At 45.9% G+C, this 61,183-nt stretch overlaps 8 protein-coding genes across 17 annotated transcripts in view; 4 read left to right on the top strand and 4 right to left on the bottom strand.

Moving 5' to 3' along the window:
• Positions 1 to 13,502: 13,502 nt before the first annotated feature.
• On the top strand, positions 13,503 to 15,469 carry LOC120656330 (protein HHL1, chloroplastic-like). The gene is made up of 6 exons (XM_039934390.1): positions 13,503 to 13,885; positions 13,994 to 14,131; positions 14,283 to 14,369; positions 14,472 to 14,519; positions 14,833 to 15,028; positions 15,148 to 15,469. The coding sequence occupies exons 1-6, from the start codon at positions 13,616 to 13,618 to the stop codon at positions 15,159 to 15,161; spliced, it is 753 nt and encodes a 250-aa protein (XP_039790324.1). The 5' UTR covers positions 13,503 to 13,615; the 3' UTR covers positions 15,162 to 15,469.
• A 74-nt stretch (positions 15,470 to 15,543) lies between these two features.
• LOC120656329 (26S proteasome non-ATPase regulatory subunit 6-like) lies at positions 15,544 to 18,655 on the bottom strand. Its single transcript, XM_039934389.1, has 8 exons — positions 18,395 to 18,655; positions 18,194 to 18,308; positions 17,125 to 17,215; positions 16,884 to 17,029; positions 16,568 to 16,787; positions 16,383 to 16,491; positions 16,114 to 16,282; positions 15,544 to 16,000 (listed from the first exon to the last, which is right to left on the bottom strand). Exons 1-8 carry the CDS (start codon positions 18,537 to 18,539, stop codon positions 15,826 to 15,828), a joined length of 1,170 nt encoding a protein of 389 aa, XP_039790323.1. The 5' UTR covers positions 18,540 to 18,655; the 3' UTR covers positions 15,544 to 15,825.
• Positions 18,656 to 21,976: 3,321 nt separating this feature from the next.
• On the bottom strand, positions 21,977 to 28,400 carry LOC120656328 (telomere length regulation protein TEL2 homolog). Of its 3 annotated transcripts, none has more exons than XR_005667873.1 (14): positions 28,047 to 28,400; positions 27,916 to 27,944; positions 27,346 to 27,448; positions 27,062 to 27,233; positions 26,315 to 26,503; positions 25,921 to 26,081; positions 25,469 to 25,745; positions 24,619 to 24,833; positions 24,436 to 24,534; positions 23,839 to 24,341; positions 23,580 to 23,756; positions 22,999 to 23,473; positions 22,716 to 22,914; positions 21,977 to 22,363 (listed from the first exon to the last, which is right to left on the bottom strand). XR_005667873.1 is itself a non-coding variant. In XM_039934388.1 (13 exons), the coding sequence occupies exons 1-13, from the start codon at positions 28,240 to 28,242 to the stop codon at positions 22,217 to 22,219; spliced, it is 3,048 nt and encodes a 1,015-aa protein (XP_039790322.1). In that variant the 5' UTR covers positions 28,243 to 28,394; the 3' UTR covers positions 22,004 to 22,216. The 3 variants fall into 3 exon arrangements, 1 of the variants encoding a protein (XP_039790322.1); XR_005667872.1 differs by having other exon boundaries at positions 22,716 to 22,804; positions 22,879 to 22,914; positions 22,999 to 23,756; positions 28,047 to 28,399; XM_039934388.1 differs by having other exon boundaries at positions 22,004 to 22,363; positions 22,999 to 23,756; positions 28,047 to 28,394.
• A 193-nt stretch (positions 28,401 to 28,593) lies between these two features.
• Positions 28,594 to 36,533, bottom strand: LOC120656327 (GRIP and coiled-coil domain-containing protein 2-like). The gene is made up of 8 exons (XM_039934387.1): positions 36,250 to 36,533; positions 35,957 to 36,163; positions 32,689 to 35,853; positions 31,251 to 32,097; positions 30,481 to 31,136; positions 30,065 to 30,209; positions 29,910 to 29,988; positions 28,594 to 29,026 (listed from the first exon to the last, which is right to left on the bottom strand). The coding sequence occupies exons 1-8, from the start codon at positions 36,406 to 36,408 to the stop codon at positions 28,924 to 28,926; spliced, it is 5,361 nt and encodes a 1,786-aa protein (XP_039790321.1). The 5' UTR covers positions 36,409 to 36,533; the 3' UTR covers positions 28,594 to 28,923.
• A 1,828-nt stretch (positions 36,534 to 38,361) lies between these two features.
• Positions 38,362 to 40,591, top strand: LOC120656326 (UDP-N-acetylglucosamine transferase subunit ALG14 homolog). 8 transcript variants are annotated; one of them, XM_039934378.1, is made up of 7 exons: positions 38,362 to 38,505; positions 38,636 to 38,801; positions 39,437 to 39,573; positions 39,672 to 39,818; positions 39,898 to 39,957; positions 40,037 to 40,136; positions 40,257 to 40,591. In XM_039934378.1, exons 2-7 carry the CDS (start codon positions 38,648 to 38,650, stop codon positions 40,391 to 40,393), a joined length of 735 nt encoding a protein of 244 aa, XP_039790312.1. In that variant the 5' UTR covers positions 38,362 to 38,505; positions 38,636 to 38,647; the 3' UTR covers positions 40,394 to 40,591. The 8 variants fall into 8 exon arrangements, with proteins under 8 accessions (XP_039790312.1, XP_039790314.1, XP_039790313.1 ...); XM_039934379.1 differs by having other exon boundaries at positions 38,370 to 38,506; positions 38,643 to 38,801; XM_039934386.1 differs by lacking the exon at positions 38,362 to 38,505 and adding an exon at positions 39,337 to 39,362 and having other exon boundaries at positions 38,666 to 38,801.
• An 8,325-nt stretch (positions 40,592 to 48,916) lies between these two features.
• LOC120656324 (B3 domain-containing protein Os02g0598200-like) lies at positions 48,917 to 55,461 on the top strand. Its single transcript, XM_039934377.1, has 7 exons — positions 48,917 to 50,183; positions 50,326 to 51,394; positions 51,531 to 51,800; positions 52,231 to 52,347; positions 52,451 to 52,608; positions 54,727 to 55,052; positions 55,135 to 55,461. The coding sequence occupies exons 1-6, from the start codon at positions 49,272 to 49,274 to the stop codon at positions 54,973 to 54,975; spliced, it is 2,775 nt and encodes a 924-aa protein (XP_039790311.1). The 5' UTR covers positions 48,917 to 49,271; the 3' UTR covers positions 54,976 to 55,052; positions 55,135 to 55,461.
• Positions 55,462 to 58,020: 2,559 nt separating this feature from the next.
• On the top strand, positions 58,021 to 60,291 carry LOC120656322 (very-long-chain 3-oxoacyl-CoA reductase 1-like). Its single transcript, XM_039934374.1, has 3 exons — positions 58,021 to 58,747; positions 59,461 to 59,530; positions 59,722 to 60,291. Exons 1-3 carry the CDS (start codon positions 58,095 to 58,097, stop codon positions 59,977 to 59,979), a joined length of 981 nt encoding a protein of 326 aa, XP_039790308.1. The 5' UTR covers positions 58,021 to 58,094; the 3' UTR covers positions 59,980 to 60,291.
• Positions 60,292 to 61,096: 805 nt separating this feature from the next.
• Positions 61,097 to 61,183, bottom strand: part of LOC120656323 (formyltetrahydrofolate deformylase 2, mitochondrial-like) — a 2,941-nt gene continuing 2,854 nt past the window's right edge. Inside the window, exon 8 of the mRNA XM_039934375.1 lies at positions 61,097 to 61,183. This exon is cut by the window's right edge and continues 194 nt beyond it. The gene's annotated coding sequence lies outside the window, so the exon portion shown is untranslated.

Genomic DNA, 61,183 nt, shown 5'->3' with positions numbered 1-61,183 from the left:
TGGCACAAAGATGAACATGAAGATCCATGGGAGTCTCTACAGTACGATGGTCAGTGAGAGAAGCACGATCAAGAAGATCATGAATGTACTTTTCTTGAGACAGATAAAAACCCTGAGGTGTGGAAGAAACCTCGATCCCAAAAAATTAACAAAGAGGACCTAGATCAGACATAAGAAACTGCTCACTGAGACGTGCCTTCACAAAGGCAATAAACTGAGGATCATCTCCTGTGGTGATCACATCATCAACATAAAGAAGGAGAAGAGTCCGACCACAAGAGGAAGTGTGAACGAATAGCGCAGGATCATGAGTACTGGCAGAAAAGCCAGCAGCAGTGACCACAGAGGCAAAACGCTGGAACCAAGCATGAGGAGCTTCCTTGAGGCCATAAAGCGAGCGGCGAAGACAACAGACCATACCCTTAGGAACAGAATACCCAGGTGGTGGCTGCATATACACTTCCTCACAGAGTTCACCATTAAGGAAGGCATTCTTCGCATCAAGCTGAGATATAGACCACTCACGAACAGAAGCCACAACAAGGAGAGTGCGAACCGTGGTCATATGAGCCACATGTGCAAAAGTTTCATCATAGTCCCGACCATGCTCTTGCTGAAAACCACGCGCTACAAGACGAGCTTTGTAGCGCTCAAGAGAACCATCAAAGCGGGTCTTAACCTTGTAAACCCACTTACAAGTGATAGGACGGACATGTGCGGGAATAGGAACAAGATCCCATGTGCCAGTGCGCTCAAGAGCAGCAATCTCCTCTGCCGTAGCATGCTGCCATTCCTGATGATGAATGGCATCACGATAAGAAGTAGGCTCAGAAAGAACAGTACTAGCAAATCCAAGCCTATTTGGAGGCCGAATCGACTGCCGATCACGAAGAGCATACCGTGTAGAACCCACAGCAGAAGCTGTCTCATCAGGAAGAGATGATACATCAGAAGAAGATGAATCATCAAGAGGAGAAGGTGCAACAGAGGTAGATGGCTCATCAGAAGGAGATGGCACATCAGAAGATGGTTTCGCAACCCGCCGAGTACGTGTGTAAACATGTGTGACTGGCGGTTTACTATCATAAGCAGTGCCCACAGGAACCGGTGGAATATCCTCCGAAAAAGAAGGGACCACAGATGAAGGAGCCATAGAAGAAGGATCCACATGTGAAGGAACTACAGGAGACTCAACAGAAACCTCAGAGGAAGGCACTAGGTGTGGAGGGGCAATAGGAGTATCAGGAAACAATAGGAAAGAGAGTGGCTCAATGACAGATGCAGGAGAAGCATCAGGAGAAGGACGAGGATAAAAAGGACGAGACTCATCAAAAGTAACATCCCGTGAAACCCTTATCCGACAGCCAACAGGATCCCAACAACGATACCCCTTATGCTAAGCACTATATCCCAAGAAAACACACTCAACAGATTGAGCGGTCAGCTTAGTGCGCTCACAAGGTGCAAGAAGCACATAGCACACACATCCAAAAAGACGAAGACAAGAATAGTCAGGAAGCTTGCCACAAAGACGCTCATACGGAATCCCACCATGAAGAGAGGATGAGGGCTGAATATTAATCAGATAAGTGGCAGTGAAAATAGCTTCAGCCCAAAAATGAGGTGGAATATAAGAAGCAATCATAAGAGCACGAGCAGTCTCAAGCAAATGACGATGCTTACGCTCAGCGACACCATTCTGAGCATGAGCACCAGGACAAGAGAATTGAACAAGAGTGCCTTGCTCAGAAAGGAACTGACGAAGTGCTCCAGATAAATACTCCCTAGCAGAATCAGCACGAAAGACCCTAATAAGAGTATCAAACTGAATATGGATCATGGTTGCAAAACTTTTATAGATAGACAAAGCCTCACTACGATTTTTCATAAAGTAAACCCATGTGTGGCGAGAAAAATCATCTATAAAAATGATATAATATCTATGGCCTCCTTTCGAAACGAAGGGAGCCGGACCCATACATCAGAATGAACAAGATCGAAAGGATGTTGCGACACCGAATCACTAGAATAGTAAGGAAGCTGGAGCTGTTTTCCTAGACGACAACCCTGACACTGTTCTAGAGATACATCACCAGAGACTGACCCTAAAAGACCACGACGAATGAGCGTAGACAGACGCGAGCCACAAAGATGTCCCAAGTGTAGCGAAAATGGCCTCTCATGCCATATTTCAATATAATGTTTTGGTGATTGATATAGACAACACAACACTTGGACTAATGTGAGTGTTAAGATGATCATTCTCAGGCTTTTAGGTTCAAGTGATGACAAAGAGAAGATAGGCATAGCTAGGCCCGAAGGGCCGCCCCTACGGGGGTTCCGCACCGGATTAACCGGCGTTGGGTATTTTACACTCGTCGGTAGGGCAAAATGAACTCACCGGTGCAATCACAGAGAAGGCCTGCGAGCTAGGGTTTGGCACCGGATTAACCGGCGTTGGGTATTTTACACTCGTCGGTGCATTGACTTGGAGCACGTCTGGAAGTTTGGTTTCACCGGTTGAACCGACGTTAGGAAATTTGTATACGTCGGTGCATTGACAGATGAAGACAGAGGAAATTCTATACACCGGATGAACCGACGATTGGGTCTTCGTGAACGTCGGTGCAGTTGTCCAGAGAGTTGGTTTTTAGAGTTCAAATGGCAACTACATTCACCGGTTAAACCGACGTAGCATCGGTTGATTGCCTGTACATGTAACGGCTAGTTTTTGAGGCAGGCAGTTTTAGTATCACCGGTTAAACCGACGATGGCTTTGGAGGTACGTCGGATTAACCGGCGTTAAGTGTTTTTCTGGCAGTTTTTCTCCAACGGCTATATTTGTTTGGGCTGCCTATATATACCCCCAAGGCCGGGTCATTTGAGAGTGCTGGAGTTCAAGGAAGTATACAAGAGCTAAAGATCATCTCCAACCACCATAGAGCTTCATTGTACATCATATAGGCTTAAGCACACTTGTGAGAGTGCTTAGTGCTTGTTTAGGCTTAGTTCTTGAGAGAACTAGCTTGAGAGAAAGCCTTGCTGCGGCAAGCACCTTGTGTACTCGTCGTGTGACCCTCCGACTTGGTGTGGAGTGGCAACGACACTTTGTGCGGGGAAGGAGGCCCCTACTTGGTGTTAAAGCTCTAAGATAGTGAAGATGGTGCCGTGGTGACGCTTCGAGATAGACGGTGGCGGTGACCTCGTCTTTGTGACTTGGCGTCACTTAGCCTTTGCTTGTCGGGAGCCTTGGAGGCGTGGCAAGACGGTGATCAAGCGAAGAGACTCGGCATCACACTTGTTCGTGCTGGACAAGTGGCCGTGGACGTAGGGAGAGACTTTGGTGTCCTAACCGAACCACGTTAAATCATGTGTCTTGGTGTCTTCACGGGAGTTTGCATATCCTCTCCCTTACCGCTTTACTTACCGCATTACGTTTCCGCATTTACTCTTTCTTGCTTACCTTTACTTTTCTAGTTAGTTTGATTAGGATTGGCTATAGGTTGCAAGTCTTTTGGGGTAAGTAGAGGGTAGCATAGATAAACCTTAGTCATAACTAGCATGTGTAGGACGTGTTAGGTTTATCTTATGCAATTAGATTGAGCCCTAGGTTAAAAAGCGATTAGCGACCCTATTCACCCCCTCCCCCTCTAGGGTCGGACACCACGGTGATCCTTACACCAAGCGATGATGTCACTGAGCAAAAAATGATGTGGATGACGTAGATGCAGCAGACCCAACAAGACTGGCAGAGGCAGCGGAAGGAAGACGAAGCCAGTCAAGCTCCCAAAGACGCTGAGAATCACACCGACGAGGGCCAGTACCAACCAGGAGACCCGTGCGGTCTTGAATACAACAAGAGTCAGAATCAAGGATCACATGACAACCATGATCAGTGAGCTGGCCAGCAGAGATAAGCTGCATGGTTAGTTTGGAAACATAGAAACATCAGAAACATGAAAAGAGGGAGACAAAAGAGTTCCCTGCCCCGCAACAGAGAGAGATGAGCCATCCGCAGTGTGAACAGTGATAGGAATAGATGGTGTACTAATGGAGAGAAAGACTGGTGTGATCAGAAGTCATATGAAAAGAAGCACCAGAATCTAAAATCAATGGAAAAGTACCTAAAGAAGACTGAGAAGCAGTAGCAGCATCTGACGGTGCAGAGGACTGAGTAACAGAACCAGCAGCTCCCGGAGGCGTAGAGGCAGCGAGGCGACGAAGCAACATGAGCATCTCCTGTGTCTCAGAACCAGCAGAACTCCGCTGAGAGCCTCCAGTATCAGAACCACCAGCACTACCTGTACCCTGTGAAGCACGACCACTACCACCTCGGCGAGACTGATCTTTCTTCTTCTTGAAGAAAAATGCCTCCACATGAGTTTTCTTACCACAATAATCACAGTGAAGACGACCACCCCCTCCTCCCTCAGAAGAAGACGCTGCTGAAAGAGGCGCCTTAGGTGGAGGGGCGACAGCTGTAGACGAAGAAGACTGAGTAGCCAATACTGAAGAAGACGAAGACTGCAATAGACCAGCACTACGAAGATGAAGCTCCTCATTACGAATAGCAGCAAGAGCCTCCATAAAAAAAACACAAGGCACGCGAGAGACCAACTGAGCTCGAAGCTGCTCAAACTCATCACGAAGACGACTCAAAAAGTCATAAGTGTGCCTAGTCTCTAGAGCAACCTTCTGAGCCTTACACGAGTCACAAGTGCTGGGTGACAGTGGAGGACCAATAGAATCAAACTGACGCCACACTGTAGACATCTGAGCATAGAAATTATCAACTGTAGAATCACCCTGGCGCAAGAGCTGCTCCTGACGTAGAGCAGCAATATAGGTAGACTGACTAGTAGGCTCATAACGCTCATGAAGAAAAGCCCACGTCTGATGTGCATGCTCAAAACCAACAATATCTGCAGAAATCTGCTCCTCCATACTGGCAGCAAGAACAGCACCAGCACGAGCATCCTCATCCAACCATGTCTTGTATGCAGCAAACTGAGACGTATAGGACTCCACACTAGCATCATAATCATCAAGCATCTTTGTCTTCACATCATCAGTAGCCTTATCAGGAATAGTAGGCTTGACAGGAACAACAGGAGGAGATGGGCAGGATATATCACCAGTAATAAATTCCCAAAGACGAAGACCACGCATGTGCCAGCGCAAACGAGGAACCCAGTCGCGATAGTTGGTGCCATTGAAAAGTACCAGACATCGCATAATCTGCACACCACCAGATGACAGAACGGTAGAAGACGTCATCCCAAACAGCAACGGTCGTCGGCAAGAGCGCAAATCAAAAGCGGCGGTCGACAGCGAGAGCGCAAAATAAGCGGCGGCAGCAGCATTTTTTTTAGTACCCTACTGACGAGCCCGGGGCAGAGTAAAACGACAGAACGAGTCGACAGCAGCCACCAGATCACAACAGTAGTCCTCTCTATTTTTTACAATGGAGGCTTACCTCTGTGAGGCTCGATTGAACTCAATCGAGCAGCAAAACAAAGCAAGCGCAGAACAGAGGAACGAACGGTGCGCAGAACAGAGGAGCCAACTGCGCGCAGAACAAAGGAACCAACGGCGGCGGCTCGTCCCGTCCCCGCGAGCGCGCGTCAGGTGGATGGATCCCACCCAACGGGCGGCGGTTCCCAACAAGCGGGCGCGTCCAGGGGCAGGTGGCCGGCGGTGGCGACAGACAGCAGAGGATCCCGCGGTGCGTCCCTGGCGGCGCGTCCAGGCGGGCACACGGGTTCCCGGCGGCGTGTCCCGACGACGAGGTAAATCCACGGCGGCGCGTCCCGACGATGAGGCGAATCCTGCAGCACGGCACGGCGGGGGTGCAGGATGTCAAGTGGATCGATGGGTGGACGGGCGGGTAGAGGATTCGATGGGGAAGCTGCAGAATGATGCAGGTGATGATTGCACGCAAGTGCAAGGTGCGGAGGAAGATCAAGGAGAGAGAAAACGATCTTTAACCCTAACTCTAAAATTTGGCTCTGTATACCATGTCATAAATAACACTTGTATTCTTCATGAGGGCTCTAGACCCGAATATATACATGTACAGGCATTAGAAAATATGCACAAAACCCCTTATACAATGAGGAAATACAAAATATACATATACATCTAACAAAACACGCTACACATCTCCACGCCTCAAATTCCGTCACGTACAGATGCACTCACCTAAAGGTGAGATCTGGAGGATTGATCGGCGCCGAACTCCATAGCGGCACGGAAACTAAGTAGGCACTGGGCTTCGAAGTGACCACCCTGGTGTCAACCTCGTAAAAAAACACGAGAATATGCAGCGGATCCGGCGATCAAAGGTGAGAACAAGATGGACTCTGAAGACACACGCGGCCTGTTCCGTCAAGGATTTGGCTAGCCAGGGCCCATGAGGAGATCGGGCCTAGCTACTAGGCTGTTCAATCAGATCGCCCGGCCGGTCGGTTCAGAGTTCAGACGGGGGCCCGTTCAAATGTTCTTCTTCCTTGCTACTACTTGGCCGGAGACCTTTCGATTTTCAACGATCTCATCCTCACCTCGGACGCGTTTGGAGTTGGTGGCCCCGTCGTCGACGATGAGCCGATCGCCGCATGAATGAATCGACACGACATGGGGATTCGCAGGAGTTGACGCCTAGCTTGGTGGTTTGGCTCGAATAGCTGCAGGGGTTAAATCATTGCATTACTACTCGTTACTGCAAATACCCTGCTTGCTTTGCCTCTTCAGAATGGTGGCGCACCGGGCCGCCCCGCCTCTGGCCTCTGCTGGTGGTCCTCTGTCGTGATGAGCGGCCCGGCCGCCGACGGCCCAGTCCACTTACAGTTGGTTCCTGGGCCGTGGCAGCCCAGCAGGCCGGCCTGTGTCACGGCTCCAAGATTACTTTTGGCTGGCCTGTTTTGGTTGAGGATCTCATGAGTTTTTTTTATTTTTTTATTTTTTTCGATTTATCAAAAATATATGTCGTGATTTTTTTTTTTCAAAAATGCCACCCAGCCGCCGGTTCATCCGGCGGAAGGTTGTTACCGCCGGATGAACCGGCGGTAGGATCGTACCGCCGTGGGCCATGGTGGGTCGGACCTTACCGCCGGTTGAAACGGCGGTAGGTGGAACCTCCCGCCGGATGATCCGGCGGTAAGCACCTACTGCTGTTTCAACCGGCGGTAAGGTCCGGCCCATTAAAACCGCGCGCCCGCTCCCCCCAGCGCCGCCACCCGCCCACCCGCTCCTCCCACGCCGCCGCCCGCGCGCTGCCCATGTCGACGATGCCGATACACCGTCGCTGGGTTCCTAGGTACGAGTTATATTTGTCACATATTTTAATTATTTCCTTAACCGTTTGTTCTAACTTGATTTTCATTTTCGCGATGTAGGTTACGCGCTTCAGGTCTTCTCTTGATTGCGCGACTTGTGGAGGGAGATATGGCCGACCCCGCACGTCGACCTAGGGACAGGGCTCCACAGTTCCAGTTCGACATGTCCCTCCTCGCGGCACTTCTCGACCGTTGGCGTCCGGAGACGCACACGTTTCACCTCCCGGTCGGTGAGATGACCCCTACTCTTCAGGACGTGGCGATGATTCTAGGCTTGCCGTGTGCTGGACGAGCTGTGGGTGCAGAGGACGTGGGACTCTCGTGGCGCGACGACCTTTTGGCTCTCTTCACCGGGGTTCAGCGCAACGAGCTAGCGTTGCCGTACCGGCCCTTGCCTGCGAACCACGCACACGGACCGACAAAGAGATGGCTCCTACAGTTCAGTGTGAGTATATAAATGTTGATTCTTTCCGTACTTATATTGATATGTATTTGCATTGATGACTCGTACCATTTTGAAGGCGGACTACATGAGGGTAGACACAGACGACTTTACGGTTGCCAGGCACTTCGAGGCTTACTTACTGTGGCTGTTCGGCTGGGTCATTTTCTGCAGCTCGCAGGGTGACTCGTGCCCCAAACAACTCATTCCTTTGGCGAGGTCGATAGCTGATGCTCCACTTCACGAGATGCCACAGTTCAGCTGGGGTTCTGCCGTTTTGGCTGCGAGTTACAGGGGTCTTTGCACGGGCGTGACGAAGGTCTCAGCAGAGGAGCCCATTTTTGTTGGGTGTCCTCTACTGTTACAGCTCTGGTCTTACGAGGTCTAGTTGTAGCTGGTACAAATTACACAATGCAGATTAATTTGACATTAAAATTACAATAACAATTGCACTGGCATGTACATGGAATACGCTAACGTCGTGTTCCGTCTAGACCTAACGTGACTTAGGGAATATGAAATTCGAACATTACATGATACTCATCTACTGAGTGCACCGAGGATACTTCCCCTTCCTAATAGCCTCGGGTCCCGCCTCCTTCGCACGGCGGGCCCTCTCTCGCTTCCTCTCCCTATCAGCTTCACGCTCCTCCGCCTGCCGATGTTCCACTTCTGCGAACCTCTTCTGGATCTCTTCTTTATCTTTCTTGCGCTTCTCCTCTATTTTTTCCTCTTCCAGCATTCGCTGCCACCTTTCCGCAGCCCACCTTGCTTCGCTCTCAACGTGTTCCTTAGCTTCGGTCGATTGCTCCGTGTCCAGCCACTGTATGAAATCACAAAGAGGTGGTGGACTCTATTTCCAAGCAGAGTTAGAATTAACATACTTAACTCCGAAGGCGCAAACTAGATAGTGCGAGGTGATACCTTCGCTTTGTCCTTGCCGTAGCGTTTTGGCGGATCGTACTCGTAGTTCTCACACATGAAGAACCTCCTGCCGAAGTCATCGCCCAAAACTTTAGACTCCATCAGCTTGCACAACGAACCGCAGAAGCACATTGGAACCTACACTCCTTGAGGCACAGGTTCTCTAATCTTGTTCCACGGAATGTAGGTAGAACCAGAGAAAGACATGGTGGTCGTGCGGGGATGGCTAAAGACTTCGTATGAGATGGCTACTGACTTCATATGAGATGGGGCGATGTTCTATTTATAGATGGAGCTATTTGGTCTATAGGCATGGTTCACGCATGTCTATTGCCGTTTGAAACGGCGGTAGGTACTCCCACATTTTTAATTATAGTGGGGGTGCAGAAGAATCTGATGCAAGGTGACAGGACATCGAAATCGTAATTGAAACTCATGAATATCATGATTATAGTTAAATCTAATTTGTAAAAATTTTAAAAAAATATTTCCCTAACCTCCGCTATCTCTATTATTTTCTGAAATATCTCTAAACGTAAAGAAAATAATTACAGTCTTTAAAATAATTATACAATTAATTACAGCAGTGAGAGCATATAAAATAATTAAAAAAATTGTGGGAATGCCTACCACCGTTTCAAACGGCGGTAGGGCGCTGGCCGTCTACAGGGCAGCTACAGCCGGCTATAGCCGCGCTGTAGCCCGGCGGTAGCACTTACCGCCGGTTCGTTTGGCGGTAAGGAGCTACCGCCGGATCAAACGGCGGTAAGTTCCATGGGCCGTGGGCCACGGATCTTACCGCCGATTCATCCGGCGGCAACTCCTTACCGCCAAACGAACCGGCGGCAGGGTGACATTTTTGCAAAAAAAAATAGAGACATATATTTTTGATAAATCGAATAAAAAATAATATAAAAATAAAAAAAATTCGGATCTCATGGTATGTGCTGCTGGGATCGCAAGGTCGCCGGCTTCGTCGAGGATAGACCATGCAAAGAGATAAATACGGTGGCTTCGGGCAAACTAGAGCAACGTCGAGGGGCGTTCACGGATTTGCGGTGACGTGAAAATGGCTGGAGGTGATCACGCGCTTCCTGACCATTCGAAAAAAAAATCCAACCCAACCCAACTGGATTAATGTGTGGGTCGGACATGGATTGAAATTTTGAACTCGAGAAAAAATAGGCTAGGATCGAACTTTTTAACGAGAAATGTGGCCCTACCTAAATTTTATACACAAAAAATAGGTTCGATCCAACTCCTGATCATGTGTCGGCTTGGGCCAAAAAATCCAGCCTGTCTGGTCGGGTCAGGCCGGATACAACTGAAGAAAAAAGTGTCGGATTTTTTTTTATCCGACCCGACCCGATAAACAATCAGATTTATAGGTGAGGACGGTGAAAATGGCCGAAGGTGAGGAGATGCATCAGATGCGGGCCAACGAGCTTGTCCAAGCCTAGCTCGCTGGAAACGCTCGTGAATCTCAGTTCTATAAAGCCAGGTTAGGAACCTTTTTGCATTGTTGGAGGCAGGCTTAGGGACTCGATCACTGATCAGGGAACCAAACAAATTATGGTTTGCATTACATAAGCCTGTCGAGCCTCTTAGCCACCCTACCAATCGCACCCTTGGTGTTTACCATCTGTTTGCAGGGGAGCAGCTGCTTGGTTTACTTGTTCGATCGAAGGAAACGCTGAGACTGCAGGGACACGAACTGCCCAGGCCGGCAACGGCCAGCCCGTACTGTCCCAACTTGTCTATTTTGGTCGAGTGCTGCTGCAAGCTTGTCCCATGTCACAATCACAAGTTCACAACCACACAGTTTGAGCAATGCAACCATGCCTCATCAGATTCCCGTTTTCCGGCGGGGGAGACGGAAACATATTCCCGCCTTTTGGTGGTGCTTGGGTAAACAAGCAATGAGGCAAGGCGCGAGGCTTGCTTCGTGTTCGAGTTCTTGTCGGGAGTCGGACTCGGACCGGCGGAAGCGCGTGGCGGCGACCGCCTCCGACTCGAATCCCTCCCCCGGGGACGATTAAAACCACTCCATGCCTCCATGCCGATCCCGTCTCGTTCCTCGATCTACAATTCCACATCCATCCTCCCACTCGGTCCTCTTCATTCTCCCGGCGTCCGGCGAGAGCAAGACTCTCTGCTCGTTCCTCGCGCGGCGGCGAACCATGGGAGCCCTTCGTCGCGCCGCCCCCGTTCCCGGCCCCCGCCCGTTCTCGAAGCCTTCTCGGGGAGCAGAAGCGGCGCCACCAGCGGCTCGCAGCGCGATGGCGCGGCGGGAGCCGGCGTCGATCCGCCGCGCCGGCGCCGACCGGAAGCTCTCCGTTCCCAGCACGAAGTGCGCCAAGCTCGTCCGCTACAGCGTCGACGTCGGGATGGGGGCCGCGCCCGTCGGCGGCAGCGACGCGCCCAAAGCCCGCCCGTTCGTGAAGCGGCCGCGGACCCTCGAGACTGCTACCTGTGGGGCGGTGGCGCGGGCTCGCCGCGCCGGCGCCGACGAGCAGTTCTTGGTGCCCAGTCCGAAGCGCGCCAAAGTGGCCCGCGACGGCGTCGAGACGTCCGTCGACCCTGCGCTGGGGACCCTCCGGAAGAGGATGGCCGCGGAGATCGACGCCCTCCACGTGCTCCTGAGGAAGGCGGAGCTCTTGTCCAGCGGCAAGAACGGCCGGTCCATGGCGGCCGCCGAACCACGATCGGAAGCGCCGGTGAAGGCATCCATCAAGATGCCGCCGGCGAAGCGGACAAAGGTTTATGCTATTGCCAAGGTCGCTAAGCTCGAGACCCCTGACCCTGACGACGACAACGAGCTCATCGACATCTGCGGTGGCGTCTCCCCCGTCGCGATAGCCCCTCCTGTCTTTTCCCTTGAGAAGGCGGTCGAAACCGGCAACAGTGAGATCAAGGATCCCCTGGAGGACGACAACGAGTTCATCGACATCTGCGGCGGCGTCTCCCCCGTCGCGGTCCTCAAAGCTTCCCCTATTGTTTCCCTGGAGAAGGTTTGCGGATCCGGCAACAGCCCGAGCTCAAGCAGCGACTCCGGAAGCTCATCTTCGAGTGATTCAGATTCAGACAGCGACTCAGAGAGTAATCCCAACGAGACTGTCGGCCTCCCGGTTCCACAGGCGGTCCTTCCCGTCGAGGAGAACGGAACATCCGCGCAGCCAGCGCCGGAACCGGCATCGGAGGTGGTGCGGCGTCGTACGGAACCAGAGAAGCTCCCCTCGGCCGCTCTGATCGCCAAGGCGAAGGTCCGCCGGCAGCTGCTGGAGATGGAGAGGGCGGCGCTGCCCGACGAGAGCATCAACCCGCAGGACCTGATGGATCTCTGCATCGCGGAGTACGGTCGTCCCGGCGTCATGCGACAGCTTGGGCTCTTCCTCAAGGCCGACGCGTAGCAGAGCGCTGCAGATGGAGCAGGAGTAGGATAGTTGTAGCCATTCAGTGATGGCTCCTCGGCTATGCATGTGTAACTGACATGTCTGAATCCTGATGTGGTATGTATTGTTGTGCCAAGCATGTAACCTGAATCGAGTATCACCTGAGAGTAAATGTCTGAACCGATTTATGTTGTGCCGTGTAGTTTAGATCAGTTGTCGCCTTGTAGTATTTAAAAAAAAATGTCGCCTGACAGCAAATGTGCTTCAGGAGTGACGGAGCATGCCAAGTTGTTTGTCCGTAACCAGTATACAACACAGGGGCGAAACTAGAGCTGAATCGAGGGGGTGCTCTGTTTATGGTTCTACTGCTAGCTCTCTAATATATATATGGTGAAAATTTAATGATTACCATTGAGTTTCATCTCGGTGTGGGTGCCCGGGCACCCCTACAACCAACGTAGCTCCACCCCTGAGTATACAGCTGAGGTAATCCAGGCAGATCAGCTGCCCAGAACCACGCCACGCGACGAGGAAACAGAAGCTGCCGTGTGGCCATGACCACTGATAGCGTAAAGCAGTGGCGGAACCAGAATTGAGTCGAACCCCGGGCCGAGTTTTAAATATAGACGTTCACAAACTCACAGTTCAAAAGATACATGAAAATATAAACGGAAAGATAGATAACATAAAAAAGCGTCATCGCGAAGTAATATATTTATTCTTCTTCAGCAATTGATCCAAGTCCTTCTTCAACAATTGATCCAAATCCAGAGGTAGAAGCTACTGCAAAATGAAAAAAATTTGGGCCGAAACCCGGGCCATGGCCCGGGTGGCCCGGGGTGTGCATCCGCCCCTGGCGTAAAGAGCTGCTGGAGCCACTGCTGAAGCTAGAGGAGAGCAAACTAAAATGGCGAGTTTGATTGGAACTGTGACGAGGAGCTTCAAGTTCAAGATGTAGAAACTGCTTCAAGTTTGATTGTGACGCACGAGCACCTGACTAGTGAATATAACAATCGAGGAACTGCAACAGCTTCAACTCCTCTGGTGACTGGAGCAGAGTCTCTACAAATCACATGAGGACATACATCAAGTTCTCGAGATGCACAAACTGCATGTTCATATTGTGATGATTGTTGGCATTAGAGATGCTAGGACGAAATGGTGAGATTCAAGTGGAATCTTGTGTCTATGCTACGAAAATTCCAGTATCTGATACGCAGTACTTCCACGCAAAAAGAAAAAAAAACAAAGAAAAGTAACAGCCGGTCTTGGAAGCAAGAAATTCTGGCAGATCATCAGCTGCTCAGAAGCTATCCACGTAGGCTGAGCAAAACCCTCCCGGCGGAAAAGGATTCGAGAGCCGCAGAAACATACATAACTCTCACTGACACTAGGGCCCACAACTGTGCGAAGGCCCCACACATCAGTAGTGTCCTCAGCTCCCGACCACAAGAAGATACGCTTGCTTTATCCTCTCCTGCTCCTTCGAGGGACGCGCAGCGCCAGGCAGCGAGGCATCATCCATGGAGGTGGTGGGCGGCGTGTCGCTGAGGCCGCCGTCGGCGCAGGCGCCGGCGCGCATCTGGCAGCTGTCGTCCGTCGACGTCGGCGGGCGGTGCTTCGTCCTCAGGGCGGCGCCGCGGAGGCAGCCGGCGAGGCGCGCGCTGGTGGTGGAGGCCCGGGGGAGGAGCTGGTCGGAGCGGCAGATGCTGCAGCAGCGCCGCGCGCCGCAGCTTCCCAAGGTCGAGGACGACGGCAACCCGCGCTTCGTCATCTTCATCCGCACCGCCAATGTCCGTGGCTGTCTCCATCCCTCAATTTGTTTCTGCTTCCTAGTAGTCATTTGGTTTCTTGCTGCGAATTCAATGGCGCTTGACCGAGGTCTGTGCCTCCCGCTGCAGGTCTACTTCTGGTACCCGCTCAACGTCATCACCGGCGGCACGACGGCGAAGATCATGCTCGCCGCCAAGGATAACTTCCTCGGCAAGTACATCTACAAAGACACGCTCGCCAGGAACCTCGCTGCCGTCATCTACAAAGTAATCAACGCCATCAGCAACTCGTTGCTGAATCTTTAACTACCATCTAGTAGTTTCGTACTTGCACAGACCATGTACAAGGCATCCACACGACCGCACGAACTATCTATTAATGGTGCTAGTAATTAGCAACTTGTTGTTTGTCTGAAAGGATGAGGATGAGATTATCGACACGGCAAAAGCGCAATACCGTGTGCTGAAGACCGAAAACGAGTTTCGATATGGCTACAAAGTTGTGGTAATTTTCTACTCGAACCTCAATTGCAGAAGCATGAGTTGTTTGGTTAAGTTTTGAATTTGTCAATAAGCAGTTACGCTCACTTCTCATTTGCATGAGCAGGAGAATGGAAACATTAGGTCTGCGCTTACGACAAGTAATGTGATCGAAGTATGTTTCCTGAACTTTATCAAGTTCTATCACAATCAAAATCCCAGAACCAGACCCCCACTGTTGTTACGTTTCAATTATGATCTTACTTTATCCCGAGCTAATTTATGAGAAATATTACTTAATTATTATCTGCATACTACTAGATAGTAGCTCAAGAGTCAAGATATAGTGTCTTGGGAAAGTTCTCCTAAGCATAAGTTGCATCCAAATCAGTATGGAAATTGCATCTTTGATAGCAAATGATGACATTTTCAGTAAACATGTTCTGAGCATTCTGGCAAGTCATGAATAATAACACTCCTGATCTCAGCTTCCAAAGAAAGACGAGCTCAAAACTGTGGTTGACAAGGTGAAGGACTTCTTTGGAGACGTAACCGCTGGAGCCAAAGAATCCTTTGCACAGATCACAGGAACTGCTGAAACCAAAGAAGAGGAAGCAGAAGGCAAAGAAGAGAAGTTCCGCTCAAAGAGACGAAAGAAGCAGCGGAAGTCGAAGCAGAGACTCAGTAAGTACATTGAGACTGCTTCAACAATGCAGCATCACTTGTGTAAACCTCATCGTCATCCTTTCTGTAGCCATCAGACACCGAGTCTAATCACGTGATTTCCCGTTTACATCTTGCAGAGACGGAGAAATGATTGTCACTCAGCACATCAGGGGTCGTCAGACAAGTGAAGCACAGGCTGAAGTTTTGCCATCTATGTCCCGGAGTTGCTCTTTAATTTCTCCAGATTTTATTTTATCTTATTTTTGCAAAGAGACAATGTGTAACCTCCTTGCGACTAACGAGTGTAATGACTTCTCACTACATCTCACAAAATTCGGTGAAGGTTGCAGGTCTTGCAGCTGTATATTGATTTAATTTCTTGGGAGTTGAAAGTGAGTTGTTGTACAGTGCGGATATGAATTGTATCTTGTTGCAGTTGAATTCTCTTTATGTGTTACATATCAAGCACTTTATATAGGTTGAAAGGGGACCAGTGTCCATAGTATGTCAAGTCAGTATCTTAACGGAGAATGTAATGCATAGAACCACATATATAATGAGACGTGAAAAGAAAAACCAAGGTTCACCACAAAAGTAACGTCCATGGGATTGAGCTGCACCTTCCTCCTATAAAGCCATGGGATACATGTAGTGAATTCACGATTAACACACAAGTTCTCTTAGCAATTTGTTCCTCACACAAGAAGAGCAATGCTCATGTCTTATGAAAGTCGAGGTGGATAAGTTGAGCTCACCCTTCCAGTGCAGGAAACATTGGCAGGGCACTGAAGGAGCTCCAACAGAAACAGCAACTCTTACAGGTCAATGACTCGTGAAAGCTTCTGTATGCGGTTCAGCAAGAAGTCCCCTTGCTTGATGGTCGCCTGGTAGAAAGCGTTCCTCTCATCTGGCCGGTTCGTCTCAAGAACACCAGCAACCTTATCAATCTTGCAGTGAAGCTTCCCAGCTGCAATGAACCGTGACAGTTCCCTACAAGTGAAAGGATCAAAGGAAGACCTCATGAATACAACAGCAACAAGAAAAAGAATTAAGGCTAGCAGGAATTACAAAGATAGAACCACAGCAGCTGATACAGCACTTACTGGTCAATGAAATCAACAGTCACACCAAAAGCAGCAGCCATTGCTTCCATTGTTACACTCTTGTACGACTCCAAGAATTGTGAGTAGACAACAGTACGCACTTCCCGCATGTAGTAGCGGAAATGAGGCTGAAGATAACGGTCTAACTTGATCTGCTCTGTCAAGCCAGCTGGAAACAATCAAAGACCATAGCACTGTCAGATACACATACAGTGCACAACAATCCTAAAATAAGAGCTTGGACAAGCTATTTATATATCTGAACTTACAGAATGCAACAAAAAACGACTTGTACTGGCAATTGTATAGGGAATTGAGGAACTCAGAGAGGTGAGGTACTTTGCCGATCACGGCCAGGATTTCTGGCGCATCTACCACCTGTCAAATTTCTTGTTATTGAGGAAATCATGATATGATGATAAGGAAACAAGGCAGACTAGATAGAGTTGAAAACCTTTTGTTTCAGAGATACACGATCCAGTGTGATGACACTAGTGAGGACAGTATAAAAGATGAATGTATCATATGGGAATAACTCATAAGTTGTGAAAGTCGAAATGGAATCTAAAAATAAGCTGGCAGCTTTCTTGAAGTTTCTGGTTGCCATGCAGTACAAGCCTTCATACACTTTCAATCTGTTCTTTCTCTCCCAGTCACCTCCTTCCTCAAACAAGCTTCAATCAGTAAAAAAATACACGGTAAAATATCATGACTGGTTACCCTGTGAGCCAAATGACAGAATGGAACTTACAAACAAAGATAGAGCTTACTTCTTTGCCTTATCAATGGATTTTGAGATGAGATCAAAATCCATGTAGAAAAATCCAATCTGCAAAGTGTGAAACACAAGATCCATCTTTTGGCCAACAGCTACAGTCTTTCCTTCAGTAACTTTAAGTTGTTCCAGGGCCTTTTCCTGAAATAAATCAGTAACGGTTTAAGACGTGTCAGCCATAACTAGGGGTTTTGTGAACAAGGCCACAGATAATATTGAAGAAAACAAATCTGTACCTTCTCACCAACCCTTATAAAGTACAAGGATTTGGCAAGATGGGCTTCACGTACTTCACTCTCACCCAAATTCTCCTCAGCATCAGCAATTCTTCATGACAATTTACAAGGACTTCGGTTTCAGAGGAAGAAAACTTGCTTGCAATTTAAATCGTAATATACATAGAATGGGAAGTCAAAGCAATGCAGAATCATCATATGTAACCACTGAAAAGAGACAAAAATCTGCACCAGAAACTCTTCAGGGTTCTGCTAAAAATTCTACTTTAGTTTGTCATCATAACTTGCTATTCTTCACAATAAGATCCTCATCCTAACCTCATTAATACTGATTACTTGGCATAAATTCCAACTTGATTGGTTTTAATTCCTGTTACTTAAGGTGCAGAAGGTTATTTTTTATATCAATTGGATGGAACATCAATGGCGCAGACTGTGGTGTAGTCTCTAGAATCCCTTACTACTCTTCACCAACCCCACTTATACCATTTAACAGAAATACAAAAAACAAAAGCATGTAAATCCATAAATGAGCATAACAGCAGATGCAGGGGTATGCAAACCATCATCAATGGCGCAGACTGTGGTGTAGTCTCTAGAATCCCTTACTACTCTTCACCAACCCCACTTATACCATTTAACAGAAATACAAAAAACAAAAGCATGTAAATCCATAAATGAGCATAACAGTAGATGCAGGGGTATGCAAACCATCTCATAGATACCAAGTAGATCATAGTGTGGACATAAGTGTTGAACACAACTAGGCACAACTTTTACAAAAGTTGCTAGATTTTTTGCAACAACCTATTGAAGTGGCACAATATTAACCTCACCCCAAAAAAGGCCCAATCACAAGCCACCTATCCAGTGCAATGCAATGGCAAGTTGTACCGCCTACTTCTAGCATCCCAACTAAGCTAGTCTCATTAGCGAAAGAGCCCAGCACAACCTGAGTTATCATCACCCCCAAAATCATCCACATACATGCACGGCACTAGATGAACCATCAACATGGCAACGACAAAGGAGCCACATCCAAGCAGAAGACCACGATGAAGCAACTCACTTCTCATCGAGCTTGCGGATCTCGTCGTCGATCCTCCCGCGCATCTCGGCCAGCAGCGCGGCGTCCGGCTCCAGCACGCCCGCGGCGACCAGCGACTCGAACAGCGGCGCCATGTCTGTCGGTTCCACAGAAAGCCAAATCACGTCAGGGAGCCGCACCTCGGAGGAAGCGGGGAGAGGAGAAGGCGGGGCGGCACCGTACCGTCGGATTTCACGGCGTCGAGGACCTCGGCGCGGAGGGCGACCTTGGAGAGGTCGTCGACGGCGGGGTGGGAGAGAAGGAAGAGCTTGTGCGCCAGCACCAGGTGCCGCTCCTGCTTCCCCTCCTCGCCGGCGCCGCCCTCCATCTCGCTCGCTCGCCGCCGAGGGTCTCGCTTCCGTTCGGCTCTCGCTTCGGTGGCACGGCGAATCGGGGGTGCTCGGGTCTGGGGGATTGCTGGTTCGGGCTGCTGGACTTGGGGATTTCTTTTTTTTTTTTGAGGGGGAGTTGGGGATTTCTTATGGATGGAAACGTAGGCATCCGGCGGCGATAGCCCATGGGCCGGATTTGTCGATATCGCTCTGTTGGCTTCGTGGGAGTCCGAATAAGGTACATCCTGGCCGTCGGTTTGCGAATTGGACGGTCCACAGCTGCCTAAGGGTGGACGGTAAATGAAATACCGTCCACCCCTGGCCACTGTTGACTGCGACGAGAACACCCGCCGGCGAGCCGAGAGCGGGGCAAGTACAAAGCATCGCGGCCTCTGTCTGCGCCGTTGTGCGCGCTCGCGTCGCCGCTCGGCAGTGCGCCAGCGTTCCATCGTATGGTCTGTGCGCTCCGATGAGGGCGCCGCTCGCGAGGTGCGGTTGCGTCCACGCCGGACGCGGCGCCATGGTGGAGGGAGAAGTCCACTAGCATTTGGATGCATAGTTTTCCTATCTGTGAAGTCATCCTAGCTGCTATAATCCCAGATCGATGGAGCAAAAGAAGGATTTCCCCTTATCACAGCTACTCTTCGAATCTAGTGTTCGATTTTACCTACTCTACTGCAATATCAGCGAGGAGAAGACCACAATCAAGCAGCAGAGTAGCATGGTGGGAGTGTGTAGGGCGTGCACCTCGTTCGACGCGTGATAGATGTGGGGAAAGGGTACTGCGCCACCTCGTCTCCGCGCTTGCCGCTGACCTCATCGCCGGTGGCCTCCTCCTTCTGCCTCGGCGGCAGTATCCAACCTAGCAGCCATGGATGCAAAGCGGAAATGAGCTGAGATGTGTTCAGGAGGGTCTGTAAGAGAAGAACGAAGCGCATCCGATTTTCCCGGAAGCAATCGCGATTTTCCGGCCGGATCAAACCAATACCGGCTCGGGAGCTCGCCGGACGCCGGCGAAGCAGCGCCGCGGGATCACGCCGTGACGAGAGCCGAGAGCGCGGGAGCTCTGTCCGCTTCTCTGGAGTCCGCATCGGATGTATCCTGGCCGTCGGATGCTGATTGGACGGTCCTGAGCTGCCCTGGGGGTGGACGGTAAATGAAATACCGTCCACCCCTGGCCACTGTAGGCGGCGGCGAGTCCACCCGCCGGCGAGGCGAGAACCGGCAAGCGAGGCCAGGAAGAGGGAAATACTCCGGAGCAGATGCTAAGAGCGCCGTCGATGCACTCGCCGCCGCCGCCGCCGCCGCCGCTACCGCTACCAAGAGAGCACCGCTGCCTCTGCCTGCCCGTTGAGCGCGCGCAGTGCCGCTTCGCAGTGCGCCAGGGCCAGGCACGCCTGCCGGTGGTCGGCCGCCATGGCGGTGCGTGTGCTCGGAGTGGCGCGTCCCACGCGGGAACTCGGCGGCATAGGCATCGGGCGCGGGGCCGTGGTGGAGGGAAAAGTTGGCCGCGGGGGGCGGCGGTCACGTTCGACGCGCTGGTGGACATGGGCGGTGGCTGCCTGCTGGTGTTAGGTCCTCAGGTCTCCTGGAAGGAGGGAGTGTGGACGTGCGGTGAGGTGGGCCGTCGTCGCCGGGTGTGCCGGCGCCGTGACGAGGGGCGACGCGATGCAGAGCGCGGCGACGTACGGTGGCACCGGGACGCCGGCGACGGAACTTCAGGGTCGGGTGGCATGGCGCTTTCTTCCCCTCCGCTTCGGCAGGATGTGCCACTTCAAGTGTAACTGCGTAAGCCATCTTGGAAACGATATGGTCAATTGATGTGCTTCTCTTCTGTGATTCTGTCATCGGAATGATAATTCTGTGCCTCGTGCATTGGCCTGGTAGAAACTGAACAAATCTACACTATGTAGGCAACAAAACTACAAAAGTAACATCGTGTTAAATTTCAGTTAAGGCATGCCTTGTCAGTGGTAATAGCTAGTAAAAGATTTGAAGGGAAAATCTACTTTCAAGATTTTGAAGAAAGAAAAAAAATCAAAGCCGCCAAATCAGACATGGATTATTCAGATCATCAGATGTGATGCAATGCTATTTGAATATTTTTTTTTGGGACGGAGGGAGTATATATCGGCCTCACATAGTCTTGGAATATATCTATAAAACTATCTCTTGATCAAAAGATAGCTCTTCTCTTTTCTCTCTTTCTCTCTCCCACCTAGACAAAATATTATGAGTAAAATACATGTCCGGTCCTCGAACTTGTCAAGGTATGCTAGCCCGGTCCCCCAACTTATAAAACAAAAAAATTTAGGTCCTTAAACTTATTAGGTATGTCATCCCGGTCCCTAAATTTAGAAAATCGGGAATCCAGGTCCATGCAATGAATAAAAGTGGTTTCAGACCATGTTTTGAGTTCAAAAACAAATCCAATAAATGATAGATATAGTTTTAAACTATAAATATATCTCCAAGCCTCTAAATTGTCATGAAAATATTTTGAAACTAATTAGAGCTCATGAAAATATTTCTATAAACTTATAAAATTGGATTTGACTCTAGAAGGGTGTGAGAATATATTTTCACCCGATATTTTTATGAGCTTCAATTATTTTTATTTAGGCTCCGTTGTATCTCAAGTATTTTTTTTGGAATTTTTGGAGAATTTTTGGGGCTTAGAGATATTTTTATGGTTTAAAAGCTATATCTATTATTTGTTGAATTTTTTTTTGAACTAAAAATATGGTTCGAAACCACTTTTAGTCATTGTATGGACCCGGGTTTCTGGTTTTCTAAGTTTAGGGACCGAGATGACACATCCTGGCAAGTTTAAGGATTCGGATTCCTAGTTTTATAAGTTTAGGGGCTGGAATGATACACACTGACAAAGTTTGAGGATCGGCCATATATTTTTACTCCTATAAGCTACTCCCTCCGGACACTTTGTGAGTTTGTATTTTGTATACCAAGAACAATTAATCCCAGCATCATTTTATCAATTAGCTGTGAAGACGTCATCAATTTGCATGCATGGATACAGTGAGCTTTGTGCTTGACCAAGTTCCAAGAACAATGGAGCCAATAGCTAGATCTACGCAACTGAACTTTAATTACCAAGCCTCATGCAAAATATTTTGGCTTCCGTGTAACTTGAATCGGTATTAAAATTTAAAATGCATCAGCATCTAGTACATCAACATCTTACATATCGGTCAAAATAAAAAATAAAATACGCCTTACAAAAGGATCCTGAGGACGTAGCTGATTTGCTATCTCTTCCAACTGACAAGTGTAGCTGATTTGCTATCATCTCTTCCAACTGACAAGTATGCTCACATCAGAACCAGAAATTTGCGCGACTCTAGTTGGCTCACAAGCTTATAAATGCATAAAGCACCCATCTCAGGAAGCATAACGAAAGCACAAGAAACAATTTACAATAAAAGGGACGAGTAGAGGATTGTAGGAATGCGAGCTTGTATTGAACAGCCCTACCTGGGGTATGCATGTAGTATATGGCACACAACACAGATGTGTGACTGGCTTACTGTTTTGGATCAAGAACAACAATGCAATAGCATTGCGTAGTTTGATCCACAAAAAAATGACAAGTTCCTGTCCATTGCCAGAATTTGCTATGTAATTTCTGTACAACAACAGGATACATCCCTCACTACTTCATCACGTTTCCAAACGGTATGATGATGCTATCAAGCTTAGTAGGTAGGCCTCTGCCGGTCTTGGAATGATCTGCAGATTCCAGAGTGCGCGATGTCTGAAGAGCCATCTCAGAATGGAGCCGCAGGCAGGTCATGGCCATCTACAGAGTCAAACATGAAAAGAACACAATTAGCAACAGCATTAATGGTAGCATATCCAACTTATATCACTAGTAAATTGGTTTCTATATACAGATTGCTCGATGTGTATTATTTTGGGATGATTGGTTATCAAGGTTACCGAAGTATACAAATTCTTTTCTGCAGACTAGAATGGAAGGCCATAGTGTTCGAATTCAACGCATCATGTTCTTGGGCTTTGTAGGGATAAAAAGGGGATTAACCCACCATTGATATATATACCAAGGAGCAGAGCCACATAAAAAAAATGTATAGATAAGATACAGATATAGGTGATATATAACTTAACCCAGTAATGATCACAGTACTTACTGATGTACATTCTGTATCAGGATCAGCTTCAGCAACTTGAAGAGCGAATGTGCGTATCCACTCTAAGCTAGTAGAAATGTCCTGGTTGCCTTCAATGAGAGATGATGCCACATATGATGGATGCAAAGATATCAATATGCAAGAGGCTGCAAACAGCACAGACCTTCTGACATATGCTTCAGCATGTTGCGAAACATCTCTGAAGAAAAAGAGTTCAAACCAAAATTAGAAAAAAAAACGCAAACAAGTTCCTCAATATGTAAATATTTCTTCTGGTCAATACCTTGATCTTATCATGTCAAGAAGAGCAGGAGCAAGAGCTGATGCTTCTGGATGCATGGCCACACACTTCATACAGACACCAAGCATGTATATCAATTTACCGAGGACAACAAAGTCCCGATTGAGCAAGTCGACACCGTGTGACCTTTTGTCATATCCTTGCATCACAGGGAGCATAAAAGCAGCGGCATACAAAGGAAATCTATTTTTAGACCACTCAAGCTGCAAGTCTTTCGCTTTTCCGAGACCCCATTTACGAGATTTCCCTGATTTAACCTGACCTGATCTAGATGGAACTTCTCTTTCATAGCGATGTGACCAACTTAAAAGTGTTCCTGGTTCGGAGACCTCTCTCCAAGGGCCTGCCCCAGAAGGTCCCCTATTACTTGGAACCAGCCAAGAGGGTGAGTTGTCAGTAATCAAGCTACCACGCCGCTGTTCTGTCTTCAGAATTTTAGTTTCTGCAAGCTCCTGTGCTGCCTCAGTCATAACATCAATAATCAAAATGCGCTGACTAATATCCACACTAGATGAATATAGTAATTTTGTCAGAACATCTAGTGATTCAAATGGGCACGTTACCAGCAAGGCAATCAATGCCTTCTCTCTTTTTTCTTCAGCAGAATCTTCCTCTCCTTCCATTGCCAAATCAGAACAGCGAACATGCACCAGCGCTCTAACAAGATCACCTGAGTTGTGGCGTAGTTCATCAGGTGATGCTCTCACAAGCTTTTCAGCAGAACTAAGAGCATTTTCAACCTTGGGCACAGAAAATAAAGAAAGATCAGGATTTTGCAATATTTTCTTTCAAAAGAATTGATAATATTAATTGGGGACTTACACCATCTGGATCATCAGGTTTTCTTAGTGCGGCTGCAAGATCACTCAGGTGGCTGAATTTCTTTTGCAAATCTGTGTCATCATCTGATAGATCATATGGCTCCAGGGATGAATCCCTAGATGCATCAATGTTCATGCTGTCCTCATCACATTCTTCCTCCTCAAATTTCCCATTCATAACAGTATCAGACATTTGATCACAATCTACTGATTTGATCTCTACAATTTTTGCTCTGACATCTGGAACATCAGATTTGATTGCTTTTGCCTTTTTCTCACCAGCATTTCTCTTGTTCTCACGTGATTTTGGCTTATTTTCAGAATCTACAGCATGTAACGGGGCTTTGATCTCCTTTGAAGAGAGAACCCCAAACTCCCAATCAACATTTTCACAACAATTGTCATCAAGGTACAGAGGATTTTTTGGATCAACAACTTTAGAAAATGTTAATGCAACTGCACTAGCCATCTTCCGTATTAACTCAATTGGGCTCTCCAACCTGCCTATAGTAACAAAATAACATTCAGCAAGGAATATTATGGTTATTCCCATCATATTCTGCTGAAGGACTAAGGTAATGTACAGGGGGGAACTCACAGCTTACTCCTTGAAGAATGGAATTTAATACATCTTTAGTTGTTTCTAATTCTTTTTTTGTAAGCTTTTCCAAACATAACCCAATTGCGGCAGTGATATCTGCATTTCTTAAGGAGAACAATGCAAAATAATAAGTTGCTTCAGAAAATGAAACTACTTAATTTTCAGAGGCTCAAAGGATACAAGCTTGTTGCTCCACTGAATGTGATTGAACAAACTCTTTTCTGGACCAAATGCTAACCAAACTTTGCAAAGTACCAAAGAAGTCGGGTGTCCTTTGCATCAGAGTTTCTGTTGTTGAATTTGGTGGGCATTCAAAGACAGCATAGTGAAGAATCCACCTCAGGCAGCACAAAGGAAATGTTTTCCAGAGCAAAAATTTGTCAACAAACATTGACCTGAAGTAATATGAGATAAATTACATGATGAAGGAAAAGGAAAAAACATAGAAATACTATGCAAATTGAGTAAATGCTAAAGTTTCCTAAGGCATGGAATTTGTACATTGAATGGTGATGTAGAGGTAGGATGTAATGAAAGTTATGCATGAAACATAGTCCTTCATAGTAATATGGATCTGAACAATAATTCACATTGAAATCCAGAAATTGAAAAGGCAATTATGTGACATAGGTACTGACATGAGAGACCCAAATACATAAACACTGATTTGAAAAATGATGATGTGATACTCAAAATGAAATCCCCCAATATTCATCACAAACTTCATCTCAGAGGGCAAGTCCACAAAGTTTCATAATACACAGTGAGTGGAAAGATGAATAGTTGCAGTGAGAATTTGCAGAGCAACGACCACAAAAAGAAAGAACAGATTGCCCTCTTAGTTGCCAAATTGTATATTGTGAACTAACTATTGGCTGAAGTCCAAAGAAGACTTTTGAAGTAACCTTCGCTTTACAGATCAATATAGCATACTACATGCCACATATGCAGGGAACTGGAAAAAAAATTGCTAAGCTACCACAAGATGCACTTCCGTGTTGCATAGAAAATCAGGCGGGTCATATCTCACCTCATAACAGTTAAACGCTTGAAGCTCTGATTAAAGAGGGTCCACAGAATCCAATAAGCCTCTTCATCACTTATATGTTGTGATGCAAGCTGACGCAACAATTCTTCTGTTAACCTTTCAATAGAATGTTGATCTCTCATTGCTTCAACCACATTGAACCAAAATTGAGACTGGGAAACATGCTGCATCATCTCAGGACTTATGGCCTTATGATCTGATGGCACACATCTGTGTAGGTGATTGCGGATCCTAGGAATCAATTCAGCAACTAAAATGCCTGAAATCCACAATACATTATCAGACATACAACAATGACTGATGCCTCGTGACAGTGGTAGCAAACAAATAGCAGAAAACTTAAAGTGTACAAGCTGCATGATAAAGAATCAAACATGCTCTAAGTCACAGAACAATCAAAACATCAAAGTGGGCTTTGAGGGATTAATCCTCACCAGTAGACCCACGACGACTAACACGAGATAGCACTTCACCCACAAAGAGGAATACAGAACTCAAGGCACAAAGTTCAGTAGCATCTTTGTCAGCAGCCAATTGAACAGTTGCTGCTTCTGCTCCAGCAAGAAGTTGGCTGACAACATTCTTGAAAAATGAACTTGGTTTTTGTTAATGATTTACAATTTCAAGAACAAGTGAGAAGGAAAATAAATATTTGAGTGTGGAGACAACAAACTGCAGAAATAAATGGCAAAAGAAATATCAACCCAATTCTTTAACTATGGTCTTTGACCTGGGCACAACATACCACAAAGAAGAAATTTAGCAAGAAGAATATCAGGTTAACTATCTAGTAAAGTATAAGATACTCCATATAGTGGAAAAGGATACGTTGATGCAAGTGCACCTGAAGCTCCCAATCTTGCTTTATCTGGAACAGATGCAAGTAGTTGTGCAACTCTTGAAACGAGCATTGTTTTATCTGGCTTGAGAACATCATTACCATGCTTACTACAACAAGTAAACTCCGCAAGGATTTGTGAAACCCCCTTATTATCAAGCAAGCATAGAATCAGTAGCCTGAAATGGTAAAACTCTTTAAGTAACAATCCTAAATTCAAATATCGTTATCAGCAGGGGCAAAGCTATGTTCACTTAACATGGTGCACGTGCACCAGAGTAAAACAAAAATTTACTTGGAACTGATCCAATTTTTGCCAGCTACAACAACAACAACAACAACATAGCCTTTTTTCCCAAGCAAGTTTTGCCAGCTAAAGTGTACTAATTTTCCTTCAAACATTATAGTGTGCACCAGGGTCATTTTTAATGTGGTTTCGCCCCTGGTTATCAGGTGAGAGCAAAAGAAAGATCTCACATGTAATTAAAGCTTCCAAGTTACAAGATAAGAAGCAATAATCACTAGTTAAAGATAAGATGAAAATGTGCCCCAGTTGCTTTTGCGATAACTAGAATGAACAACAATGCATATATAAACACCCAAAGGCTAAATGTTACAAAGGCATGCTAGTGAAGTTCATAAAGATGAACAGTGAAACAAGAGTTTTAGTGTAATGTCTCAGAGTTGAACAGATTGCAACTCTGATAAGCTGCAAGTGATCAATTTATGAATACCACCTTTCAAGGTTCAAGCAAAAAGCCCGATGGTCCTCCTTAGAATCTTCTTTTTCAGATAATGCTGGCACAAGAGCTTGAATCACTTCAGTTGGAGGTCCTTTGACAAAAAATGAATCATAAATTTCATTTCTTGCAGAAGCATGAACCTTCCGTAACCACTTCACAGCAACATCTGACAGACCAAAGTGGCGGAATGGATTAGAGTGCCAAAAATGCTTAAGAGTAACAAAGTGACAGCATGCTTAGTAAGAGCATACAGTGATAAGTTTGACGAGTACACTTACTGCCAAGCAATATTTTAGACATAGTAGGAAACGCTGGACCATGATAAAAGGCACACCTCCAAGACTCCCTTTCATCATCGCTGAGGTTTAGAGCTTCAATAATCTGAAAGAAAAATAAACACAATAAATCCTCCATGCTATACCATGGTTCTGAACTCCAATTTATCTTGTACGATAACCCCTTCCAGAATCACTCATGTAGTAAGGATACAAATGCTTATCAACCAAAAAGATTTTGTGGCACATTTAACCTAGTTCAATGCTAAGCTACTTCTTTCCAGAATACCATTTCTCTTATCTCAACTGCATTTTATTAATCTAACTATAAAACCAATGTTCTTATGTGATAATTCTAATAGTTGCAGATTTGATTTTGGCAAGCTATCCCATGCAACTGCAAGCCAAAACAGACTTCCTGGAAGCCCAGATCCCTTCCATCAATCAAACTTCATATTTGTCACACAATACAGAAAAATATCGTGAATATCTCAGAATTTCGCTCAAATGAATGAAATAAAAGCTTCAAACTTTAAGACTCACTCCGTTTCAAAAACAAACTATAAGACTCACCAGGGTCCTGAAGGGTTCCTCGACGGTACCTGCAGGCAAGATAGCGCAGGCGAACAACACGAGTTGAGACCACAGGTGGTACGAATGAGAGATTCGAGGATAGGTCAGTGGATTAGGGCTCGGGGCCTCACCGGCGACGGCGGCGGAGTCGACGGGGAAGAGGAGGGCAGCGACGGCGTGGAGCGCGCGGACCACCTCGCCGGCACTCGCCGCGGCGGCGATTGCGTCGGCTGCCTCCGCAACCTTGGCTAGCGCCAGGGCTTCGAGGCTTGTCTCTCCATCGCCGCCGGCCGGGGAGGGCGCGGAGCTGCCTCGCGTGCTCGCCATGCCCGTTCGAACAGACGAGAGTCTGCGGAACTGGTTCGAGAGGTTACAGGGTTTTTGTGCGAGGGTTTGTTTCCGGAAAATGATGACAGGGTTGTCCTTGGGCGCTCAAAAATGACTTCGCTCCGCTCCGCTCCTCGCTTCCAAGAACTCCCGCTCCGGACACTCCTGCTCCATATTTTCGGCTTGCCCTCGATGCCTAGTGTGTAATTCTATGATAAATATATTTAATATCCATTTTTTTTTATAGTTCGTTGGAACACCTACAGGTTTCAATTACCTTTTGTGAAAAGCAGTGTTGATGCCATGACAATTCATGCCTTATGCAGCTACAAAAACAATTTTACGAACCAATGCTCGAAGACTGCAAATGCTTTCGTTTCCAACGACGAAATTACGATGATGGGTATCAGCAGGGCACCGAGGCCACATGACCACATCTACTGCTACCACTTGTTCAGTATAACAAAGATTCAAAGAATGGAAATGTTATTTTCTGCACATTACATTTCCTGTGCGAAAATTCAACATATACTGCTCCAGCACAAATCTGAGCAGGAGGGAGAAAATGAAAAGAATGGATTTTGTACCACCTACCATGTATGGTATGAAAGAAAGAAGAAACTGCTAATACTATTTTACAGTTGTGCTATCAAGTGGGTTGGGTATTGATGAGTAGTAGTGTCACAAGATGCTGCCCAGCAACCATAGGTGCAACAAGAGCGAGTACACCATAAGCCCTAGCCTCGCTCGTGGCCGGTTCATCAAAATTTGGCTTCCCGAGACCCTACAGAAAGACTCAAGTTGATTAGACCAAAGTGCACTTCCGAACAGAAGTAAGATGCATTACTCTCATAGTAGCCAACCATCAACTAATCAATAGAATGGATACAACACAAGGTTTATCATCCATTTCAAGAAATAAATTTGACTTCTCATGTTCTATGAATTTAACTCTTCTTTCCACTGAGCCCGGTCATAAATTTAAAAATATAGAGTAAACTAATAGCCTGAGTAATTATGCAAGCTGATTTGATCCTGGTATTAAATATAAACCAAAAGTATTTGTTAATGTGTAAGAATTTTGTCTGCCTCTAAAACTCCATGATCAGGATTAAATTTGTTTTAGGAGAACGCACAAAGTGAGGAAACAAGATAGCCTAATTACTGGTCTGCACTGGATAAGCCCTCTTATCAGTGTCGGAAAGACAAGGCAGTATTTGTTAAGGCCAAAAGTTCTGTATGCACCTAATTGCTGATTTGGGCTTGATAAGCTCTCCTATCAATAGTTCAATACTGGAAAAGAAGGCAGTATTAAGGACTGTCCTTTGGTAACTTCTCCTTAGTATAACAAAAAAAATACTAAGGTTCTAAGGGATACCGAGGGTATAGCAGCTATAATTATTAGGGTGCAGGTAATCCTTTTTAAAGCTTAAGTTGTACATGCATTTCACAGAATAATTCATCATCGGAAAAATGGGTCACTTGTTTTCCATTTGGAAAAAAGTGCAATGTTCTGCAAAATCAGTTGAGATGGAGAGAGCTAAGCAGTGCAAGTTGCTGAACCACTACAGTTCAAGGGTACCAGTGAATGCTGAGCATAGCCCACCTCATTCTTAAGTTTCCAACACAAAAGGGCAGCGTTATTTGTAATAGTGCAATCAGCTTACCAGATAGCATCAACCCTATCAGCGATGTGCTTTCCCTGTGCTGGAATCAAGCCCGATGTATGCAGTGATTTTATACGCCCTTCAAAGACAAGAACAGTGCTATTAGTTACAATTAAAATGTAGCGGGGAAAAAACTCAAAAGTAGGCTACAATACCTTTGTCGTCTGAATCCTGTGCAGCAATTAGTCGTTCTGAATCTGAGCCAATATTAAGAACAAGATGATCTGATGATCCCTTCCGCATAGTTCTAGCATGTGCAGCAGTAGAGACAGATGAAATTGACGCCTTGCCCACTGGTCCCTGCAGAGTAGTTCAAAAGACAAAATTATAACCAGACATAAATATATCTGCCCAGATTTGTGCTAGTATGCAAAGAATAGTTCTGTGCAAAAAGATGACAGAATACTAGCATCAGAACACCATAACAACAAAGGCAAGGTTAATGATACTTGTGGGCAGTGAAATCACAACAAAAGAACAATATATTACTTCTAAACATTATGGATGCCTATTAGAAGATTAAATAGAAGGATAACTAACTACAAAGTCAGAAGCAGAAACAAATGCTTACCACATCTTCAATCTCAGACACATCTGAACCAATTGCTGAGGAAGATGCTTCAAATGATCTGTCTTTACTAGAATCTGGTTGCGCGAGTCGTGCATGGTACAAGTTCTCAAGCATCTTAACTTTTGTTGACAACTCATCAACTGCCTTTTCCCTGGACTGCAGCTTGGCTCCTAGCTCCTGTATTATAGATTTAGTATTCCCAGCTTCAGTACTTGAAGCAATTATTAGTTTTTCCAGCTTCGATAAGAGAGCTTGTGTGGTAGTAGGTTTGTTATCTTCTACCAGATCTTTCCCTCCGAGATATCCTAACCGCTGAATCATCCGGTCCATACTAACGGTTACCTCAAGGAGTTCACTGCTTTTGGACTCCAACTCCCTATTATTTAGATCACTATTTCTGCAGACCTCCCTCAGCTGTTCTATTTCACGAGTATATGATTCAACATTTAACTGTAAATATTCATTTTCATATCTTAAGGTCTCAACCTCACGTTGAAGTGCATTGAATTCATCAATGACAGCAAAGAGTTTGTCAATTGGACTAGGCAATGCTGCCTCTTCCCTCTGCAAATGTGACTCGTCTGACAGCAAGTTTAACTTATTTATCTTCTCAACAAGGGCTTCCATTTGATCTTTTGAAATTGCATCGTCGGTTCCTGGATTTTTGAAGAAAAATAGTTCAGCAAGATGGAAACTAGTAAATATAAGTTTGGAACCAAAAGAACATAAAGAATAAAAGAATATTCTATTATAATTTAGTACAATTTTACCTCTGTCGGTTGTAATTTGAGTATGCTCAAGTGATAGCAACTCTAACTCCCTTGCCTTCAATGTACCCTCCCTTTCCTGGTATTCCTGCATCTTTAGTTCCATTCTGTTGCATTCATCTTGTAATGTTTCAAGCTCTTTCTCCAGCATGCATGCCCTTTCTAATAACAACTGATGGTCATGTGCAGCAATTTCAGTAGCTGATTCAGCTTGTTTCAGCCTCACTTTGAACTCATCCAACGCAGTTATCACACAACCCTTAATAGCAGATAATTCTTCAGATTTGGATTTCAGTATTGTAATCGTTGACAGTAAAGCATCAGCCACCTTATTATAATCATCAGCATCCTCATCCATCAGATCAGATACAGTTATTTCTAGTTCAGATCTTGTGCTTGACCTGCCTGTAGCCAATTCTATTGCATATCCTAGATCAACCACATCATCAAAAACAATTTTAATCTTCTGGATGCAATAAATACATTTTGATGACATTGCTCTCAGCTCTTTTTGTAGAGAAAGCACTTCAGATTCTTGAGCTCTGTTATGAGCATCCTTGTTTCCCAATTCAATCTTTAAGGTGCTATGCTCCTCTAGAATATGAGCAAAGTTGTTGCTCGCCAGTTGCAGAGAACGAAGCACCAACATAATATTGCCATTCATGTAGGATGACAAATCTTTCAAAAAACTAGAAAAGTATTCAGCTTGGCTGTTCAACTGTTCAAAAATAGTAGAGAAGGACAAAGTATCATCAATATTCCCTTTTCTAGTTTCGCTGTTGACCAATCTTTCTGTAACAAAGCTATTGTAGTCTGGAAGAGAGAGAAGTGTTGAGAATTGTTCTGACTCCTGTACCATTTATGATCATGAAGAGGTCAAGTTAGCACAATCTTTTTTCTCGAATGCGACTGCATCATATATAGAATGAAAGGGGGGTAATCCTGATAATCATTGAATTGGCAAACCAAAGGGGAAGAAAAGAGAAAAACTAGAAGGGAGGAAGTGTACAATTGTATAAGGTCCACTCTTAATTGCATGCATAACATACAGGCAAAATAATATATCAAATGAAACTAGATGGTTATGTCAATAGTGGATTCCATTTGTTACCACTAGTTATCTACTTATCTTACTAACAAGATCAGACACAACATGTTGACAGTTCTTAATTAGATTACTCATTCACCTATCTTGTACCCTGGTGGAGCAATAGCACACACTATGGACAATGCTACAGAGTTGACAGGACTAGATGAGCAACTATGATGATTAAACAAAGCATGCAACTCGGTCCAATGGTAGTGAAACATTTCTGGAACTTCGAAGTACTCTGGATAGCTCTAGAAAGCCAGTAAGTTCAATACACCAATAAATTATCTCATTTCACTGGACAGAACAGAGAAGCCTAAACAAAATGCACAATCATAAGGGAAAAATTACCTCAGCAACTGCATCATTCTGAAAGCCCTTTGCAGAAAGCTGCTCATGCATACTTTTAACAATAAGGCCCATCTCTCTCAAGCTGCTAATTGTCTTTCCAAATTCTTCAGCCATCAGAGATAAGCAACTATCATCCATTACAAGCATGCTAAGCTTCTCGAGGTAACCATGATGTTCCGTTGAATGACTTTGTAAGTTTCCATGAGTTCTATCCAACTCCTCCAAACATTTGGCTAGCTTAGCATTAAGAGCATTGATTTCTGTTTCATGTTTTACTTCAGCTTCATTCTTTTCAGCATCAAGAATAGAAATATTTGATCCAGCCTGTGATAGTTCATCTTGCAGTAAATTAATGGTGGCATTGGCATCTTCAAGTTTGCTAACATTTATAGCCAGCTCCTCATTTGTTTTCTCCAATTCCTCCTCTACAGCAGCAGTATGCAAATGTACTTGACGTTTTTCTTCAGAAAGGGAAGAAATATGATCATTTACTTTTCTCAATTCATCTTCTAACACATTTATGGTGGAAAGGGCGTCAGAAAGCCTGCTAGCATGTAAGGTAATTTGCTCATTTGCTTTGTGTAGCTCATAATCCAAAGAACTCTTAGCAACTTGAGATTCCTGGATGTATTGGGCAATCTGGCCAATTTTTTCCATAGGCTCCTCAAAGGGCTGGTCAACAGGAAGAGCAAGGCTTGATATTGAATCAGCCAGAGTGCCCAAGGAAGCTCTGGCTTCTTCCAACATGCTTTCTAGTTTTCCCTTTTCATCATTAAGGGTAAGAATATCTAATTGCAGCTTTTCAAAATGTGCAGATTGCAAAGATACATGCTCAATATGCTCTCTGAGGTCTGTCATGGACAATTCTCTTGATTCTATCTCATGTCTTAGATTCTCAATATCAATGTTCTTTGCACCCAACTCTTGTTTTATCTTATCTGCTTCGGAAGTTTTCTCAATCAAAGCTTGGTTTAGATTTTCTGTTTCCATGCAACTCTCATCCAGAGCATGTTTAAGCCTTTCAATCTCAGAGTTTTTGCCATCTAAAACTTGCTTCAAGTTTTCTGCTATGGAGTTATTTTCATCAAAAGCATGTTTTAGCTTCTCTATCTCAGAGTTCTTTATGTCCAAAACTTCTTTCATATTCTCTGTTTCAGATTTATTTTCATTTAGAGCATATTTAAGCTTCTCTATCTCAGAGTTCTTCCCTTCCAGAACTTGTTTCAAATTCTCTATTTCAGAGCTCTTTTGATCGAGGACTTGCTTGAGTCCTTCACGCTCATGTACCAGACCCTTCCCCTTCTTTACAGCCATTGATAACTTCTCTCTAAGCAATGATGATCTCTCATCCACCCGTTCGAGCTCCTTCTGCAGTGAGTCCTTTTCATTTTTCAGAACATGAATTTCTTCCGCCATTCTATGCAGTTCACCAGTCCTCACAGATCTATCAATCATGTCTTCCTCAAGAATTATCTTACATAGTGATGATTCCTGATCTAGGGTATATATAAATGTTTGCAGCTTCTCAAAACTGTCAGTCTCGATAGGAAAGGATTTCGTTCTCTGTTGGATGTTGCTGAGGCTCTGCTGTACTAATTTGGCAGTATCCAGAGGTTCATTACCTTCCAATGTGACATCAGAAAATTCTGCAAATGCCTTTATCAGCTCCTTATTCTGTGATGAGGCAACAGACAATTTATCAATAGCATCATTATATAGGGACATCAATTCTGATTGTTCATTTACAAGCATGTCTTTTTCCTGTTTCTCTTCCAGTAGCACAATTGTCAAACGGTCAATTTCCTCATGCATCGAAACCAGCTTTGATTCATTTGCAGCCAGTCTAGCCAACATATCAGCAGATTCACTATGTAACCGGGCTACATCACCTCTGGCCTGGTTCAGCGAGCTGACAAGCCAACTGATCTGAGAATCAAGTTCACCAGTTAAGACCGAATGTGGAATGTCAACTGAGCTTAAGACGACTTTAACTTTGTGGTGCTCTGAGAAAATCATATCTGCAATTTTCTTCTGCTCAATTAACCATTCCAACCTGTCTGCCATCTCCAAGGAAAGCAGATCATCTGGAAATGTTGCCTCCGACATGATCTCTTCAATGTGTTGAAGAACCCCATCTTTTAGTGAAAGGGATGCCTGGAGAGAAGTAAAGGCACTGTTTGCTTCATTTAGTTGCTCGATGCTGGCCTTAGCAGCTTCCCAAGAACTATATGTTTCTCGAAGCTCATCCAAGCAATTCTCATGCTCAATTGTCTTTTCATCTAGAGAAACCCTTAGGTCCTCAACTCTGCCCTCAGCTGCTTGCAGGGCATCAGACTTCTTTTGCAACTCCGTCATGCAACTTTGAAGCTCAGCCGTCTTTTCAGCCAAGGCCTGCTTCAAGGAATCACGGTGCTGCACCAGTGACTTGCCCTTCGTAACAGCCATGCTGAGCTTCTCCTTGGTTGTTGATAACTTATGCTCCATCTGCTCAAACTCTGCCTTAGCTTTGCTTGCCTCAGCATTCGCTGCATCCCGAGCGGCTTTCACTTCCTCAAGTTCATCGGAAAGAGCCTTCTTCTCTTCAGCAAAAGTGTTCAGCTTCTGGAGGAAATCCACCTCATTTCTCTTGCTACTGACCAATTCCTCTGTAACAATACCTAAGATGGTAGCTAGGTCACCTTGCCCTGTGGCCAAAAAACCAGGCTTCACCTCTGTTATAACTTGCTCAAGCTGTTCAATACCCATTGAGATCTGCTTGTACTTCTCCACTAGAGACGAAGTCTTCCTTTCTAGAATAGAAATCCCATCCTGGTCAGCATCCTCAATGCTGGCATCATCTTGCCCAACCACAGCATCAATTGATGCAAGCATCCGCCCAACAGCTTGCTCAGACCCTTCCCTCCATGAACCCAGGTATACATCAGCAACCTCCCTTGACACCTCTGCCTCCGCAACCCTCATATGTAGGCTCTCAATCTCCTGCTCCCTGGCCCGTGCCACTGCATTAAGTTCAAGGACAAGCCTCGAGCAGTCGTCCAGCATCGAATGTAACGGCATCTCATCAGGGTCCTCCCCATGCAACGGAACTGAAGCTTCCTGCCCAACCATCTCCTGTAGCATCCTCCGGAGTGCCACAGCCTCCCGGGCAAACGCCTCCTTCTCTTCCTGAACCAAAACAATTGTGTGTCACATCACATGCTAGAGCTTGCCCGGCGCTAAATCACGCAAGGACAATCCAATCCGTTGCGGAGGCAAGAGGAAGCAGCACCTGGTACTTGCGGAGCTCGGCGCCAGCGCTGGACACCTCAGGGAAGTCGATGACGGCCATGGATTCGTCCAGCGCGCGCGCGGAGCGGGAGCCCGAGGCGGCGAGGTCGTCGGGTGCGTCCTCGAAGGTCTCTCCGCTGGTGGCGTCTTCGGCCGGCATGTTCACGAGGACGCCGCCGTCCGGGTCCGCCCCGGGGCTCCGCGCTTCCTGCAGAGCGAGAGGAGCTCCTCTAAGAAGCCGTTGGTCCCGAGCCCGGGCCCATGCATCGGAACGGAGTCGGCTTCGCGCCATACCTGCGCGGGAAGCTCGACGAGGACGCCGTCGCTGCTGCCGCTTTCGTCGGAGTGGGCCTGGCCGCGCTGCGGCGAGGAGCGGCGGCGGGCGGAGGGGGAGGAGGGCGAGGAGGAGGAGGAGGACTTGGGGGAGGAGTCGGAGTCGGAGTGGTCGCCCATGGCGGCGGCGGCGCTAGAGATCTGGGCCGGTGGGGGGATCCGATCAAGCCATCGGCGTTCGGCGGCGCGGGGGAAGTGCAGGGGGTATCCGGTGGAATGTCTGGTTCGGTGGAGACGATGGCGCGTGGGCCAGTCCCCGGGTGCGTGGAGCCGAGCTGCAGCAGAGGCCACGGCTGCCGCAGAGGATCGGGGCGGACACGTGGGGCCCGGTTGGCAGTGGGTGAGCTGGCGGTGGTGATTTGTCGATGTTGGTGCTGGTTGACTGGCTATTGCCAGCGGTGCGGCGGCCGAGGTCCCACCTGCCAGTGCTCGAGGACGTGGACCCTGCGGGGGATCCACTGCGCAGTCCAAAGTCCATCAGTGTCCTGTGTGGCTGTGTCTTTGTTCGTTGACCGCGAGACACTCGGCGGTCAGGGACAGGGAGGGAGGTCACGGTGCCACCTTTATTTGAGAGGGAAATGGGCCCACCTCTCAGTGGGAGGCTCGTGGGTCGTGTCGTCTTCGAGGTGCGTCGCGCGCGGAGCCCAACCACCGAACGAGAGCAGTCACGAGTCACGACCACCGAACGAGAGCAGTCACGAGTCACGACCAGGGTTTTTTTACCGATCGGTGGACAAAACCGCCGCGCGCACTAGTGCCTCTAAACCGGACCGGTTTGACCGGTTACAGAAAAAACCGGTCAAATTCAAAATCCAAACCAAAAACTCATGTTCAACCGGTTTCTATCGGCTAGCCGGGCAGTTTGACCGGTTTACCGGTCCAGTTTGACCGGTAACCGGTCGGTTTGAGTGGTAACCGGCCAAATTCAAATTTTTTTGATTTAAATTCAAATGCGCGCAAAGTATACTAAATAAATGTTTGTATAACATGTTTTAGCTTAAATGAACCCTCCAATTCTTTTTTTACTATTTTTACATTGTATTTGTATACTTTTGTATGCACGTTTTTTTGTTTAACTTTAAATGCTCGCAAAGTATACTAAATGAACGAATATTTGAAAAATTTTGACACCATTAGATTCGTCGCAACTTGAAGTATTTTTAGGATTTTTTTAAGAATTTTCATTTTTTTTAAATTCAAATTTGAATTTTGAATTTGGGCCGGTTTGAAACCGGTCGGAACCAGATCCGGTCCGGACCGGTTTGACCGGTAACCGCGATTTCTGGACCGGTTCCGGCCGGTAAATTTAACCCTAGTCACGACTCGGACTCACACACGAGAAAGAGGTCACAGGAGGAGCGACAGCAGATGGGTGCACTTAGAGCAACTCCAGCAGAGCTTTTATTTGAGTGACTGAACTCATATTTTAGTCATTTTGCTCAAAATTCCATCTCCAGCAGGGTTTTCTATTTGGGTGATTAAAATGAGGGGTGACTAAATTTCCTCTCCCACCCCTTCAATTTGGTCACTCTCTACTTAGGCTACCAAAAGTAGAGCCCACCATTTTTTAGTCTATTTAATCGGTGCTGCTGGAGTAGAGACTATATTTTGAGTGACTAAACTTGAAAAGTGAGTGACTAAAATGAGTTTTAGTCATTCCACTGGAGTTGCTCTTAAGCACTTTCATGTTTAGTTTGTGAATTTTTTCCTTTATTTTTTGTTTTTTTAGAATCACACAGTACAACGAAGACACCCATAATATGCAAGCACACTCACACCCTATAAACACATGTACGCAAACTCTACTCCTATGAACTCTTTCGAAGGACTAAGTACCGATAGATCTGAATATTTCTGAAGTCACCACTGACGTCTCGTCGTCGTGGGGAGGAACATCTTTTTTGTTAGGCTCAGATCAGAAAAAATATCATCAAACGGATGGGGAAAAATGGCATGCAAGCCCAGTTCAGCCTAGCAAAGCCCAACACTACAAGCCCCATGCCGCCACGCCACCTCCAGCCCAAACCCTCATTCTAAACTGGGCCGAAAAAAAGGCGCTCAGCTCGAGACAGGCTTTACGTTTACGCTGCCACTCAAAACGGCCCGCACGGCGGTACGGGGTGGCTCTGCCTGTGCTTGTTGAGTTCATCCTCCGCCGGCGACGAGCCGACGACCGGTCGAGTGGCGCCGCCCTTCGCCGGCGACGAGTATCCACCAGGTAGGGCCACCTCTCTTCCCTTCCCTTCTGCTTTGCCAAATCAAACACCCAAACCCTAACGCGAACTATTTCGGGTCGGATCGGGCCCAGTTGCAACTATACATGCCTACTGACTCCCTCCTCTCTGTCGGTTCAGAGGAGATGGGGCTCGATGCCCTGGCGACCGCGTGCTGCGTCCTTCCGGTACTCCTCTCGCTGCTCGCCGGCCGCTTCGCATACGTGCTTTGGCGCAGCGGCCAGCCGTCGTCCAAGTCTCCCACCGCCGGGTTGCGGTGTCTCATCGTCTTCGGATCTGGTGAGTACGCCTTGCCTGTCGGATGCCAATGGCCAGTTAACACGTAGTATGGTTGTTCTGGTGTATCAAACAGCACCAAAAGCGCATACCATGAGCTCCACGAAATGGTGATACTGAATTACTGTAGGTAGCTGCAAGACCATTCGGGAATTGCTTCATCACTGACTTTAATCACGATTGACAGTCAGGTTCATGATTTTATGGCAAAATCTCAGTCAACAACAGTAATAACACCACCATGACATTTGTAAGGAAACAGTATTGCTTTCTTACACTAATGCCCTTATTGCCAAGACTGAGGGTGGTATATTTGCCTTACAATAACCAGATATCTGGATGTTGTCGGGTTTGGTATTTTAAGGCACATTTATATCTCTTAAAAATAACCAGATGCATATTTGATCTTCTCTTTTTCTCCCTTTTGCTTTTATAAACTCTGTCCCATTTTCTTCTAGCACGTCACAGTGTATAATTGCATATGCTCCGTTGTGGATGCTACAATAACATGTCACTAAAATTGTTTCCATTTTACCAGACTGTAGGATCTTGGAAGAACATTAGGTAGCTACTCCGAGTAAGCCATAAAATAACACAGCACGATGGATTATCTATTAATTTGTGAAGTTGGTTCTTAGGAGGGCATACCGCAGAAATGATGAATATTGTAACAGCACTTCAGAAGGATAGGTTCACTCCAAGGTACTATGTGGCTGCTCTTACTGACAATATGAGTCTTCAAAAGGCTCAGGTCTATGAGCAGTCACTGATTCAGGTGGAGATCAATTACCATTCTGTGATGAACTAGATATGGTAGAAGTTTCTTACCTAATTACATTCTGGAATATGATTGTAGTTTAATTCCTTTTTCAGAGTGAAGAGAAGACCATCAAGAATGCCCACTTCATGCAGATATATCGTAGTCGTGAAGTAGGCCAAACTTACATTACCTCCATCGCAACAACATTGCTAGCTACAATGCATGCTATGTGGCTAGTAATAAGCATCAGACCACAAGTGGTGTGTACCATGTTTAAATTTGTTATTGCCCATCGTGCAGCATGAGCTCAAAGGTACTAACAATCTGTTACTCCTGTAGATATTCTGCAATGGTCCAGGCACATGCTTCCCACTCTGTGTGTGCGCTTTCGCTCTGAAGGTAAGCCCTCAGACCCTTGCTTCTATCCTCGCTTACTTGATACAGTATAATACCTCTGCCTTTCTCTTTGTTATTATAGAACAGGACCTGGGCTGACATCAACCTAGTGACCATTGCTAATTTGTTCATCCATAATCTCAAGTTGATGCCAGACCTGGATGCCATATGTCTTTCTACAGGTGCTTGGTTTGGGATGGTCCTCCATTTTCTATATTGAAAGCATTGCAAGAGTGAAGAAGCTTTCATTGAGTGGTTTACTGCTGTACAAGCTACGGATAGCTGATCAGTTCTTTGTGCAGTGGCTCCAGCTGCAACAAAGTTACCCTCGAGCATACTACGCTGGCCGTTTGATGTGAAGACTCATCCACATCCGATGTTGGGATACCATGTTTACCAAGTCAAAATTATGAACACACTGACAATTTTTGTACACTAAGACGAATACAATTGTGGTTGCCTTCAAAGAAAGGCACTATAGACACTACTACCATACATGGGGCATGGAAATGTAAAGTTACCTAAAGATAATCTTTCTGGATGAAAAAGAATCAAAGTGGGCTAATTGAGGTTAGTGTAGAGTGTAAAACTCATTTTGCATGTTCCAGGAGAATGATTTATCTGTTCTTATTCACTCTATTCGCTTGGCTTTGTCAACCAATCAGCCAGCTGTGTTTTTCTCTCACACTAAATCAGCACCAGCCACTAGCCAAGTCAGCAGTATTTTTCTCTCATAACAAATCAATACCAGCCACAGCCAAGCAAATAGAATTATTGTGTCTGGCATCCGCGTTTGGCTGGTGATTGTTTCTGGCACAACTTATGATTTAGCATTTTTTGATGTGTTCCTTCGCGGAGTGTTACTCTTTTTGTGACTGTTACTTTTTTTTACCACCGTTTTTTGGGGAATACATTCCAAACCAAACAAGAGCAGACCAATTTGGATCAGGGTTAACCAAACCGGCGGGAACCGGTCCGGTTTGACCTGTTACCGGTCAAACCGGTCCGGCCCGGTTTCGGTTTGGGCCGGTACCAAACCAGCCCAAATTCAAAATTCAAATTCAAAAAAATGAAAAATTCTCAAAAAATTCCTAAAAATACTTCAAGGTGCGACGAATCTAATGGTGTCAAATTTTCTCGAAAATTCGTCCATTTAGTATAGTTTGGGGGCATATGAAGTTAAATCAAAAAAAAAAGAAAAAAATGGACCGGTCCATTAAGACCCACCACGTATGGCGACCGGTAAACCGGTCAAATCGTCCGATAAACCGGTCAAACCGGGAAATTACTTTTAAACCGTCCGATTTTTTGGTTAAAACACCGGTAACCGGTCAGACCGGACCGGTAAATCGGTCGGAACCGGTTACACATGTGCTTTTGAATTTGGATTTGAATTCAACCGGTTTTCACCGGTTTTCGGTCAAATCGGTATAGTAAACCGTTACCGGAGGGCGGCGGTTTGACCGGACCGGGTGGTTTTGTAAATCCTGATTCGGATCCAGCTTAATGTGTTCCTTCGCGGACTGTTACTTTTTTTTGTGACTGTTACTTTTTTACCACCGTTTCTTTTTTTTGGAATACAATCCAAACCAAACAAGAGCAGACCAATTCGGATCCAGCCCGCCACCAAGAGCTCTGATCCAGCATCACTGTCTCACCTCACACTCACACTTGCAAGAGTAACACCGTGGCTCCGCGCATCGCCCACGCGTCCCAAGGGCTCGAGCATCACTCACTGGCAAGCGGGTCCGCACCCCGGTCAAAGGGAACGACCCGGCTCTTCTGCTTCCTCGGGAATCGGAACGGAAAACCCAGCCTTCTCGAGTCCACCTCCGCTGGCGCAGCCGCACCCCCGCAGCACTAGGCGATCCGGCCGGCTGGTGATATCCGTTTCGCCACGTCCCGGACGACCGGGTTGTTATGGGCGGACTGTTCTTCGTGTCCTATCTCCTATGCCTTCTTGATCACCTGCACAGGTATTGTTCATCTTTACCCTGGACTGGACTCTGAGTTAGGGTTTAGTGTTCTTGATAAGTGTCGGGTTTTTGTTTGAAAAGTGTGGCGTAATAAAACGAGAAATTTTAGAATTTAACACTCAATTCGCGCGCCTAACTGAATTTGACACCCAATTCGCAAGCCTTTCAGAATTTGACACCGTGACCGCGAATTCTTTCGATTTAGGTGTTTCTAATCTTTTTTCTCATATTTCTCTCTTTTATATTTTCTTTTCAATCTCCAAACCAGATGAAAAGACCAAATTGCCCCTGCCTTATCCTCAACGGAATGGCTCCTCCCCGTTTTGTTCATTACGAGCTCTCCCCGGCTATGGATGAGCTCCTGCTGCGCCACGCCGGCCTCTCGCGGCTTTCACCATATCGACGCGGTGGACGCCACCAGCAGCGCGCTCGAGGCGCGGGCTGGCCGGCTCGAGGTGCGCTCCGGGGCCGGTAGCTGAACTTCGGCGCTTCGTCGTCGGCATGCGGCGGCGGTGTCCACGGCAGTGCCATGCCACCGTGTCCTCCCTACAGTGGAGGCAACGACAACATCCTCTTCGCGGGTCATCGTCGGGGGCGGGCGGCGCTGGCCGTGGGCCCAACAATTCTTCGTCTGGCTCACCGGGCCGCCGTGGGGGTCGTGGTGGGTGTGCAGCGAGGAGTGCCGGCCCTCCGCAAGCACCCGGCGGCGACTACATCGACGCTTATGAAGAAGGGGCATGGGACGAGGCGGTGGAGGACTTAGGCAGCTCCGACGGCCCTTCGGTGAGCAATGGCTCTCGAGCAAATTGGTTTGATATGAATAATGGTTATTTGTTAGGCTTGTGCTTAGAGCAAGAGCAAGACACTATAATGGTGGTCAAATGACTGTTGAAGGGTACCAAGCTATAGCCTATGGATATTATGCCTACCATACTTAAAGCATGTACACCTTCTGCTGCTACTTGTAAAGAACACGCGTCTAGGGAGAAAACCAGATGGAAGCGTTGATGTTGATTCTGAGGATTGGAAGCCACACCTAGAGGTAAATTTCTCTCATGTTATAGTGCTCTCATTCCTATTTGATTCAAATTTTCTTATGTGGTTGTGGATTCCTGCTGGGCAAACCATACCAAAAGAGGGTGCTGAGGGGTCCTCTAGCAAACTTGTAGCAACTTGAAGAAATATTTCATGATAATACTTTGGATGGAAGCACTGCCTTTATCCCTATGGATGACTATGGTGAGGACCAGTAAGGTGCTGAAGATGCATGGGCGGAAGAAGCAAATGAGGACAATGTACCAACACCTAGAAGTACAAGTAGCCAAAAGAGCAAGAGGTCTCTTAGCAGTCTTACCAGGCACCTGTGACAGTCCAGTGAAGAAGAGTAAAAGCCCAATGGTTCGGTATGTCAAGGACATATCCATTAACTTCAAGGAGGCCGTGCAAGTGAACAATATGGAAATGAAGAAATGTGCTGGTCAGAAGGAGGTTGTTTCAGCAAAGAGGTCTCAGCAGCTGGCTTTTGAGTGTGGCATTGAGCAATCCAGTGATGCTGTGTTTCCAATGGCCAAGATGTTCCAGGATCCCTTCCAAAGGGAATTCTTTTATGGCCTACCAATTCCTGAGCTTAGATTCAATTGCTTCAAGAAATGGTGCAAGGAACAAAATTTGGTGTAGTTGGCTACTATTATCTATGTGGTGTGCTGAACCTATTATCTTTGTGATGTGTTGAACCTATTATTTTTGTGATGTGTTGAACCTATTATCTTTGTGCTGGTGTGTTGAACCTATTATCTATGTTATGGGATGAATATTATTGTCATTTGCGGTAGCTATCATCATTTATTTGTGTGCTGATAATTTTATTGTCATTTCCACACTGTTACAACTTCTGACAGTTTGCTACATTTGTTGAAGCAGGATAACGAAACATCATCAAGTGAGGATGAAATTATGTCCATGTGCCGCAAGAATTTGAAGATGGCCCATAATTTAGTTGCGCAAACGATCCATATCTTGGGTATGTACTCCGATAACTACTTTGTCAAACTACCTAGAAGGGTGGCTAGAGAATCAGGTTTGGAATGGGTTCAGAGGACTTTATCACTACCACAAAATTTTTTCTAGGGCGGTTAAAAACTATTAATAGAGGCGGTCAACACCAACCTCCTCTGATCTAACGTTAGTGTAAATAAAGCATTAACTGAGTCGGTTATTCTGACCACCTCAGTTAATAGAATTAAAAAAACAAAAAATAGGGCAAGCCCGCTAAACCCATCTAGAGCCTGCCAAGCCCATCTGGAGCCCGCTGCCCATCCGACCACCGCGCCGGTGTTAGTATTTCGTAACGTCTACTTCAGAAACATGGTAGTTCAGTCTGGTTTCAGTAAAGGCTTTAGAAATGCCCGGCATCGGCGCCAACAAATGCCTCGACATTTCATATAGCAATTATTGATAACCAAACTAATGAACCATAAATCATTCCGCAAGCGGACGAAATAACCGGTGCAGCATTTACCCATTGAGTATACCGGGGTGTCATTTATAATTCCGCATGGAAGGCGGCGACTAAGTTGTGTAGATAGGCAATATGAACTTATCTCAATGGAATATTTAAATACATAAACACGGATAAGATAAATATGGATAGAGGTAGTGTGGAAGACAAGCAACTCTTATTTCTAACAAAAGGGTAGAAGAAGGCAGGGAGATAGGCAGAAGTTAGTTAGTCAAGATCTATCTAATATTCTTTTAGTTAACTATACCATTTCCTAGCACTTTATACTTTACACTTAATGTGATTAGTCTCTATCTAGTTATTTCTAATATAAGGGAGCACTGTGGCAAATGGTTGACAGATATGACTGTCAAGCCATCACAGACATCTATACCCTCCTACATCCCTAACAGAACGCGGAGGATTATGATGGCACTAAATAGGACTGTCACCACCTGCATGCTACCTCTACGAACCGTGGAAAATGGTGACATCCAGCAACACTTAACTAACCCAGACACCATGTCTACACTAGTAAGTGATACTCTAGTATCCCGCACGGAGCTTCCACCCTTCGTATGGACATACATCATACTAGAGCAAACATATAAATATTGGAGCATGTAAAAGTTAACTAGAACTAAGTTTCTAACCAGGCAAAGCATATAGTAATAAAATAAACTAAACATGAAATCTATGTCTGACACCGCATGGCATAAATCATGCAAATATAAATATCTATAAGATAAGTCAAGTATACACGACCGAACATTACAAAAGAGATCTAGTAGCGAACCCATACCTATTCCCTGAAGAATGTCCGGTGATCCGACAACTACTTCATCTAAGCTACACTAGCCTTAGAACTACTCAAGAGAGAAAGTGAGAAGAGTGCTTCTTGTGCTTCTACCCATTCTTACCCGCCTCTCATATTTATAGGAAGAGCTCAAGGGGGTCTCACGACCTGGTTACTTGATGCGTGGAACCTCAAATCGACTTAAGGAAGGCAGTATGAAGCTTCCGCTGAAGGCTGGAGGTCGGTGGAGATGGGGCCCACTCGGCCGACCATGGTGGTCGGCCGACTGGCAGGTAGGCCCAACCACCTCCAGTCTTCTCTGATTGCTTCTCACGTGTCCTCTTGTCCCTTTTTCATGTGCCCGAGGTTCTGGTAAGTTAGTTTGACACTGCATGTGGGCCCTTTGATCCATGTGAGCCTGAATATTGTACTCTGATTGGTCGGTAATTTTTTCCATGGATCATGAGGCCCTTATAACCTCCACCTTAGTCTTTTTTCCATTTTTTACATAATTTCTAGGGGCATAGTGAATTTCTACTTTATTTGCGGTAAAAATGCATATGAAATATTTAAATTCTAAAGATTTTCTGATCAAATTGACGCTTGAAATTGATCGTTAGTAAGCGTCAACAGCCAGCCACCGGCCGCCGGCCACCGCTGACGCCGCTCGCCGCACACCGCTGACGCCGCGCTGCCTTGGCCGCCACCCGCCACACGAGACCGACCCTCCCAGGCGTGGCCGCCACCGGCGGTCCGCCGGATCTAAATAGTCCCGCCGTCGTGCGCTGCCTTCACCGCCGCCCTCCGCGCGAGGCCTCCCCGCCCAAGCTTGACCGCCGCCGCCGCGCGCTGCCTTCGCCGGCCATGGAGGTGCGCCGTAGAGGGAGGTGCACCGGCCATGGAGAGGAGAGGGAGGGAGGAAGGTGCGCCGGCCATAGAGAGGGAGAGGGAGGGAGGGAAGGAGGGAGGGAGGTGAACACAAGGAGGAGGCGCATCTGAGCCCGAGAGGAGGGGGAGACAAATAGATTGAGGAAGAGAGAGATTGGAATTAGGGTTTGGCTCGGGTATATGGGCTGTATTGGGCTCGGCCCATTAACTGAAGCGGTTTTCTATAATGTGTCCGTCTTTGAAAATCAGCCCATTAATAGAGGCGGTTACGTTTAAGGTGACCGCCTATGTTAATCGATTTTGCGAGGCAGTTTCTGTAACCGCCTCAGTTAATAGGAAATGACCGCCTCTGATGTAGTTATTTTTTGTGCCCGTCTCAGAGCTCTTAAAAAAGATCGTTGTTAATCAGTTTTTGTAGTAGTGTATCCAGAGATAACTCTTGCTACAATATGTTTAGGATTGAGATAACTGTTTTGTTAGGTCTTTGGAGACAATAACCCGGATATTTGACAGTGTTTTGACTTGTATTCTTAGGTTAGTAGCTGACATAATAAACCAATGGATCTAGAATTTTCAGAGGTGCATCCTAACTTGGAACATCTAGATTTTTGACCACACTTCAACGGCTGCATAGGAGCAATACATGGTACACATGTAAAGGTTGTGGTTCCAAAGAGTAAGACGATTCAATACTTGAACATGCACAATGAAACCTCACAGAATGTGCTTGCTATTTGTGATTTCGACATGAGATTTAACTTTGTGTTGTCTGGATGGGTACATGATTTGAGAGTGTTCAAAGATGCAATGACCACTCATGTTCATAAATTTTCACATACACCACTAGGTAAACTACTGCAACTATCGTACAAATATTTCTATCATTTTCACTTGTACTTCTATGTCTCATTGTGTACTTGTCTATGTAGGGAAGTATTATGTGGTTGATGCGGGATACCCAAACCGCCCGGACTATCTTTCACCATACAGATGTACCAGGTACCATGTGGAGCGATGGCAAAACGCCTCCCCCCCTCCCCGCCACAAGGTATGAAAGAAACCTTTAATCATGCATATTCCCAAGTTAGGAATGTCATAGATGTCTCTTTTGGAATTCTGAAGATGAAATGGAGGATGTTATTGAATATGCATAGTTTTCCATAATATAAGCAAACTAGAATAATTGTTGCTTGCATGGCTCTTCATATTTCATTAGAGAGAGCATAACTGCTGATACTGAATTTGCTATGTGTGATGCAAATGCAAATTATAATTCAATGTTGTCGTCTTCTGAATCCGCATGGCTAGAAGATGAACCTCTAGTTGAAGATAGCACGATGAGTTGGCACATGCTTTATTTTATGGGTGTAAAATTTTTGTATGCGTTTGTGAGACATCTCATATGTATGGACAAATTTATGTGTATAGACAATTTTTTTCGTGTATGGATATCTTGTATTTTTGTGTTTGAATAATATATGCACATGCTTGAAGAATAATGCGCATGTTATGCCATCGGGCGCCTGCTGCACACGAACCAACTCCTTGTTTGGTCCCAGCGCTATCTAGCGCTACAAAGGTAATCTCGCATGCATGGTGTGCTAAATGAAGTCTATTTGTAAAAAATTTTTAGAGATGGATGTAATTTTTCACGACAAATCTAATGACTATAATTAATTGATAATTTGCTACATTAATGCTACAGTAACCATCCTCTAATCGCGCGGTCAAAGGCCTCATTAGATTCTTCAGGGTCACTAGCGCAGGGGTTCTGAAGTTGGTTTTGTAAACCGGCTTTATTTGACGTCGTAATTAACGGTCAAAATGTCACTATTCACTAGCACGCTATAAACCAAACGGGGCCAGCCTGCCTAATTTATTTTCTACACCAACAATAGTTAATAGATTAATTTTATCTTATATCGTGCGAATGTAGGGTAAAAATGTCTCCATATGCGTCCTCTTTTTTTACTACATAGCCACACAAAAGGTCCCATCGCAGTAAGCATAAGACCTGTTTGGATGCAAGAGATAATCTTTTAGCTCTAAATTATCCCTCATGCATCCAAACATATGGAATAATTCTGAGCTTAAGTGGAATATCTATTCCAAAATCTTTAGCCCCCTCCAAGAGGTGATAATGAGACTAATTTTGCATGGTCTCTAAAAAAAATAAGTGTGCGTACACACCTAGACATGAGAATAGAAGAGAGAGGGTGAGCATTAACTCATAGATCCAAACAACCATTGGGCTAATCCTTAGCCTACGAATTCAAAGCTAAATCTTATCACTCAAAATTAGTCATGAGTTAATGTTCCATACAGAGCCTAGATTTTGTAGCAAGAGAGATAATAATAGGGCTCCAATGATTGAGAAAGTGCATCAAATGCTGAATAGCTCTGGGATCCAAACATATTTTAAAGGTTATTTTGGTGGAGGTATAGATTAAAAGATAGCCTAAAAATTAATCCTGGGATACTTATCCAAACAGGATTATTGCTCTTGTTCCAATATTTTCCTCTTATATAAGTATCTTTAAAAACTTTTATAAATTGATAGGAAAGCTAAAAATAACTAAATTTTTTTAAAAAAATTAATTTGTACTATTAAAAATTTTCAAAATTAGATATATACCATCGGATCCACGTGTCATTAACTCATATGAACCCACATGTTAGAGATAACGATGGTATATCTAACTTTGTGATTTTTTAACGGTAGAGATACAGATCCAAAATTCCCAACTTTCTTTTTATAATCAACGGTCTCTCGCTCCCAACCCCGCGGTCGGCATTTATGCCGAGCGGCACCACCTCGCCCTTTCCGCCCTCCCGCCGTTCTCTCTCCCCCACGCGCTCGCTGGCCAGCCTCGGGAAGCCCGCTCCCCCGCTCCAGCGGCAGCGCCTCCGCTGCCGTCGGACGGAAGCACGCACCGGTCCGGCTCGTGCGCCCCAAACGACGGCGGCCGCCTCATCGACTTGCCCGCCGTCGCGCTTCCCGGGTCGCAGCCGTGGGGCGCCGCCTTCACCACGCGGGGGTTCCTCCAGCATCGCGTGGAACTCGTCCTCGCGCCCGGCATTGTTGTAAATTGGCCCATATTTCTGGTGGCTTCATTGATTGGCCAGGGGAGGGAACGGAATCTGATTGGGGTTTCAGAGGATGAGCGGTGCTGCTCCTGATGCGACATGCCGGAAGCGGCTGAGGAGTCACGACAGCAAGATTCAGAGTGATGACAAAGAAGAGGGAAAGAAAATGAGTGGTGGTGGCAGTGAGGTGAAGAACAGGAAGACATCCATAGCTGCCTTATTTGAGACGGGGAAGCAAAAGGAAGGGAGAACCAACAGCAACAAGAACATGATGGCTGATGACCAGGAGAAGGAGAGGATTATACGGAATGGTCACAATAAGGTGAAGAGTATGAAGAAGGTGTCCCCTGCTTGCAATGCCAACAAGAAGAAAATGCAAATTGATGTTGAAGAGGAGGGAAAGAATAGGCATAATGGGGACCATAAGTTGGCGAACAGGAAGGAGTCCCCCACGTTATATGAGAAAGAGAATAATAAGGAAAAGATGAACAAAACGCACAAAGAGAAGACGTGGGCTGCTGACCGCAAGGAGAGGAAGATACTGAGCCGCCACAATAGCATAAAGAGCGGGGAGGTGGCCACTGCATTCTTTGGGAACGAAAAGAAAGGAAAAAGGCTGAAGAAGACCAACAATCAGGAGCTGCAGAGCGATGAAGATGAAGAAAATGCACCATTCACAACTGCTGTTAAGAAGAAGAGAATGAGGCCCGGTGAGAGCCCGGAGGTGATGATGCGCCATGAAAAAACAAATAGAAGTGTGCCATCTATTGTATCCAAAGAGAAGAAGATCGATACATCAAGTGGTTCTAAATATAAGAAAAGGAGGAGGGATCGCGCATTACCCAAAAAAGGAAAGATGAGTGATAATAAGATTCATAGTGGTAGGGTGCAGGAAAAGAAGATATGTGGTGGTGGCAAGGAAAAGAATAAGTACACTCCCTTTGCATTCTTCAAGTTCATATACAACAGGTTCGAGGAATTTCTGGTAAGTTTCTGTTTCTTTCTGTTTTGCTCAAGAGCTTATCTTCTTGACGTTTGGGTTAATAGTAGTATCTTTTTCTTGTTTGTTTGTGTGTTATGTCATGGTGCCTATATTAAACATCACGAACCTGTGTATGTTTCTGCAGCTCATACCACCAGCTGTTGCACACAAGTTGGCAGATTTGACTAATCAACATGTCTACCTTGAAGATTCAGAGGAAAAACGTTCAAAGGTCAGGCTATCTGTGGTGAATGATTCCCTCGCTTTTCATCAGGGATGGAATATTTTTGTTTCAGACCATTCGATTAAATGGGGGGAGTTTCTGCTGTTTGATTACATTGCTAGGAATACATTTTCAGTGCGGGTTTTTGGTTTGAATTCTCATGAAAGGTTGAGTTTCAAAAAAGACCCAAAAAGAGCAGGACATGGGGTTGGGTCTGGACCAGCGCCACAAGATAACAATAATGAAAATGATGCATGCATCCGCAGCCATAGAAAAACATTAATTATGATTTCAGAATCAGGAGCTTCAGCACATAATGAGGATGTAATGAATCTCACAACTTCAGATGCAGATTCAACACATCATGTGACTATTAATACCAACAAAGACCTTGAAAGAGTTGAAAGTGGCGTTGGCAATTTGCCTGATGGAGAGTGTGGAACCAATTATATTTCAGCAGCATGCAGTGAAAGAAAAACAAGTTCTGAAATTGTAAATGATGCAGCTCCCTTAATTCGTGAAAATGATGGTAGAGTGGGGCATGAATTACAAGTGCATGATTTGGATGAAGATTTAATAAGGAAACAAGGGATAAGTTGCACTCCTTTAGGTTCTATAGTAACTGTGGAGAAACATCAGATACATAACAATATGAATATCAGCCAAAACTCCTGCAGAAAATATGCAGCTCCTGGAGGTTTTCGATGCTTGGAGAAGTGGTGGAGGGCGGGTCTGAATATTCGAGCAGCTCTTGATGGCATTGTACTGATTGAACTTGAAAACACAAAAGAAACTGACAGTAAATTGGTTGATGGTTATGGTTCAATTGGGCTAAACACTATGGATGAGTACTTTTGTTCTGAGGGCAATCATACACATAATCCACCAGTATTCACCATGACTGTCAAAGAACCCTTAGGTGCTGACAGAGTATCCAAATGCAGACTTGGTGAAACAGAGATTGACCATAGTGTCAATGAGAAATGTGGAGGTATGCTTCAAATCATAATTTTCTATGATTGCTGCCGGTATCTGTTGTCAAAAGTTTTTGTACTGTTTCATTCAAAAAAGAGTATATTGTGGAAGTAAGTGATTTTTATATCATGTATTCGATGTCTATTTTATAGGAGCTGCTGTTCAAATTGAAACACAAGGGGAACAACTGGAACCTGTGGGAAGCATTGTAAATACCCAAAGGAATAATATCCCTCTGTCTGTTAATGCTGTAGTTCCAGACAAGTACAGTGCAATAGGACTAAACCCTGTTGGACCAGAAGTAACTCGAAGCTTTGTCGAACCAATGTTCACAGTGCCCATTGAGAAAGCCTCGACTCCTGTTGAAATATCCAAAAATGGAAGTAGCAAGACACAGATTGATCATGATGTCAATGAAAAAGGTGGCATTTACTCTTTAACTTCTCTAGTACCACTGCAACCTATTTCCTTTTGAAAAATCACTTGGCTTTCACGCGCTACAGTAACTTCCAACGTTTGACCACTACTTAGGAGTATTAAATGTGGATAACTGACAAAACTCATTCTATAACCCCCAGGCAAAATCGCGAGACGAATCTAATGAATCTAATTATGCAATGATTAGACAATGTCGTGCTACAGTAACGGCATCTAATGACGGATTAATTAGGCGTAATAGATTCATCTCGCGATTTCCCATCCATCCGTGTAGTTAGTTTTAATTAGTTTATGTTTAATACTCCTAATTAGTGTTGTAAAAGTTCCCAAAAAAATTTACCCAAAATTTTTTGGGAACTCCTAATTGTGAAGATATTTATTATTTATAGAATATAATGAATCTGTATCTGGTAGGAACTATTGTTCAACTTGAAACAAAAATGGATCAGGTGGAGCCAGTGGGGAGCAGTGTCTGTAGCCAAAGTAGCAACAAAGCTATGTCTGGCAACCGTGTGGCTGCACATGTGTCCGGTGAGCTCATTTTATCTAACTTTGTTTGAATATAAAATTAAAAGGAACGGTTTTCCAGTTGGATAATGCATCTCTAATTAGGTTGTTGGATTTACCCATGCAGAACATTGTTTCTCCAAACAGGAATATAGAAAGTTTATTAATTGTGTGGTCCCAGAGTCTTTGTTGCCTATGAAAGACAAAATTATGGAGTCGGATGATCATTCTCTACTAAAGTTCAACTTGCAACTTTGCGTTCCTGATACCACTCGGAAATGGCTTGTGAGTTGTGCAGGCTCCGTAAATAGTCCTCTTTCCTCTTTCAATACTGTTCTTTAACACATTATGTTATTATATGTATCTTTTCCTCCTTGCAAAAGGAAAAAATATAAAATTATGAATGCCCGGGCAAAGATGGTTTATCCTTTATGCCACTATTCTAGATGCATGTCAGATTCTTTTTTCAGTTTTAGCAGGTAACTAGCATTAAGCATACCCGTCCATCTAGATATGTAGGGCCTCACAGATGTTGAATGACACATTTATATAAACAACTGAAGAGATTAAATGTGCCACTTTGCTTTGAGGACAAATAAATTCCGGCATCAATCAATATAAGAAAATTCATAGAAGTATTTCCATCGATTGAGAGAAAAAGGGAAAGATCTAGACTACTTACTTTGACAGATAAAGTAGATTTCTATATTAGCTTGATATAAATAGTATAGTTGTTAAAAATTGTCCAACAAACACAATCTGTTTGCAATCATCCTGACTAGAATGTTGTAAAGCAAATAAAATTGTATCAGCAGGTGATTCAGACAGTGTTGTGAATTTTTACTAACCATGGATGATTGGTTCAGCAATATATTACTACCATCAATTGTACTGTTTAAACTTTAGAAATAGCCCCTTGCCTGATAGTATTAGTGTTTCGTTCATTCGTACTTGTAGTGTTTAGGCCTGAAGTTCATGTTTGTCGGTACCTTAGGACTGGGGTAACCCCTCTTGCCATGTCAAGACTCGTGTAGTTATCAGTAACTACACCCTAAGGAGCTGAGCAGCCGGACCCCTGGGGTCCGGCTCCATCTCACCAGACCAACGGCACCGAACCCGCTTCCCGCTCGGGGCAGGTCCGGTGTCGCCACGTGTCCCGGAAAAGAAAGCGCTCAGGGCCAAACGGCCGGGGGCCCCGGACCCCTCACGGAGTCCCAGACCCCCACATACTATCCGGACCCCTCAGCGGGGAGAAAACAGACACCCCACCCGGGGGGTCCGGAGCCGCCACGTGTCCGCAGGTGGCGGCGCGCGCGCGGCCGCGACGCTTCCCCGGGAAGGCTCGTCCACCTACCGCATTCAATGTGGTAGACGAAGGTGCGCTCTGCTATAGAGCCCGAGGTGACTTTTGCCAGGCTGTACTGTTGACCACGCGTTACCAAGGCGCACAGTGCAGCCGCTGGTGCCACCCACGCCGTGCTCGTCAGTCTGCTACGCCAGCCAGACACAACAGCTCGGCGACGGAGTATCATTACTCCTACACGGTAGACCCACAGTCTACGCCGCAACCTACACTGCCTCAACGGGCGCCTCGCCGATGGGACAAGACCCCCTCGGTCAGAAAGTCTACAGGACGAAGAAGCGTATCCGGCAAGAAGTCCTCCAACACTGTAACACCATTAGAGTCTATTTAGTATAGTATACATCCTGGTAGGGCCCACTTGTCGGGGTCCAACGCCTGTATACGCGTCCTCCTTGCTCTATAAAAGGGAGACGCCCGTTAGAAGACGGGAGAGGTCGAAGGAGAGACTTGAGGGCAGAGGATAGACACATCCTTAAACCCAAGAACAATACAACACTCAGTGGACGGGTATTGCGCTTCGGCGGCCCGAACCACTCTAAATCCTGGTGTGTTCTTGTGTTCTTGCTCCATGGGTAGATATGAAGAATAGCTTGCATCTCCCTGGGTAACCACCCTCTGAGGTTAGGCGGGTGCATTCCGCCACCCGGCTGTGGCCCCCTTCCAGAGCCATGACAATGTTCTTTCTAGTTACCTTAATCTTCATCAAGTTATTGTATAAAACATGTCCGTCTGCTGAGATTTAGCGTGGACTTGACATAGCACTGAACTTCAGTTTTAATGTTGCCAATAGACTATGTTTTGGTAAGTATCAATATGTAACAATAGTGGATATTATTTTTTAAAATATTATTATGAATTTATGATGCCAAATGCATCCTAGTTTGTTGAGGCTATTAGATTAATTTGATTTGATCCTTTCTTGACCTTGTTCACATGTTCATAGTTTTTACTTACGTGAAATTTCTGGTCTCCTTGCTAAAAAGTAGTTTATGATTAATGTCACATACCATTTAGCTCTTGTTCTTTTGATCCTATTCTAGGAGCTATCGAAGTCGCTTCCCAATGCTATTAAACAGAAAAGGCATGACCGGAACGTTATACTGCTGAAGGATCCCATGAAGAGATTATGGCCGGTTCTTTACCACGAGAACCCGGTATTTGTGGGCTTCACCGCGGGGTGGAGGCATTTTGTCGCAGCAAACAACCTTCAGTCAGGGGATCTCTGCGACCTCATCAAGGAGCCAGATGATGACGAGCCGGTGTACTCCGTTCTCATCACACGACAGTGACTGCGATGTGTGCATTGTGTATATCTATCATCTTTTGCAAAATCCTGAAGTCCACCTTATCCGTGCACTTCTTCTAGGTGGGATCGCTCGCCATGATTAAGCTTTAAACCTATCATTCAATTGGTTATGTGAAAACCGTGTGGATCTGCCCTTTTGCAGGAAGTCATGTGAGAACCATGCGGATCTGCCGTTTGGGATGTACATAGTACCACCGCCTTTGACGATCTGCATCCTAGAAATATTCCATAGAAGTCAGGCTGAAGGTTACATGTATCAGACATTGGAACTAGTCCATGATCCTGGTAATAATAGGACCGTGCCCTGAGCTGCAACTGGGTAGAGATTTCAATATAATGTGCTGGTAGTGTTGCTCTCGCCTTTATTCGTCAATGGCATGGAGTTTATTTGCACTTTACGGTCCTTGTGCTTAGAGCAAGCACGTTCGCGTCTGAAGGAGACCTTGTAAGTTGGACTTACCTTTCCTCCTTTTACCTTTTCACCTCCCGTTCACCTTTTAAGAACCTGGCTTGTAAACAAAACCCGCGGAATCGCCCAATCAGGCCGGAGGTGACTGAAAAAGTGAAGAGCAAGCGGCCATAACTACAGCAATGCTATAGTAAACATGTTCCAATGATGGATTAATTAGGCTCATTAGATTCGTTTCGTAGTTTACAAACGAGATATGTAATTAGTTTTGTGATTAATCTACATTTAGTACTTTAAATATTAATTTTTTTTAAAAAAAACATAAAAATGCAAAATGCAAAGTCATCTAAACACACCCTAAAATACACAGGGCGCAGCGGCGGCGCTGACCGTCACGTCACGGCGACGTGGCCATGGATCGCGAGACCAAAAAGCCCTGGCGAGATTAGCCGCGACACGCTGTAGCCCTTGCTCCCTCGTGCTCACCCTCTCGGCGTCTCCGTCCGCCGCGGCGCCGTCGCTCGCCCAACGTCCCCCGGGGCCTGGCCCGCCGCAGGCCGCACGGATCCCAGCTCACCACCCACCACCTGCCCCGGATTGAAGCCGATTAGTAGCCGAGTGAATGCTGACGCGCGGCACGGCGACGGCCCACGGCACCACCGCACCAGGCAGCGTGGCGCGCCCCTTTCCTTTTCGCGCACGAACGGACCAGACCAGAAACGGGCTTGCTCAGGTCCTTGTGCGACTGCACCGTGTCCCGCCGGCGGGCTCCGCTCTGCTCGCCGTCCGGCCACCGGCCGTGCCGTGCCGGGGAAATTAAAGAGGGAGATGCGTTGCGTTGGGGTGTCCGCCAGAGCCACCCGCGACCACCGCCTCCAACGCCGCCTTTAATTTCAGCTCATCAAACCCCAGCGCTCCCACACCGGCAGCAGCAAGCCCACGCGGCCACGCGGGCCAACCTCCCCTGCCCGTCGCCACCATCCGTCAAGCCGGCCTCCGCAGCAAGTCGGCAGCGGCGGCCAGCAGAGCAGGACGCTGCTCCCGGCGCACCGTGGACTCCGAGCCGGATCTGCTGCCGGCCGATGAGCCCGTACCAAACACGCGAACGGCCGGTTTCGTGGATAGGCTCTGAAAGTAACATGGGTAAAGAGTGTGGATGCACTTGGCTTGGCTTGAAATCCCCTGCCGTGCGCGTGAATCTGGGATCCGGCTTCATATAAAGAGTGCTCTCCTTCGGCTCCACTTTGAACAGACTTCGCTAGCATATTCAATGGCCCGGTTGGTTATGCGAAAATGCTCCACGAAGCGGCTGCGGCAGCAGCCTCTCCAAGAAGAGAGGCAACCTGGTGCCGTGGTGCGTTCTTGCGGTTTTCTAACCTCAACGGATTTCCTACTCTGACCAAGCATGATGACAAGACACCACAATCAAGGAGAAACCAAGGCTGTGGTCAAAGGCCATGTTTGGTTAAGGCAAAAAAAAATCACGAAAAGGAAATTTTGCATGCATGGAGTACTAAATATAGTCTATTTGTAAAAACTTTTGCCAGTTGAGTGCAGTTTGGCACGACGAATTTAATGAGTCTAATTAATCCATGATTTGCTACAGTGATCATCCTCTAATCATGCGGTCAAAAGCCGCATTAGATTCGTCTCGTGAATTTACCCAGAGATTCTGCGAATGGTTTTGTAATTAGACGTTATTTAATACTTCTAATTAGTGGTAAAAGTAGAAGAAAGAATTCACAAAATCTAACCAACACACAGCAGCGAACTGCACAAGTGGCCCTGCTTCGTTTCGATCGAGAAAAAAATGTCGCCGCAAACTGACAAAGGCGTAGCAGCCTGTTAGTTGCCGTTTGGCTCATTCAGAATTTAATTTGAGTTTCCAAGAGCAAAATCATTAAGTAGACTCGATATATTTAGCGAGAACAGTGATGACATTTTTTTTTAAACATTGGATGAACCACGTAAACATTATTGGCTGCAAGATGCCCAACCAAATATGTTGTGTTCTCATGTCCACCAACCAGGTACTACTTCAAGTTTAAGGAGAAGAAACATAATCGTTCATAGTAATAGCATCATATTGATTGTGGTGGTGGTGTGGCCGGGTGCCGATCAGCCGGTGTGGTTAGAGAAAACTACCAACGCAAATGAGTTCCAAAGAAGTGTAGCCGAATGGTGGCTCTTGTATATCTAGTTGCCAAGTACAGTACCAATAATCTTTTTTGCAAGTGAGAAATATTATTAGCCCATCAAAAAAAGAAATATTATTAGTGATACTTTGAAAACTAAATATATGACCCATTTTTTCTACACTTTTGTCTTTCAGAAAAGATGGTGGAAGAAATGCTAAAAGATGATAAAGTGTTTGTGGATTTTACTCGGGTATCAACGTTTCTCACTGGAATTTTCAGTAACAAAAAAAAATCTTACGGCCAAAACTGATCGATCTACGAGGAAAGAAAAAACAAAGCCGCATATAATCAGAAAACTGATCGCGGACACGACTCGGATTCGACCAATATTCAGTTCGTGTTCGGTTAGTCTTGGTACACCAGTTCCACCCACCGCTGGAGAAAGCCCACCCCCCCTATAAGTCCCCGGCCCGGCGGCACACCACGGGCACCGCCGCATCGCATCGAGTCGCTCGCTGCTCCTAGTCCCCCAAGCTCCCCGAATCCGGCGACGCCATGGCCGGCACGTGCGCCCACGTCGAGTTCCTCCGCGCGCAGCCGGCCTGGGCGCTGGCGCTGGCCACCGTGGGCCTCCTCGTGGCCGTCCGCGCCGCCATCCGCCTCGCGCTCTGGGTCTACGCCGCGTTCCTCCGCCCCGGCAAGCCCCTCCGCCGCCGCTACGGCGCCTGGGCCGTCGTCACCGGCGCCACCGACGGCATCGGCCGCGCCATCGCGTTCCGCTTCGCCGCCGCCGGGCTCGGGCTCGTCCTCGTCGGCCGCAACCCGGAGAAGCTGGCCGCCGTGGCCGCCGAGATCAAGGCCAAGCACCCCAAGGTCCCCGAGGTGCGCACCTTCGTGCTCGACTTCGCCGCCGTGGGGCTCGCCGCGGGCGTCGAGGCGCTCAAGGAGGCCATCCGGGGCCTCGACGTGGGGGTGCTCGTCAACAACGCCGGGCTGTCCTACCCGTACGCGCGCTACTTCCACGAGGTGGACGAGGAGCTGATGCGCAGCCTCATCCGTATCAACGTCGAGGGCGTCACGCGGGTCACCCACGCCGTGCTCCCCGGCATGGTCGAGAGGAAGCGCGGCGCCATCGTCAACATCGGCTCCGGCTCAGCCTCCGTCGTACCCTCTGATCCGATGTACTCCGTCTACGCCGCCACCAAAGCGTGAGTTCCTCGTGTTCTTGCTCACGGATTACTGCTTTGCTTCATTTCCATTGTTGATTACTGTCGCAGTTGTACATATTATAGCTTGAATTGGCTCGATTTTAGGATAGATGGCGTTAGTGGAAGTAATATTGACTGACTGAGAACAAAGAAACACGCCTTTGTTACCTGTCTGTACTTGCTTAGCCATTTTAAGGTGTTTGTTAGGATCTGGAACTATTCTAGTAAGGCTGTAATCTGAGGAAGCGCCTTTGGTGTGAGTATTGAATTAGCTGGGCGCTGAAATACCATCAGGTAGACTACTTCAGATCTGCAGTTTGTTCAGATCTGACGTTCTGACGGCTGGTCACTCTATTTAGAGTGAATGAAAAGATAGTTAAGTAAGCAGTGAGTTATTTGTAAGCAACAAACTTAGGGCTACTTGCTTTTATATGCATGATAACTGAAAACTTTTGATGAGCGTCCCCTCAGCTTGCAACCCATAAACACTGAGGTGTAGTTATGTGACATACTGTACTTTCAAATAAGCAATTGGTGCTTTTCTTGCATCTGTTTTGTGTCTACCTCTCTCTGTTGCTATAGATACTTAGCTGGAAAAATACAAACATAATCTAATCCATAACCTTCTTTAGGAAATTAAATAATAGACAGATACGCACACCCCTTCAACTTAGCAAATGCATGCTAAATGTTATTTTATCTTTAATTTTCAGGTATGTCGACCAATTCTCAAGATGTCTTTATGTTGAATACAAGAGCAAGGGTATTGATGTGCAGTGCCAGGTAACAATTATTCTCTCTTTGCAATAGATGTACTTTGTTTCTCTATTGAATCAAATTGTACCTATTTTGGGTCTTTACTGGTTGATCAATTTTGGATTCGTTGATTTACAAATGCTGCATATATTCCATTAGTGATTTTGTATTATATATGAACTTTTGCGCTCTTAGCTCATCTTCTTCAATCTATTCAGGTGCCTCTATATGTGGCAACAAAGATGGCATCTATCAGGAAATCCTCCTTCATGGTTCCATCTGCGGACACTTACGCTCGTGCTGCTGTTCGCCACATTGGCTATGAGCCTAGGTGCACGCCGTACTGGCCACACTCTGTCATGTGGTTCTTGATCTCCATTCTTCCTGAGTCCCTCATCGACAACTTCCGCCTAGGCATGTGCATCAAGATCCGCAAGAAGGGGCTAGCCAAAGACGCCAAGAAGAAGTCCCTGTGATGTTTCAAATAGTTGGACACATGTCGCGATTCACATTGTTTGTTCAATATCTTTATTGGACATGTGCTTCTAGCTTCGCTGTAGTCACTTTTAGTACAATTACCTCCTGAATCTGTTAAAAACGAGAATATTGTTGTTCCTTACCCAATTGTGAAGCAAAAACATGTGTTTCTTCATCTCAGAATGTAACACTAATGCGGTTAAGAATGGAATGAATTAACTTAAAAAGTTGGTGTTTTTTTTTCTCTAGACGGGGTTGTATATAACTGAACTTCATGATGTTGCTTCTCAATCTCAAGAGAATTCAAATCCCGTTTCTCCGTTTGTTTTGAACTACATTTTTCAGCCTTAACTTCTCATTTGCTGTGGATGGTAAGGATCTTCCTTGTGGAAACTAAAGGGGGCAAGATAGCCAATGCGTTATTCTGTCAGATCATTTTTGATAGGCAAATATAACGCACCGAAGAGCCAAGTAACAGGAACTGAAGAATGCTCGTCAGACATGCAGTCCAGTGAGCATGAACCACAGCATATCTAACTGGTAGTACGAGTCACGAGTGAGGAGAAACTGAGAATGAATTTCTGCTTTTCTAACACAGTCATCGAAACAACTCGTCCAGAATGGTTGAGGCTAACTCTTCATACAGCAGAGTCGGCTCTTTCTTCAAATCAGCAAAACTAGGTCAGAAAAAATAGCTATGGAGAACTTAGCTCCAATAACTTTATCAACTGGGTCCCATGATCATCAAAACAAACAGATCATCCAGGACCAGGAGGTACGGCAGACTGACTGATATCCATCAGACCATCATCCTCGGCAAGATCCTCCTCGAGTGCCTTCATGAGGGTGTCGAAACGGTATTCGGCTGTAGGGTACCTTGATATCGACTTCGTGATTCCTTCATTCCTTGCAACCTTGCAGTAAAATTATCAGAAGGGCTCATTTTGTTTAGTAATTGAAAAGCAGCAATGAATGGAAGTACCTTCCAGCAAATGCAGGAGAGTGTATGTAGTAACTTTAAGCTGTTTTCTTCGCACGCGCTTTTATATAGTATATGCTTACCAGAAACAAGTGTCCAATGAATAATTCTTTGCTGCTGCTCAAGTACAATCATCATATCAAACCAGAATAAGACATGCATAATCACAAAATGCTTGCGAGCGATTGTGGAAATATAGGAAAATTAATCATTTAATGCTTGTT

Source organism: Panicum virgatum, chromosome 1N (assembly GCF_016808335.1).
Source record: "Panicum virgatum strain AP13 chromosome 1N, P.virgatum_v5, whole genome shotgun sequence".
Lineage (NCBI taxonomy): Eukaryota > Viridiplantae > Streptophyta > Magnoliopsida > Poales > Poaceae > Panicum > Panicum virgatum.
Note: the sequence above shows the minus strand (reverse complement) of the source record. Positions and strands in the feature narration are given on the sequence as shown.

Excerpts from the sequence above, each read along its gene's own strand:
- LOC120656330 (XM_039934390.1), top strand. The coding sequence starts at position 13,616 with ATGGAGGTGGTGGGCGGCGTGTCGCTGAGGCCGCCGTCGGCGCAGGCG. Across the intron at positions 13,886-13,993 it reads TCTTCATCCGCACCGCCAAT|GTCTACTTCTGGTACCCGCT; the intron begins GTCCGTGGCTGT and ends CTCCCGCTGCAG. Across the intron at positions 14,132-14,282 it reads TCGCTGCCGTCATCTACAAA|GATGAGGATGAGATTATCGA; the intron begins GTAATCAACGCC and ends TTTGTCTGAAAG.
- LOC120656329 (XM_039934389.1), bottom strand. The coding sequence starts at position 18,539 with ATGGAGGGCGGCGCCGGCGAGGAGGGGAAGCAGGAGCGGCACCTGGTG. Across the intron at positions 16,492-16,567 it reads GTGTATCTCTGAAACAAAAG|GTGGTAGATGCGCCAGAAAT; the intron begins GTTTTCAACTCT and ends GAAATTTGACAG. Across the intron at positions 16,283-16,382 it reads GTCGTTTTTTGTTGCATTCT|CTGGCTTGACAGAGCAGATC; the intron begins GTAAGTTCAGAT and ends GATTGTTTCCAG.
- LOC120656324 (XM_039934377.1), top strand. The coding sequence starts at position 49,272 with ATGAGCGGTGCTGCTCCTGATGCGACATGCCGGAAGCGGCTGAGGAGT. Across the intron at positions 50,184-50,325 it reads ACAGGTTCGAGGAATTTCTG|CTCATACCACCAGCTGTTGC; the intron begins GTAAGTTTCTGT and ends ATGTTTCTGCAG. Across the intron at positions 52,348-52,450 it reads TGTGGCTGCACATGTGTCCG|AACATTGTTTCTCCAAACAG; the intron begins GTGAGCTCATTT and ends TTACCCATGCAG.
- LOC120656326 (XM_039934378.1), top strand. The coding sequence starts at position 38,648 with ATGGGGCTCGATGCCCTGGCGACCGCGTGCTGCGTCCTTCCGGTACTC. Across the intron at positions 39,574-39,671 it reads ATGAGCAGTCACTGATTCAG|AGTGAAGAGAAGACCATCAA; the intron begins GTGGAGATCAAT and ends TTCCTTTTTCAG. Across the intron at positions 40,137-40,256 it reads TGCCATATGTCTTTCTACAG|TGGCTCCAGCTGCAACAAAG; the intron begins GTGCTTGGTTTG and ends TTCTTTGTGCAG.
- LOC120656322 (XM_039934374.1), top strand. The coding sequence starts at position 58,095 with ATGGCCGGCACGTGCGCCCACGTCGAGTTCCTCCGCGCGCAGCCGGCC. Across the intron at positions 58,748-59,460 it reads GTCTACGCCGCCACCAAAGC|GTATGTCGACCAATTCTCAA; the intron begins GTGAGTTCCTCG and ends TTTAATTTTCAG. Across the intron at positions 59,531-59,721 it reads GTATTGATGTGCAGTGCCAG|GTGCCTCTATATGTGGCAAC; the intron begins GTAACAATTATT and ends CAATCTATTCAG.
- LOC120656327 (XM_039934387.1), bottom strand. The coding sequence starts at position 36,408 with ATGGGCGACCACTCCGACTCCGACTCCTCCCCCAAGTCCTCCTCCTCC. Across the intron at positions 36,164-36,249 it reads TCGTCGAGCTTCCCGCGCAG|GAAGCGCGGAGCCCCGGGGC; the intron begins GTATGGCGCGAA and ends CTCGCTCTGCAG. Across the intron at positions 35,854-35,956 it reads CCGAGCTCCGCAAGTACCAG|GAAGAGAAGGAGGCGTTTGC; the intron begins GTGCTGCTTCCT and ends GTTTTGGTTCAG.
- LOC120656328 (XM_039934388.1), bottom strand. The coding sequence starts at position 28,242 with ATGGCGAGCACGCGAGGCAGCTCCGCGCCCTCCCCGGCCGGCGGCGAT. Across the intron at positions 23,757-23,838 it reads AACCTGATGATCCAGATGGT|GTTGAAAATGCTCTTAGTTC; the intron begins GTAAGTCCCCAA and ends TCTGTGCCCAAG. Across the intron at positions 22,364-22,715 it reads CTGATACAGAATGTACATCA|ATGGCCATGACCTGCCTGCG; the intron begins GTAAGTACTGTG and ends TTGACTCTGTAG.